The following is a 72,089-nucleotide window of genomic DNA, read 5'->3' as shown; positions in this document are numbered from 1 at the left end:
GTAGCTTCTCGCTTTATATTCAATTCGGCAGCCCGTGGCGCCACATCTGCAGGGTGCTCCGACTCACCCTGCTGTCACAGTGCACTGCCCATCGCGCTCTCCTCCACGGCGAATCTGAACGTGAGCAGCGCTGCTTCGTCTCCTTGTTAGGTGAACAGCGCGTCAGCGGTTAGTGATGTGGCCACAAATGGCGATGCGTAAAGCCCCATGATATTATCAAGTTTCAACACTCTCCTCCGCGCGGCGCTTTCCTCCTCGTCTCTCCTCGCGTGCCGGCTCCCAACGCTGCACACGGCACGCTTTTTCGTCCAGGCGCCCGTAGGCCATCCGCAGCATTGAATGCTGGAGAATATTTTGCGGCTGGCTGAGGCCTCACTGAGTCAACAAATCTTCGTTCTTCGTTGATGGTGGTTAAATTCATTGGTAACGCTGAATGTTGCTTTGTGGGTAGTTTTGATTTCTGTTCATGCCGTATAAATAGGGCGTTCTTATGCGAAACATTTTTTTTTTGTGAATTTGAAGCTTCATAAACTTTCTGTGCCACGAAACAAGATGTTGAAGGGCGTGTTTCAAACTTAGTATTTCCGTTGGCAATAGCTATATGTTTTAGGGTTAGTTCAGTTCGTCCGCGCATATAAAGCGTTTGTATTATGTTTGGCAGGCCTTATCGATCCTTCAGACAATCAATCAATCAATCATTCAATCAATTCTTTATTTTTCCAGAGCAAAAAGGTTCATCCTCGAGAGGTTCATGGACTAAAACCTTTTAGCAATATCTTGACAGGGGCCCATGAACCTTTAATTGGCAGACAGCGACAATACGCACAAAAATAATTAACAATACAAAAAGTTCAAAAATAAAGAACCTGCATAATCAAATAACCCACATATACCAGGAGTAGCTTTGCAAATGCAAATCAGGCGCAAACACGATTACAAAGGCGGCAAGCGAGAAGAAGAAAAGAACTTTGATAATTCATATGTGGTATAAAGTTTACAGAAGCACGCGCATACATGCTATAAACTAACAAAATACATTTTAAGCTCTTTAGGGCTTATAATAGCTCGAAAGTTGTGTTTATTAAGAGCTGGCGCCAAATTGTGTTCAAGTGTTTGCAGCTTATATATTTCGAAACAAGGAATGTACAAGGAATCGTTGTTTCGGGTGCAGATTGGATTTGATGCGGATGTTAAATGTGCAGTACGTATTAAGAAATCTCTAGAAGCTTGTGAGGAATGGTAAAACAAATGAAAAAGTTGGAAAACGTATACATGGGTTCAAAACTAACTATTCTGTATTTATGGAAGACGGTTCGTGTAGGGGAGAGGTAAGAAATAATAGCAATGTAAAGAAGAATCTTTTTCTAAAGAACGTATGTTTTTGTTTTATTTTTATTTTATTTTTTGTTATGGTCGCCCTAACTAAGCTGCAATAATTCATTACCGAAGCTAAGACAGCCTGATAAATTTGAATTTAAGACCTGAGTGCGGAGAAGCCATCAACAGCTTGATAGCACTCCCTCTAAAGAAGAGAGCTCATTATAAATATTTTGACATGCTGATCCCAATTGAGATATGTTCAGAAGATAACCCTAAGGATTTTATGGTAATATACAACTTGCATGTCTAGATTTTTGTACTTAAGTACGTTAAGTACTACAGCTGGCTTGTTCCTTGCACGGGAAAATATAACCTTATTCTTTTCTTCTCTAATCTGAAGATAATTTGTAGAGATCAGTGTTGCAGTTTGGTAAGTATCGTATTGCAGTTTGCAATTACATTGTTTACATCAAGACCTAAGATAAGTGTGCTGCTATGGTCTGCGTACATATTAAATCTTGCAGTATCATCAATGTGCATCAGGTCATTTATGTGTATATTAAAGAGCGGCGGACCTAGAATACTTCTCTGAGGCACACCGTTTGTTACAGGCAGAAAAGAAGCCTGATAACTTCCTATATAGATAGATTGTTGTCGATTTTTAAATCATGATTTAACGTGATTTAGGGCTGTATCGGGAACTCCATATCGAGAAAGGTTAAACGTGCTTAAAGAGCCCATAAAGGGTGGTAAAGGTGCAATATGTCAGGGATGTTAAAATCACCAAATAATCACCAAATCCGCGCCACTGTTTGCACTACTGACGTGTATGCTGCGCCTCTTAGCTGCTGTCTGGAATATATTGGCCAGACAGGTCAATGCTACAATGAAAGAGTGAGGCAGCACAAGATTGCGATAAAAAATGGTTATGGGAGCCACATGGCCACTCACTGCAAAAGCTGCAAGTGTCGTCCAGGTTTTGAAAACACCATATTCATCGCAAGGTCTAAAGACAAATTAGAGCGTGAAATCATAGAAGCTTATTACATCAAACAGAGGGGTCATATCTGCATAAGCAAGCCATCTGTCTCGCTCTCAGAAGAAGAGATTAGGTTTCTCAGTGGGTCAATATCAGAGTTATAATCATTGCTTGATCCTTTTGGCACGTGTTCCTATGCTCTGTCACTGCGTGCTTTTCGTTTTGCTTCTATCTTTGCCTGCTGGTGTGGTTATTAAGCGGTTTTTTTTCATGGATAAACTTAGTTGGAAGTTGGCGCCTGTCCTGTCTTGAGTGTGCTTGTCTTCGTCTTTTAGCGCCTGTACGCTTTTTGCGTAAACCATGTCATGTTAAAAGACTACGTTTCATAATTATCCCCCAGCAAGAATTATTTCAATGCGTTTTGTGGAAGCTGAGTTATATGCAGACAAAATTTGAACTTCCGCGTCTTCGCGCCTTTCCCTCTCCTCTCGCACGCCAAAACGGCGGCGCTCCTCCGCTGGCCCGACTCGAGTCGTCGCCTGGGGCGATCATGGGTCGGGCACACCAGCAGGAGGTGGCCGAACGTCCTCGCAGGAGGGGCAGGCAGGAGAGTGGGCCCTGCCACACGCGTACAACCTGGAGGGCGTCCACGTGCAACCAATTCGGGGGCGCAGGAGGAGGGCTCGGTCCCGCCTGGGCAGCTGGTCCGAGAGCCGGCGGAAGGGCTTGTAGGCCGCAGTCCTCCGGTCGGGGTGAAGGGCCCTTACCATCTGCATGATGAGGGGGCGGGCAAAGTCATGTTGAGTCACTGCAAAGGATACCGGGGACCCATCGGTGTGGGCAGACATCGAGTCGGGATACCGGGCACTCGGTCTTCCGTCTACCACGGAGCACGACCTCCTCTTCCCGGCTCGCAGCCAGCTCCTGGCGCAGCGGGTCCTCCTCTCCTTTCTCGAGGAGACTGGCCTGAGCATCCTCCTCTAGACCTTCGCCCCGTCCAGCACGAGGTGATGGATCTGAGTGGACCGATACTCATTCCCCCTGGGCCGGTGCTTGCACACATTCCCAGTGCACCGAGGCTCCCCTCCCTCCCGCCCGGTGCTTGCACACAATCCCAGTGCATTGCGGCACCCCTCCCTGCTGGACGCTGACTTTGCTGCGGCGGTGCGACTCCAGAACGGCTAAGGATCAAAGGAAACGACGGCGGCCGCCCTCCCCCCTCCCCTGGTCCCCAAGAGTGATGCCCAAAGGGCCAACATACGTCGGGACAAGTATACCCCTCCCCCCTTCATAGCACCAACCACCACCACCTCCGCCGGCCCCACTCAATCGGCCCCTTCCCTTCATCCGCCGGCTGCGGCGCGCGCGGAGTGGCCGCGGCCGCGGTAGCGCGTGACATCTGAAAGAATTTGGCGCTTTGAACCAATCATAACCCCCGGCTTTGACGTCATTTGCAAGACGTGACGTCGCCTGCAAGGTTTTCGTGCGAAAGCCTGGCACCGCACGTCGCCGCGAGGTGTGAAAGCGGGAGTTTTAAAAATGTGCTGTAAATTTCCCGCTGGCTTTTGAGGTCTCGTGCGCCGCATGGACGCTCGGTGGCCTGTACTCTACATAGTGCATGCATATTAAAGCCAAGCGCAAACACTCCTTTCTGTGGCCCTTTAAGGGAATGAAGAGCTTTACTGAAACCAGTGAAAAGTCCGAGAGTAAAAACACATTTTTCGATGTTTTGGAGCAAATGTTCCTTAAGTGACAACAAAGCAGCCTCCGTCGATTTGCCCTTTCGGAAGCCACACTGAGCACCAGACAAAATTTGTTTTTGTTAAAAAAATTCTACAGGCGGGAGAAAACTTTTTCTAGTCCTTCTGAAACAACAGGAATTACAGATATTAGCCTGTAGTTCAACGCGACATCTTTATCGCCACCTATAAACACAACTGCAACCCTTGCCTTCCTCATTTCCTCGGGAAAACTCCTGAATCAAGTACCAAATAAAATATGTGTGTAAGCACAGGCGCAATCCAATGGAGTACCTGGTTCACTGGTTTTACCCGGATATTGTTCACGTCCAACGCGTTGCTTTTATTCAAGTTCATGACCGTTGTGTATATCTCCGTTTCACTGGCGGGCTCAAGGAAAACACTCTCAATGGGACTGAAGAATGTGGAAAATTCAGGTAGTTCAATCACTGGCACATCGGTAGCTATAAGATTGCGCTTGAAATGGTCAGCGAGAGCCTCACCCGACCGCTCGCGGCTTTCGAAAACTCATAATTTGGGGGGTGCATTTTCGTAGCGCAAGCTACAATGGCCACGAACTTGCGATTTCGCTGCGGCGGTGCTCTGACGAGGCACATTGAGCCGTTGCCTAGCAACCCCCGCAGCTGGGCGGACGCCGCGCGCTCGCCGCACCATCTGGCATCACGTCACACTGCGCGCCTCGCCGCCCTTATCCTTTTATTTATTTATTTTTTTCAAATACTTTCCAAGCTCGAAGGCATTACAGAAATGAGTGGTAATAGTACATAACATAAACAATGCATATTATACAATATTATTTTACAAAGCGGCTGAAAATTCAGTGGTCTTGAATTTGTTAATGTCTGAAATGGCAGCGATGGAGGGAGGAAAGTCGTTCCAGTCTGCGTTAGTTTTGGGAATAAATGAATTATGACACACTTTTGTTCTGAAAAATGGAACAGCAACTTTAAACATGTGGTCGAAACGGGAGGATACGTATGATGGGCGAGCAAAAAGATGATCCTTTAATACAGGGTTGTGATGATGCATTCTTTGGTAAAGACAAACATTTACGGCGCGAAGAAAGGTCCGGCAGGGCAAGGGTGCTTTTCATGGAAGTGATGCTGGCGTGACGGGAATAGTTAGAGAAGATGAAACGTGCTGCGCGATATTGAATGGATTGAAGTGTGTTTATTAGTGTGATTTCACTGGGATGCCATACCACTCATGAATATTCTAGCTTTGGCGGCACTAATGTTTTGTAGAGTGTTAGTTTTGGTTTATGGTTTATGAGGGTTTAACGTCCCAAAGCGACTCAGGCTATGAGGGACGCCGTAGTGAAGGGCTCCGGAAATTTCGACCACCTGTGGTTCTTTAACGTGCGCTGACATCGCACAGTACACGGGCCTCTAAAATTTCGCCTCCATCGAAATTCGACCGCCGCGGCCGGGATCGAACCCGCGTCTTTTGGGCCAGCAGCCGAGCGGCCTAACCCCTCAGACACCGCGGCGTCGATAGATTACGTAGAATATGAACACCGAGGTATCTGTATGAGTTGACGGATTGAAGGGAAGTGTCCCGAAGAAATTAAGTTCGCGTGTTGTCAGTCGTGTTATTGCAACACGACACATGCATTGTTTTATATTTGTTAGCTTTATATCGCATGAACCATTTATCGCACCAGTTAGATATGCTGTTAAGATCTTGTTGAAGCTTAACAGAATCAGTGTGGTCAGTTATTTTGCGATAAACTACGCAGTCATCTGCGAAATGCCTTATGGATGCCCTTACGCGGGCTTAACCGCTAACCAACGTATTCGGTGGTGGCATCTATGGGAGCCACTGAAAACCCCGCACATTAACTTAATAAAAAAAAATGTGTCGAGGCTAAGAATCGAGCCTGAGCCTTTGGCGTTTGAGGCGGAGACGCTACCAGTCCGCCACGGCGGCTCGTTTTTTTCTTTATTGCATGGAAATAGTTACGAATACAAAAGCGTAAGCACGCTAACGCCACAAAACACCAGGCCACCTTACCACTGCATGACCCCTTCTTCTTAAGCATCAAAAGTCTGGAAGGCACACACAGGCATCCAGATATGGAAGGCGGCTCTTGCAGGGCAGCATACTATACTCCTCGCAACAAAGCGCATTGTTCACGAAACAAGGATTTCGACGAGCGTGGTGATTCGGCGTGGCGGTCCATCATGCGGCTCTTCCAGAGACTAAATAGTCCCAGAAACATAAATATATCATAATATCAAACACAGTTTTTATCCACAGGCAAAAAGCAGATATTGTAGCGTGTGAAGTCAATGTCCTTCCTAATTGTTCGTTGTAAAATATCCCAGAAGAATATAGCATCAATGCTCAGAATAAAACAATGGTCAATTGTCCACGGTGGCTCAAGGTTTAATCATGAATAAAGGCGCATCTAGTAAATGCACGGGTTTCGTATACCAACTCTTCCGATTCAGAAGACACCGCTCTTTCGCTACATATGTACTGGCCTAAAAGAGCTAGGCCACCAGAAACTTTTTGCATTTAGACCTAACAAGTTATTAGAATTTTCCAAATAGCGCCCGAACTTTTAGGTCTAATGTCAGAAACCATGTTTTGGTGATATGCTATCTTAGCTCGTCTAAGCTCACCATTCAAATTATTTCTTGCTTTTTTTTTAAACAAGAGCAGATATTCAGGGTACCGATTGTTTAAGAATCCATGATAAAGCTTATTCTTACGAATTATATCCTTCGCTTGAGTTCAGGCATGGTCCATGGCTTTCTGATTCGTTTTGATTGCTTTACGGCCATAAAAGGAAAATCCTTGGCGTATATTTCTGCAAAGACAGTGATAAACCTTGAGTACACACATTGGCATTTTTTTATTGAAAAAAAAGGCCAGCCTTGTGCACCGATGTCGCATTTAAAAGATTCAAGACTCGCATCTGATACACACTGAACCGTGTGCTCATTCAGTGTGTAGAATTGAGGGATCATAACATATCCAGCATTATTCAATGAAAATAGCAACACCTCCTCCTCGTTTGTTTTCACGATTAATAATGAATTTGTACCAGGGGAGGTCCGGCATTCCACAGCCGTCATGGTATAAAGTGTCAGTTAGCATTACGGTACTGAAGTCGAAATTGAATTGCCTAAGAAAAACAAGAATTTCCTCGTTTTTTTCTGTTTTTTTTTTTTTTGGGGGGGGGGGGGGGGTAGAACGAGCGTTTAGGTGTAAAAGAGAAAAACGGTTGAGATGGAAGTTTGAGACAGTCGGGAACAGTAAGGTCGTGGTGTTTCATTTTCAAGTTTTTTTTTCTATTTTTGCGTGCCCTCAGAGTTACTACAGCTTGCCTTCGCACTGTCAGGGTCCCCAAAGCTTATCTGCTCTAGGTCTCTCTCCTCAGATATGTGTATGATGTCAGAGTTTTCGCTTCTCCATGCAAAAATTTTACCGATGTTGCTCCAAACCGACTTCCATTTGCATTCATATTTCCCTTGCACAGCCATTCCAAGAAGTTTCTTGTGCGCCCCACAAATACGCTCATTCACAGAAATTGGTGTCTTGTAATCAAGTCCTAGGTTACTGTGGTCAATTCTTACTTTCTTCGCTTTTCACGTGATTTAATTGCACAGTAATATTCTTGTCAGAATTTCGCGCCGGTATTCATTGGCTGGCCTCAATGTCGGATTCACTCATGGGCTCCTCATGAAAAAAATAGTCGAGAGTCGAGAGGCCGTGCGTTCGATAATATGAACGTGGTTCTAGTGAATTGCATCTGAACCATTTGAAAAAGTGTCGTATGGGACAGCGCAGGCACCGGCAACCACTCATCAACCGCAGTAATAGGAGGTGCCGCACATGATGTGCTGAATTTTAAAGCGAAATCGTTTTAAGGACTGTTGAGTGGAATAACAGGCGCCGCAGGTTAGATGGCGTTGGTTGAGTGCGGTGGTACCATGGCGAGTGCGATGTGATGCACAGGAGAGAGGCATAAGAGCAGTACTGATTAACAGTGCAGAGGTAATGAGTTTCAATTTTCAGGTTCATTGAGTTAAGCACCCAGTAATAATGAATACAATTAAATAAGTACAGAAGGACGTCCCATAGTACACGACTGTCGAGGGGACCTCCTAGACCAAAGTAGAAAATCGCAAACAATGGAAGGCAGTGCATTAAGTAAATAGCATAAATATACAACCTACAAAAAAGCGACGCAAACAATATTATGTGTGAAAAACGCAACAAAAATTATATACAGTAACAACTTTGACACATAATGCGAAGAAAATGAAATTTTAAACAAGGATTGCTACTGTTTAGACATGTGAACTACACAACAAATGAATTAAATACTCTTTATAGCGATGATGAAATGAGTTAACATTAAACGACACTTGAATTTCACATGGTAAAGTATTCCAACAGGACATGCCGGCAAATATTGTAGTAAATGTTCCATATTTAGTCCTCACTTTCGGCACAAGAAGTTTAATACGTTGTTGAAACCTAGTAGGATTAGTATTTGTAGGCTGATCAGTAAATATATCAATACGAGCGTGATTATTAATTAGCTTGTACATAATGATGGATAATTTCACAGTAAATAATTGTTGAAGTGGAAGTATGCGCAAGCTATGATGAAGTGGTAAAGAGTCTGTTTGGAATGAATTGAATGACATGAGCCTGATGGCTTGATTCTGAAGGTGCTGAAGTCTTTCAATGTGAGTGAAATATGTATTTTCCCAGCAGGATAAACAGTAACTAAGGTGACTGTGGACATATGCATAATATAATAAACGCATGATGTGCGGCTGAAAATATGCGCGCCTTTTGATGATGATAGGAATGCCGAAGGAAACCTTGTGCATGAGTGATTGAACATGGGGTTGAAACTTGAAGTGCTTATCTAAAGTGACACTATGGAATCTGAAAGTTTCGTAAATGGGCAGGGCACGGTTATCGAGTGTTAGTGATGGTGGAATATTTTTGATTCTCAGAGGAGAGTGAAATAGCATGAAAGTTATTTTTTTTTTGGGGGGGGGGTTCATTTGCAGCATGTTGTTTTTGCACCACTGGCTAATATTTTCTTAGGTCTATGTTAAAATTATGCTTAAGTGTGGTGGTAGATTTGTCGGAAGTGTAAACGGTCGTATCGTCCGCATATAATACGCATTTTGTGTGATTTAGTGCAACAGGTAGATCATTAATGAACATTTAGAACAGTAATGGGCTTAGTATTGATCCCTGCGGGACACCCTTGGTTTACAGCCTGAGGGGTAGATGAAATGTCATTTATAACAATAACATGTGATCGGTTGCTTAAATAACTGCGTGTGAACTGAAGGGGTGGGTCAGAAATACCAAAAGATTCTAGCTAATGAACAAGTATGATGTGGCTAATTGAGTCAAAAGATTTTGTTAGATAGGTGAAGATGGCTCCAACAATTGAACCATTGTAAATGGCTTGTTTGACATTTTCAATGAAATTTATAGTGCAAGTTCGGTGTAATAAGGTAGTTCATTAATGATCCAAGTGCAAAAAAGCGTCTCAATTACTTTGTTGAAAAAAAGAGACAATGCAGATGGGACGGTAATTATTGATGTAGTTGCGATCGCCTGCCTTAACAATTGGGATAATTTTACCATTCTTAAGACAATCTGGGAAAACACCTGCCTTGAACATTCGTTAATTATAACGACCAGAACTGAGGATATGACTTCGGAAATGAGCTTAACTTTAGAAGGATGAATCAAACAAATAAATGAATCAATTTATTTTTCGCGTAAGAAAATACAGCGAAATCTAATCCTGCACCGGTTGTTTTGAGTGATTTAATGAATTGATGGACTTCTTCTGCTGACGTAAGACGTAAGTAAAAAGAGCGGCGAGAGCAACGTGGCAAGGGAGGTTAAGTGGTTACGTCGTGTAAACCCTGGGAAAAGTTAACGTGCTGGCAAAAGGCACTAGCAGTGTCACAAGAGCTATTATATGTTGCATTTTCACATCTTATCTTTGAGAGACACGTTTCACGACTATCATTGATAAGAAATTGCTTAAAAAGCTGCCAATTACGTCTATTATCATTTCCATTTTTCAAAATGCGATGTTGATAATAATTACGCTTTGCAAGTCTCAGTACCGCCGAAAGTATATTAGAACATTTTTTAAACCGAGATCTTAAAGCGTTCTTAAAAGGCTGGGCATTTCGCAAATTATTTTTTTTATTTATAGAACGGATCAACGAGTTAGCAATCCAATAATTTCTCGGTGCTCGTAACCACCGCACACAAGTAGTATGTGTGGTGCATTGTTCGATGCATGTGGCAATTTTAGTTCAGAACTGTTCGAACGCTTTAGTTGGGCATCTCTCTTCCAACTCAGAATTCCAATCGATCCGGCGAGTGAATTCGACAAAGTGTTTGTAGTTAATTGATGCTTTGTTATAATTATTCACGGGCTTTTTGATTTTTGAACCTCGACATACAAAAATGGCAATATGATCAGTAATTGAGTATTCAATCACTCCTGTTGTGTAATCAACATCGTATTGGTCAGTATATGATCTATGTCAGACCGAGTAGGAGAAGGAATAAGAGAACAAATGCCAAAGTTCAGCAAACATTGTACATATCTGGGTAAAACTTGGTGCTGGGTTAGTTGTTTAAGCATTTATTTGAAACAGGTCAGTGCTAAAAAAGACAAACACAAGGCGTCGTGTCGTGTCGTCTTTCTCTCTCCTTCTGTTTGCCTTTTTTAGCGCAGACCTGTTTCAAAGAAATGTACATATTCAGAACAGCATGAGCTGCAAGGATTGAGAATATTAATATTTATGTCGCCACACACTATTATGTTCTTGTGTTTATATGCCTAGGTATTAAAGATTATTTGCAACTGTGGACAAAACTCGATATGAATGATAACGGTGAACGATAAACGCAGGCAACTTTTGTATTGCGGTTATTCAGTGCCAGCACAGAGTGACCAAATTTACGCCAAATGAATTCGCATTGAATTTCTTTGAATGAAACATCGTGGCGATGGGCATATTTCAAACCACATCTGAAAAACATGGCAGAACCACGAACACAACAGCTGTGGCTATTGCAGTATTCTGAGTCGTAGGTTGTCAACTCACATAAATGTAAATCATTTTGCGACCACTATCTCTCAGACAGACAGATGAAGGAAAATGAGGGGTCTAATAAAGTAAGTAATGATACAAGGTCATCATGATGTTTGTGTATGATGCGGATATTAAGGTGCAGTAATGATAGCGAAACCTGTTTGTCTTGAAATATACTTGTAGATTCTGCTTGATGCTGAGAATAAATGCTCATGTGAATGTGATATATGACAGGACAGCTGTAAGCGCCTACATGAAGATGGCAAGATCTGCAACACACGAGATACTATAGACCGTGCTCTTATCAGCTCTCCTGGCTTTGATTGTGCAGTTATCGGTCCACAGGTACTTCCACTGCTTTTCCTTCTTGAGCTCGCGTGCACGTCCAAAAAGTCGCCTTCGTTCAGGTGTCATTCACATACAGTGGACCCTCCGAACTTTGTGCGAACCCGATATCGACTGTGGACAACCTAGCCTTCCTTGCTTTAGCACAGATCTCAATTTTGTGGTCTCTTGATAGGAACCGCGCGATAACCTTGGTGTCTGTTTTGGTAGAACACGATGTGCAGTGTCGAGGTAAGAGTGGTTGAAGGGAGAGCCAATTTTTTCACCAATGGCTTGAACAATTGATACGCAGCTTTCACCTTGAGTCGCAGGGACACCTTTTACCAGAGATGCCCTGTGTCACTTGTTCGTTTTTTTTCCTTTCAGTGCTTCGTTTTCTTCGGTGAGGGTTTCGTTTTTAGTGTTTTTTTTACAGTTTCGTGCAGATCAGTGAACGCGGTTAGCGTTTCCTTCATCGCGGCCGTTTCATCCCTAAGCGACTGAATTTCCGTTGCAAGCTCGGCACAAGACAGCATGGTTCAACCGTTCCTACAGTCAGTTTAGGCAGCAGTGGCAGCAGCAGAAGATTAGGTCAAAACTTTAACAATGCGAACAAAATAATGATACGCTTAACTGAATGAAGCAGTTGAGGGGAATTAGTGTCTGTAGGTGCCGCTTTCCGCAACCAGTGCTGCCCAAATGATGAGAAGCGATGCGTGATGCGTCCTCTTATAGTAGGCTTGGCTTGAATGAGTAGTGACTGCTAATCAGTGGCCGCTAATTTCCTAAGTGTAACTGGCGAATAAAAACGCCCTGAATGTCAGTGCACTCAATGTAAATGAAATTGCTAGTACTTGAGTTGGAGAAGTGAGAGTTGTGACCTCTACTTAGAGAATAAAACGGCTAAAAATGCTCCGCAGTAAAGGAGCAAACGGTAGTACCTAATTACCCATCTCTAATTATTGAGAAGGAATTAGTGAATTAAATATCCAAAATGTTTCGAACGTAATCAAATGAGCATTATCTGAAATGGAGGTAATAAAGGAAAAAGGAGTAACATCTAATAACCAACCCCTAATTAGAAGTTATTAGTAAATTAAATGGCTAAAATGCTCCAAATACAATTAAATGGATAGTACCTGAACTGGAGGAAGTAAAAGACTAGTTATACCTAATTAGCGACCTGGAGGAGGAGGAGGAGGAGGAGGAGGAGGAGACTTTAATGGAACCGGGGAGGTTACCGACCTAGTGACGAGTAATTAGTAAATGAAAGGGCTAAAATGCTCCGAAGGTAATCACTGGAGGTAGTAAAGGACTAAATTGTACCACGTAATTACCTACCCTTAATTAGTGAGATTTAATTAGTGAATAAAATTACGAAAAATGCTCAAAATATAGTCTAGTTAACAGTACTTCACCTCGACATAGTAAACGACCAAATAATTGTAACTAATTAGTGACCACTAAATACAGAATACTGATTAATGACATAAAAAAATTTCTAATGTAATCAGATTAACAGTAATTGAACTGGATGTAGTAAATGACTAAACAGGGACAATTAATTTCCGACCCCTAGTTAGTGAGAAATAATTAGTGAATAAAATTACCAAAAAGCTCCAAATGTAGTCAAGTTAACAGTACTTATGCTCGACGGAATAAATGACCAAGTAATAGTACAAAATTAGTGAGTGCTAAATATTTCATAGTAATTACTGCTAATTATTCAAATTAACAGTACTTCAACCGGAGGTAATAAAGGACTAAATAATGTATTCCAATTACCGACACCTTATTAATAAAAAGTAACAGAGAATGAGTGGACTTGAACTGCAGGCCACTGTGCACTGATAACTGAATTTTGGGAGTTGATACTTGGAAAAAAAAAACAGCGCACCTTTAGACACGGACGGAGGCAGATACAACGACACAGTTGTCCGGCCCAAATTTAGGTGCGACCATCGAACTGGGCGTCGTTCATTATACTTCGATATCAATTTTCGTACAATTTTGCCTAATTTAATTTTCAGGCTACCGGTTCCAAATTCTGGGGATTCTAATATCTAATTCTAATTTCAGTGCACCCATCCTACAGGCCGTGTTTTATTATATGTGTCGGAATTTTGGTGCACTTGGCCAAGGTCAAGTTTTGGGTGAATCGTGCCGGAGTTTCGGGATGGCCCGGGTCTCCAAAGTCCAAGTTGAAGTCATAGTCGTGTCATGACTGAACCTGGTTGTGTCTATCACGTATAGGAAAAGTGTCATCACAATGCTAGGTTCAATGTTATTGTGTTCCTATGCAACTGTTGCTATGCAGCTGCTTTCCAAGTAAGCAAAACAAGATTTTGCTCGCGTTAGCAGCCTTAGAATTAGTGCCTTCGCACCAAAAAATTGACAGAAATCTTTCACAACCTGAGCGGAAGGACCCCGGCTATTGCATAGTAGTAGATATCAACTCAAAGTGTCCGCGATCACTTTGCAGCTCTGTCAGAGGAGTCTGTAACTCCGCCGAAAGCAAACTGCAATTACCGCCCACTAATGCATGGCCGCGGTATTCAGAACAGATGTAACAATAGGAGAAGTACAACGTGGATTAGCTTTCGCGGATAATCCCTTCATGTAAGGGATGCAGATATCAGTGAACAAGCTTGAAAACCCTCATCCCTAAGGCGCCGTTTGGGTCTCAGTGAAAAAAAAACACGGCTTCAAACATGTTCAGGATAGTTTCTCGAAGTTCTTTATAGCGCTACAAAAAACAAGGACACAGGAAGAAGTACACAGGATGGGCAGCGCCCGTCCTTCTTCTGTGTTTTGTAGCGCTATAAAGAACTTCGAGAAACTATGCTTCACCAACTAGCCTCACAACGAGTTTTGTTAACATGTTCAGGAAAGGTATCTTCAAGCTCATGTATTCAAATGCATGCTGTTCACAGTACAAATCAGTATCTACCATGCTGCTACGTTGTTTGTTGTCGGAACGAAGTCTTTTCTGCGAGTTTTTTGTCAAGCCACTTCTCCCTCCGCTAGCCATCGCGCTTTCCTAGCGGAATCATAAAAAGGGCGAAGCCACTCTCACGCCTCTTCATCATCGTCGTCATCATCGTGATCAGCCTGACTTACACTCACTGCAGGGCAAAGGCCTCTCCCGTGTCTCTCCAAATAACCCTGCCTTTTTCCAGCTGCATCCACTCTTTGCCTGCACACTTCTTAACCTCATCTGCTCATCTAACCTTCTGCCGCCCTCTGCTACGCTTACTTTCTCTTGGAATCCACTCCGTTACCCTTAAGGACCAGAGGTTATCTTGCCTTCGAAATACGTGCCCTGCACAAGCCGATTTCTTCCTCTTGATTTCGACTAGTTGGCATTAACCCGCGTATGTTCCCTCACCCACCCTTCCCGCTTCCATTCTCTTAACGTTAAACCTATCAATTTTCTTTCCATGCCTCACTGCGTTGTCCTTAACTTAAGCTGAACCCTTTTCGTTAGCCTTCATGTTTCTGCCCTGTAGGTGAGTGCCGGTAAGATACAGCTGTTGTACACTTTTCTCTTGAGGGATATTGGGAAACTGCCATTCAGGATCTGAAAGAAACTCCCATATGCGCTCCACCGCATTCTTATCGTTATAGTTATTTTCTTCTCATGATCCGGATCAGCTGTCACTACCTGCCATAAGTAGAACTGTACCACTTCGAGCCCCTCGCTGCCAATTGTGAACTCCTGTTACCTTCTAGACTGTTGAACATTACTTTAGTTTTCTGCATGTTAATTTTTAGGCCCAGCGTTCTGCTCTGCCTGTCTTACATATTGATCAGGATTTGCGGTTGGCCTCCTCAGTGACTCAGCAACCCAATATCATCAGCGAAACGCAGATTATTTAGGTATTCTCCATTTACTGTTATTCCCAACTCTTCCCTATTCATGCCTCGGAATACCTCCTGTGAACAGATGGTGAATACCACTAGCGAGATAGTGTCTCCATGCCTGACGCCCTTCCTTATTAGAAATTTATTGCTGACTTTATGGAGGACTATGGAAGCTGTGCAGTTCCTATATATATCTTCCATTATTTTGTCATGAGGCTCTTCTACGCCCTGATTACGCAATACCAGTATGACTCCTGAGCTTTCCAGAGAGTCGAATGCTTACTTGTAATCGTCGAAAGCTACATATAGAGCTTAGGAAAGCCTGCCTGATCATTTGGTTGATTAAAGTCTAAGGTTGCCCTACCTCTATTACCGATTACCTTAGTATAGTAAGCTGATGGGTCTGTAATTTTTAAGCCCCTGGAGCCTCCTTTGTTATGAATTAAGATAATGTTTGCATTCTTCCAAGCTTCTGGTACGGTCGAGGTCATAAGGCATTGCGTATACAGAGTGGCTAGTTTTTTTCTAGCACGATCTCTCCACCGTCCTTCAACACATCTCCTGTTACCTGAACCTCACCAGCTGCTTTTCCCCTTTCCAGTGCTCCTACCTCTTTCTTTACCTCCTATTTCGTTACTGGCTGGATGATGCATTGCTGTTTGGTACAGTATTTCTCATTAACGTTCTGATTACATTGGCTACTGAACAGATTTGTGTAGGACTCTTCGGCTACATTAACTATCTTAGCCATATTGCTAATGACATTGCGTCCCTTGTCTCTTAACGCATATATCTGGTGTCCCTTCTGTCTAATTTCCTCTTTACCGCAGTTAGGCTATCTCCGTTCTTTAGAGCATGCTCGATTTTCTCCATATTAAACTTGCTTGCGTCGGCTACCTTGCGCTAATTTATTAACTCCGATAGATCTGCCAGTTCGACTCTGTCGGTAGTGTTACACGCCTCTATGCTTTGGCGTTTCTTAAACAGATCTTTCGTCCCCTGAGATAGCCTTCCGGTATCCTGTCGAACTGTCCTACCGCCTACTTCTACTGGGCACTTATTATTATAGCTTTCAGATTATCGTTCATTGTATGATCATCAAGATCGTTTTCCTCAGTTAAAGCCGAATATCTGTTCCGCAAAGATATGCTGAATTCCTGTCCCTTCCCTCTTACCGCTAACTCGTTAAAGTACTTCCTCTTCCCTAGCTTCTTCCGTTCCCTTTTCAAGTCGAAGCTAACTCGAGACATCAATATTCTGTGGTCGCTACAGCGCACCTTCCCGAGAACGGCCACATACTGAATGATGCCAGGTTGAGCGCATAGTATGAAGTCGATTTCATTTTTCGTCTCACCATTGGGGCTTTTCCAGGTCCACTTCCTGTTGTATCGTTTCGGAAGAAGGTATTCATGATCCGTGATTTTTTTCTATCTGCGAATTCGACTAATAGCTCTTCCCTGCTATTTCTAGAATCTATCCAATAGTTGCCTTTCGCGTGGTCGCCAGCCTTCTTCTTGCCAACTTTCGCATTGAAGCCGCCCATCAGTACAGTGTAGTGTGATTTTACCTTATTCATTGCCGATTCCACGTCTTTATAGAAGCTTTTAACGGTCTGGACATCATGACTGGATGACCAGACCTCACGCCTCTTACTGCACTTAAATGCCCAGCAACGCGTCAGAATGCGAGCGCACAGCCCACAAACCAATGCGTGCTACGTCCGTCGCGACAAGGTCAGGCGAAAAATGGTTCCAACCAAAAATAAAACCACAAGCAAAAACACAAGCTCTGCGTGATTTAATGGGAAACAGCACGAAGATGAATCAGCGCGAAGCAAAACCCGGCGTGCAGCCAATACCTGCGGCTCGGCAGTGCGGGGACGAGGAGGAGGCGAAGTTCTAAGAGTGGCGGTACTTTCAAATTTCAAGGGACTTCAGCGATGTGGGGTTCAGCGCGGCGGGCGACGACGGCGTGCAGCTGCGGTGCATCGCATGATATCACATCCGGCCACACCTCCGGAGCTCCTCCAGTTGAAGGTCATGCGGCGGCAGTCGATGACATTGGCGAAACATGGCGTAGTGGAGCTTTCGCTTCAAAAATTGGCTATACTAGACAAAAGCCCAAGTAAACAATTGCGTGAGCCTGCTTCTTGCTGACTGTTCCAATGCTCTCGCTCCGGTGTGGCCTTTCTAGCACGACCCTCGTCCGAGCCGACAGTTCGGAATTTGAAGCGTTGTCGCCGGCGCAGCTCTTGTTGCAGCGAGGTCTTTGCCGCCCGGTTTCGTCTGACTGGCTACGCCGCCTTCTGGCTTCTCGCTCGGCTGCTAGTGCAAGTGACACTAGTCGACGGGGAGCCTGCCGAGCACGAGCGGGAAGAGCGTCCTTTCAATTTATTTTTACTGTCTTTAAACCCGCAAACGCTTCTCTACTGAGTGTTTTCTTTTTCGATTTCACACTTTGGTCTCTCACTTGGGAAACGGGAGGAAAGGGCAGGTGCTGTGCCATCGCGCGCGCTGGTTTTTCAGTTGGTTGTTGATTTCTCCGGCCACCCGCAGAAGGAATGATTCTCGCACCGAGCACTTCGCTTCCGTGATGCAGCCGCTCGGGCGGAGAGAAAAACACAGAACCGATTAGGCCAGTTCGCGTGGCCGCTGACCTCCGAGGTCATTGCGCGGTCAACGGTGTCAAAGGGCATCTTGCTGGCGACATCAACGCAAAAGAAAGAGATGGAAAAAGAAAGAAGTGTCCTGGCTGTTGTCCGGATTTTCAAGGGTCTCTTGTCATTGGATGCCACAGAGATGAGCTTACAGGGGAAATTATAGACGCGTTCTATATAATGTCGCAAAAAGAAGATAAGTGCGTAAGTGCTGCTTCAGAGTTTTTATCTGACAAAGAAATGCATTTCATGTCTGCCAATGCGTAAATGTTGTTCGACGAAAACGTTGCATGAGTGCTTCCTATATTTTCAGTTGTTTTATATCTGCACTTCGCTGTTAAGAAAGTGCTTATATTGCCTGGTTGCATGCAGTAAAAGTTCAGTTGTAAGTTAGCGTCTGTCCTGTTTGTCTCCCTGTGTCAGTGTCTGTTTAGCGCTATGCGGAAACTGAACTGACAGCGGGAAGTATCACCGAGTCCTTTCAGTCTCTCGGTGAGCCCTTCCCTTCTTTCTCCCTACTTCTTCCCTTCTTTCCCCGTCGCCGCCCTCTGTTGGTTACCTTCCCTTTCTCTACTGGCTGCTTCGATCAGTGATCCTGGATTGGCTTGATGCACGCGATGTATTGAGGTGGGCTCCATGTGACGCCGTTAAGTGTGAAACAGCCAACTTATGGCATGCCGCCCGCTTTCGCTAGCCTCAACAAACCGTTTGACAAAGGCACGCTATCCTCAGTTGCGTCCATTGCAGTCGTTCCTTTCCCTCATCTCACTTTCTGCCGGTGATTCCTAACAATGGGCGGTGTAAATGTGGCACTTATATCACCTTTTTCTCCCAATCACGTAAAAATTAATTCAAAACTAAATTTTCGGACATAACTTTACAATACATTTTATTGTACTCCTTGCTTCAGATTTCACATTGTAGAACATGAGACCTAAAGTCACACTCCGGACTGCTAGTCCTCACACTTTCACTCAGACTGCTGTAAAAAGAGTACTTTTATTAGGCATAGCTTGCGCTGCATTTTGATGCTTCGAGCTGAGCGCTGCACTCCTTTCAACTGTTGCGGCACACACGGCACACACTTGCAATCTCGAAATTGCGACAGGATTTGTTCCGTTACTACATATTTAATCAGAAAGTCGCTTAAAGCAAGATTGCTTTGAGGGTGTTTGGAGAAAAAGCTGCCGTCATAATATATTGCGCATGAGTTTCTCACTACCAAAAAACAGACGCTAGAAGAAATAATTTCCATCTAACTTTTTATGTACGCATGTATAACAACTCTTCGTCGAAAATTCTGAATAGCGCATATGTTTGCAAAATATCTTAGAAGTTATCTTTTTATTGAAATTTCATACCTGTCCTTGAAATCTCTCAGCATCAGGACAAAGAGAAAGGCACACAGAGTGAGCAGCTGGTAGCTGAAAAAAGGTATTTCTTTTGATGGCCGCCGCGGTGGCTGAGTGGTTATGGCGCTCGGCTGCTGGCCCGAAAGACGCGGCTTCGATCCCGGCCGCGGCGGTCGAATTTCGGTGGAGGCGAAATTCTAGAGGCCCGTGTACTGTGCGATGTCAGTACACTGTAAAGAACCCCAGGTGGTCGAAATTTCCAGAGCCCTTCACTACGGCGCCTCTCATAGCCTGGGTGGCTTTGGGACGTTAAACCCCCATAAACCATAAACCATAAACCGTATTTCTTCTGATGATAAAACAATATTCATTACCACAGCAGGCAGCTGCAGTGAACAAACTGATGTCACAAGAGGAAAGCCTCGGTTGCAGAAGGATAGAGACTTGGGCAAGTTGGTATGCTCTCATGGTGTCACGGCGAATCTACCTACCAGCGCGGAAGAAAGGGACGACAAAGGAGATAAAACAAGTGCTGACTCGTTTATTGAAGTCAACAGGCTATATATAGAAAAGGCAAGCAACACTACAAACCACACAATTACCAATAAGCATACCACAAGTGTGCAATTGTGTGGTTTGTGGTGCTGCTTCGCTTTTTGAGATTCCGCGTTCTCTGCAAAAAAGTTTAGTTGCGAGTCAGTGCTATTGTCTCCTTTCTCGCCCCTGTCTTTCGCGCTGGAAGGTTCACCATGCCCTATTTGCATTTTATTTAACAGTACGTTGTGTTGCGCTAGTTGGAAGTAGTTCATATTGTGGACCAGCGCAAAACGGACAGCGGACCTAGGAAAGAGTAAACGACACGGGCCCTGTCTAGCAACTGAATTTTATTGAAAAACCGCGTGAAATATATAAGCTTAAAAGCTCACTAAACCAAAAGAATAATTTATTGAAGCTTGGAAAAAATCCACTTTGGCGCAAATAAATTCACACGGACAAAACAAAAGAGACAAGGAGATAACGGACAGGCGCCTGTGTGTTGTCTCCTTGTGTCTTTTGTTTTGTCTGTGTGAATTTATTTGTGCCAAGGTGGATTTCCTGCAAGCTTCAAAAAATGCTAAAGCAACTAGCCCAGCAACATGCCTTACTGAGCAAAACAACACACTGAGGATTGCACAGCGGATGGAAGACTCTTATCGAGGAAGGCTATCTCATTTCTCTGTAATGCCACAGATGGTATCGTCACACACGTGTAAGTGTTCTTGGCAATGCAATGAGCTTCAAAGATTTCCTTGCCTACCCAGTTGCTGCTGTAGTACCGGATCTCAGTATTATGCAAGTCAGGCAAGCAAGAGTCTTCATTTTCATCTTTGCAAACGCGGCAATGCTGCACTAGGTTACAGGAAGGGGATTTTTTTGTAGTCGAGCGAATTGTCGTGATCTTTCAGCCTGATATTAATGCACCTTCCCCTCTGGTCCTACTAAACCTTACCGCAAGACAAAGGAACCCTATATACTACTCCTATTTTTTTTGCAGTTCATGAACTTTTCTGTGTGTGATACAGTGCACTGCCGAAAGTCTTTTCTGGACGAGGCTGGCTCCAGGTTACTGTGCTCTGCTGCGCATATCTTCCCAACTTTATGCTCGGCGGAGAACGCCACCTGCACATTCTGCCACGCAGCGATCTTCTTCAGACGATGGGAGACACCGTGTAGGTACGGGATGCACGCGACCGTCCTTCTTCCCTCTTCCTGCTGCCCCGGAGGGAGAGGTGCCGCCTTTAACCTCAGCTTGCACAACATTCGTTCTGCTAACCGTGCAAGGTTCCTTTCTTTATAGCCCGCTTCACGAAGTCTGGCTACCTGCCCAAGGAAGCCCTCCTCGAGCCGGTGGTGACATGACATTTTAAGGGCTCTCGACAGGCAAGACACCGCTATCCCGTCCTTCACCAGTCTGGAACGTTGCGAACTGTAGGAGAGAATGGGCTTTCCGGCCTTTGGTGAATACATCCAACAAACATGATGGTTGGCCAGTCTCAACTCAAGGTCTAAAAATCGTAAGAACCCATCCTTTGGCAACTCAAAAGAAAAGTTGAACCCTTGTCCCATTTCCCTGAATATTTTTAGTGCGTCGGGTGCCGTCCTAATGCTGCTCGGCTCTCTGATGAATACAAGGTAGTCGTCGACGTACCTGAAAACAGCTGCGGTGAAATCTTCAATGTCCGCTTTCAGAGACCTATCCACATTCGAAAGAAAGATGCCACTGAGGGTAGGTGCAATTTGAGAACCGATGCACACTCCGGACTTTTGTACGAAGACCTTGTTATCCCAGGACACCACAGTGGAAGAGAGATACGACGAAAGAAGCTCGAGGAGGCACCCCACTGAAATTCCGCAAGCATTCCATGAATGCGACTTCATCGTTGTGCTCGAATATGCACTGTTGGACTCGCTTCATAAGGTTCGCGTGCGGCAGGGAATAGAGCAGGTCCTCGACGTCTACGCTAAGCGGTGAACACTGTCCGGGATTCTGGGTTCGTCAAATACTCCACCACTGATGCTGAGCTTGGAACAAGAAAGGGGTCTTCGAACTTCAAAGTGTTCGGGAACTTTTACAGGTAGTCAGACACATCGTATTGCCATGTGTTTCGTTCAGCCTGAGACCTTCGTTCAGACACCTTTTATAATTCACGCGATTTTCCAATCAAATTAAGTTGCTAGACAGCGCCCGTTTCGTCTTCTCTTTCCGAGGTCCCTTGTCCGTTTTGGGTTGATCCACAATATGCGTTATTATCTTGACCAGCAGTTGAATTGTTAAGCAAGGAGTATAGCACGAAGAAGCACAACCAAATAAGAAATCAGACGACAGTGCTGGTTTACTCGGATCATTAGAGCTGTTTTCCACTTTAAGGTTGTTGAAAAAAATCGCAAGTACACCCCTGCTATGGTTTTTTTTACCAGTCGCTTTTAAAGAACTACGAAATAAAGTCCATGTACGCAAATATTAAAAAGTTTGTTCGGTATGCACGCACATCGGCAACTGAAACAGCGCGGCGGAGAGAACGATCCCATAAGCGCTCTTGTCTCCGTCTTTCTTTTGTGATTTCTTCCCGCAATATTAGCGACTTAGCGCGATAACGATTAGCCTAGGTAATAATGCAGGTGAAAGACTTTCTCCGGTGAAATCTCACTGTTCACTTGAGCAAACTAATGATTGTCGGCCTGCGTCGTCGATTGGATTCTTCCCTCCCTGTGCATGCTTCCTTTTTTGATGAGTCTGCAAGGTTATACAGTGAGCACATGTAGTATACCAGCCATGAGGATAAGCCATCTTGCAGCAGCTTCAGACTGCCTTGGAACATATTTTCACGGGGTTTCCACGAGGCAGAGCCAGTAGCTGCTTCTCCTAGGCTCGATCTATCTACTCAGGATTGCGCGCAGCTCGAGCAATTGTGCACGCGCCATCTCTTAACTCTGGGCAGCGCCTTTTCTGACAGCTGACAGCAGAAAGGCAGACGGTATGCTCGGCCGAAGGAGCCAACGTTGCAAGTATTTTGACACCTGCCTGCCACTACGGGAACGAGGAACAATCGATGCCTGCACTGCAGCTGTGGTTTTTCCCAGGAGTTACGGACAAGGCAGAGAAAGCGCGCTGGCTCCTTGGCAACAGCACGTTGTCCAGGCGGAAACGCGGTCACGAGTCTGTTGCGCATGACGGACAGGGTGTGCCTGGGTGGGACTCCGCTTGAAGCAGAAACAGTGAAGACCTAAATGCGGATAGAGCCCTGCGAATTCTATTTGTAATTCAAGGCTTGCGCTCTGTGCACGTGCCCTATGTGTCACAACGAAATTGTGCTTTGCTTCTGCCTGCTTCTGGCTAAGCCGTCACTGAATAGCGCCTGAACACGTTGGCCGCCAGCTGATTGTGGACGAGCGTCGTATGGAATTTATTTGCTGCCCGTTTTAGCTACAGCGCTCTCAACAACATACGTCCTGCGGCTGACGAATGATGCCAGTAGCAAAAGTGAAACTATGGTCATGCTGCGCTCGGTGCCAAAAAGCATCGCTGCAATGAGCCCTGAAATCACTCAAGCTCTCGTCTTACAACGAATGTTGATCACCCCTTCGTGTCGAGGCAATCAACACGTGACAGCAGACGTGACGCATTCAGTGGATCTAACTTACCCCTTTATCAGACGCAAACAGGACGTAGCCTCAGTTAGCGCAAGCCTACAGCTTGAATTCAAGCAACCTTGGAATGCGGCTAAGACACCTTGGATCTGGTGTCGGCCATATAACTTTGTTTTTGATCATTGGCGCCCCTTTATTGTAGTAAGCATGAAATTCTTCAAGGTAATGTTATTGGCAATACTATTTGAGCCCTTACGGCATTGTCTGCGAAACTAATGCCCACACTGAGCCCGAACCCTGCGCCGAAACTGGCGTCAGTTTCTAGCCTGAAAACAAACATACGAAGTGAACTAGGGAGTTTTAAGCATCAGGGCACTTGCCAACGTTCTGAAAAGAGGGCTTTTCCTCTGCCCAAATGTTAGCAAGCACTTTGAAGCATCCCTTCCCATGTTCACTTCGTGTGTCTCAAGAAACTGCCGCAACACAGCAAAGTGGACGAGTTAGTATTGCATCATAAGGCTGTTTCGTACCTTAAGAAACTGTCTTCCTGCCCTCTCTCTACCATGGACCAGCAAAGAAGTCATAAAAGTATACCAAACTGCCTTGAGCAGGATCAAACTTACACCGGCCCGAACTCATGAGCTTCTTCGACTGAGGTCCTAGACAACTTGGCTATCCCTGCAAGGGTAAACCGACTTCCTCAGAAGCAGCTTTTCAGGCATAAACTGCACTTTCTTGAGACCTGGCGGCCAGAATTAATGACGGTACACACAACGTTATAGACATGACATAGCCGAACAGGCATTCAAAGGGGAAGCGTGGGCGCCCACTCTCATTTTGCAATTTTCTATGCCAAAACTATGAACACTACGACCTTTTAGACGAAGACAGCTCCAGAAATACATTGCCCACACCCCTCCACTCAGGGAACAATGTGCCAATAATTCTAGACGCGTAAAGAGGCAATGCACAACGGTGCGTGCAAATAATATTGCGAAGGAAACATGTAATGCTGAACAGATGGGAAGTGAACAACAGGACACGGTGCAGAGATGAAAACAGAAATGACAGGCCTAAAGAAAACTGGCTGTTGGGTCGGGGAATGAGCAAGAGTTTATTAATTTCTGTTGCGTACGGGCCCTTTTAAACATTACCGTAGTGAGGCTGCTTACAAACAGAAAGTTCGAAACAAGAGCTGAAAAAAGCAACAAATGAGTTATGACACGGAACGGTGACTGCAATCCGGGGAGCAGGATGACATCAAAAATGGCGCCTAAACAAAGCTCTTTATTTCGGCTGGCTTGCGCCAACAATGGACTGAGTCGCTCGGCGGCGGCATAGAAACAAGCTTGCTCGGCTGTCGTTGAGCACAATTCCCGCCGGTCTCGGCCGTGCTCAATTTAAAGCTAGCAGCGAACTTTCGAGATACGGCTTGCAAAGCTACTACAACTTTCTGGAACAACCTAGAAGTGGATCCCCCAGGGTGCGAAGAATCGTGATACATCTGGTCGCGTCTTGCATCGCAAACAAAGCTATAAAGGGGCGTGTCGGCAGCTTTGAAGATTGAGCAAACAAACGCTACAAAGATTCGCGGCATTACTCCCCTTTGGAAGGAGCATCGATCCGATGCCTTAAAACAAATAAAGCGGCTAGAAACCAATTAAACGGATTGTGCGAAAATAAACACCGAGTGTTGAAACACAGCGTCGTTTAGCGCACATAATAAGGCTTTAGACGACGTGGACAACTTCTGGTCGTACGCGGCGCCGCTGGGATACAGTCATTTCATCAAGGACGGCTTCATAGTCCAATTCGCCTAGCCGACGAAGAACCTTGTACGGGCCGAAATACCGGCGCAAAAGCATTTCACTCAATCCGCGCCGGAGAATAGGCGTCCAAACCACGACTCGGTCTCCTGGCTTGTATTCCGCGTTGCGTCCTCCTAACTATTCCGCGTTGCGTCCTCGTCCTCGTCAGGCGTCGGTCCGCTGCTGGTCTTTCATCCGCAATCGGGCAAGTATTCGGGCTTCTTCTGCACGTTGAAGGCAGGCGGCGGCGTCGACGTTACCTTCTTCGGTAACGTTCAGCAGCATGGCGTCTAGCGTGCTCGTGGCCTCCCTGCCATGGGGGAGCCTAAAAGGCGTAGTCTGGGTGGTCTCCTGCACTGCGGGGTTGTAGGCGAAGACGATGTAAGGCAGGATGACGTCCTAGGTTTTGTGTTCGGCATCGACATACATGGCGAACATATCAGCGATAGTTTTGTTCAGGCGCTCGGTAAGTCCGTCTGCGGATGCTATGCAGTTGTCCTCCGGTGGCTGGTTTGGCTGTAACGCAGGATGGCTTGCGTTAGTTCCGCCGTGAATGCTGTTCTTCTGTCCGTGATGAGCACATCGGGGGCGCCTGTCGCACAAGAATGCACTCCATGAAGAATTTGGCGACTTCTGCTGTTCTTTCGTTCGGAAGGGCTTTTTTCCCGGCGCAGCAGGTCAGGTAGTCGGTCGCTATGATGATCGACTTATTTCCAGGCATTGACTTTGGGAAAGAGCCAAGCAAGTCCATGCCGATCTGTTGAAAGGGTCTTGAGGCAGGTTCAGTGCGGTTTAGAAATCTTCCTGGTCGGGTGGGAGGGGTCTTTCGTCGCTGACAATCTCGGCAGGTTTTCACATAATGTGTGATATCGGCATACAGTCGTGGCCAGTAATGCTGGTCTTGAATTAGGCAGAGGGTGCGAAAAAATCCGAGATGTCCAGCTGTCGGCTCGTCGTGTGAAGGCTGAACTTCTTCGCGCAGACCTGCCGGTACAACAAGAAGGTAGGCTGTTTTCTTCGCTGCGAAGTTCTTCACGAGGACATCGTTCTCTACACAGAACGAAGACAACCCTCGTTTGAACGAGACGGGAGGTGAAGAAACCTTGCCTTCTAAGTACTCAGTGAGGCCTTTTAGGTCGGGGTCCGAGTGCGGCTGCTGGACAAATGAGCTGGAGTTGATAGGTCTCAGGAAGAAGTCCTCATCGTGGTCCTGTGGTGGTATATCTACAGGGGCTCGTGACAGGCAGCCATTGTCGGAGTGCTTGCGTCCGGACTTGTAAACGACGGTGACGTCAAACTCTTGGAGGCGCAGGCTTCATTGAGCGAGGCTTCCAGAGGGATCCTTCAAATTGGCAAGCCAGCACAGAAGGGTTGAAATGTGGGCTAGTTGGTTCATAGTAGCTTGAAAAAACCAGTCACAAAAGACAATGGACAAGAGAAGTAGTGTACACGCCACAACGACTGGACTGTCAACTGAGATTTATTAGACAAAAACATAGTCCCAGCAAGGCCAGCAGAGCATGCGCAACAGCCGTATCACAACTCACAGCGCATAGGGCACACAAGATACACCTCTACCGAGGCAGGGAAAGGAACTACGTTTGTACAACGCAGCACGAGAACCGCTTGCTCAGGTCGTGTACAAGTTCCCCCTCACATGCGAAAGAGTATACATAGGCCAAACAGGTCGAAGTATTAATGACCGGCTGCGTGAGCACCACTTCTCACTGGGATCCGATGACGGTGCCAACTTGCCTCGCCATTGCAATGAATGTGGGTTTTGTCCACTGTTCAGCAACGTAATGATTCTTGGTAGAGGCAGGGGTAAGGAAGAGCGAGAAATCTTGGAGGCTTGCCATATCAGTTTGTCAAGCCAAGATTGCATTAGCACAACTTCGGTGCTCTTACTCGAAAAGGAATTTGCTTTTTTAGGCCGGTCACGGTAGAGGTGTATCTTGTGTGCCCTATGCGCTGTGAGTTGTGATACGGCTGTTGCGCATGCTCTGCTGGCCTTGCTGGGACTATGTTTTTGTCTAATAAATCTCAGTTGACAGTGCAGTCGTTGTGGCGTGTACACTCCTTCTCTTGTCCATTGTCTTTTGTGACTGGTTTTTTTCAAGCCAGCACAGCGCGTGGTCATCGCTGACCACCTTCAACGGTCGTAAGTACAGGTAGGGGCGGAATTTCGACGTAGCCCAGATGATCGCAAGGCACTCCTTCTCAGTTGTCTGATAGTTAGTCTAGGCCTTGGAAAGGGAACGGCTAGCGTCGGTGCGGTGGCTTTCTCCAGCCTGTCGCTTTTTTGACCGAAGACGGCGCCTGGGCCCACGCAGCTTGCGTCGGTACGAACTTCAGTATCGGTGTTTTCATCAAAAAGTGCGAGGATCGGTGAGGGCTGTAAACGACGCTGAATTTCTTTGACGGCTTCTGCTTGCGGCGCTTCGCATTTAAATGGCACGTCGGCCTTCGTCAATTGGGTCAGAGGCTTCGCGGTGCGCGATAAGTTTTTCACAAATCGTCCGTAAAACGTGCACAGTCCGCGCACAGCTTTATTATAAGCCAGCGTAGCAAACAGTGCGAAAGCAGCTGCTTTCTGCGGGTCTGAGCCTACTCCCTCCTTGCTAACGATGTGGCCTAGAAACAGCAGCTCTTCATAGTCAAAGTGGCACTTTTCTGCTTTCAAGGTTAGGCCGGACGACTTGATTGCGTCTAGCACTGTTCAAAGCATTTTCAGGTGCTCTCGAAGAATACGACGTCATCTAAATGTACCAGACAAATCTGTCACTTCAGGCCTGCCAGCACTGTATTCATTACTTACAGAAACGCCGCTGGTGCGGAACTGAGACCAAATGGCGTCACCTTAAACTCAAAGAGCCCACACAATGCTGTCTTCTGGCGATCTCTTTCATCCACCTCAGTTTGCCAGTAGCCGACCTTGACGTCCATCGGTGAGAAATACTTGGCATTGCAAAGCCGGTCCCGTGTGTCGTTGATGCGGGGGGGGGGGTACTAGTCCTTCTTTGTTCTATTGTTCAAACTGCGATAATCAATGCAGAACGACCGGTGCCGCCCAGGGGCTCTTTCAAGGCAGGATGACATCGTCGCGAAGCATTTCTTCCACTTGGTCCCGGATGGCTTGTCGTTCTGGCAACGAAACACAGTAGGGGCTTTGGCGGAGCAGTCCGTCGTGCTGGTCGGTTTTAATGCGCTGCTTGGCAATTGGCGTTGATCCGACCTTCGGCGATGAAGAAAAACACTCGCTGTTGCTTTGAAGCAGATGGCAGGTCTGGTCTTGTGTGTTCAGGAGTAGGGCTGAGTTGATATCGAAAGCGGGCGAGTTGTCTCGGTCAGGCGAATCTTCTGCAGATGGGATGGAGAGGGCGAAGAAGTTTTGTACGTCGGATATTTCGGTGAAGAAAGCAATCGTCGTTCCACTGCTAATATACTGATATCCTTTGCTGAAGTTAGTCAGCAGTACTTCGGCCTGACCATTGCGGAAATGTTCGATGCCTCTTGCGATGCCGATTACTCGCATAGAAGTAGCGCAGTGTTGCCCTCGATGAGCGCTTCCTCGTTATTGGCATCCGTGGCACCTACAGTGACCATTACGCTAGATCGAGGCGGGACACTCTCTTGCTCATCTAGGACACTTAAAGCAATTTGCTGCTCCACATCACAGTGCACTCTACTGTTGGGCGACTTCGCTGCGAAGGTGAGCAAAGAGCAGGCTTGCGACCAGGCGATAGGCCACTATAGGATCGGTTCTAGGAATAGCAGGGGAGACCTATTTATAGAGATCGCAGATAGCAATAATATACGAATCATGACTACCTTCTTCTGCAAACGAGAAAACAGGAAGTAAACGTCGAAGAGCCCCAATCGTACGACTAGAAACGTCATCGACTTCATGTTATGCGCTCAGCGTGGCATCGCTCAGGATGTCTTCGTCCTCTTACAGGTGCGCTGTAGCAACCACAGAATGGTAAACTCTCGAATTAGCTTAGACTTGACGAAGGAACGGAAGAAGCTAGTGAAGAAGAAGTCCATTCAGGAGTAGCTATAAGAGAGAAAATAGAGGAATTCAGGATATCGCTGCAGAACAGATATTCAGCCTTAACTGAGGAAGACGATCTTAATGTTGATACAATGAACGATAATCTGACAGCTATCGTTACGGAGTGCGCAGTGGAAGTAGGTGGTAGGACGCTTCGACATGATACCGGCAAGCTGTCTCATAAGACGAAAGATCTGATTAAGAAACGCCAAAGCATGAGGGCGTCTAACCCTAGAGACGGGATAGAATTAGCAGAGCTATCGAATATAATAAATAAGCACCAAAGGGGGGAGGTGTAGCCGACTTACGGAAGTTCATTACAGAGAGAATCGAACATTCCCTAAAGAATGGAGGTAGACTGAAAGCTGTGAAGAGGAAACTAGGCATAGGAAAAAAACCAGATGTAAACGTTAAGCGACAAAGAGGGCAATGTCATTAGCATAATGGATAAGATAGTCAAAGTAGCCGAAGTGCTCTACACAAATTTATACAGTAGCGAATGTAATCAGAGCGCTAATGAGAAAGACAGTAGTGCACAGCAATGCGTCATCCCGCCAGTATCACATCACATCACATCACTTTATTTTCCTTAAAGACCCCTTTCGGGGTGTTACATAAATGGTGGGGTTTACAAGATGCAGGCGATCACAGAAGTCGAAAATGTGGATGGACAGGTTATGGCAGCGACATGGTGGGGAAGGCCGTTCCAGTCAGTTGCTGTTCGTGAAAAAAATGAGTTCATGAAGGTAGTAGTACGGGCTCGTGGACGCAAAACTTGAAGAGGGTGACCGATGCGATGGGATCTGCGTGGTGGGGGTGCGCAGCTGTATGGTTCTTGTCTTAGGGGCGAATAAAAAAACTTGTGATACAAAACAAGACTGGCAATGCGACGGCGAGCAGAAAGATCACACAAACCTGATTGTAATTTTAGAGATGATATGCTAACGTCGTATGAGTATGAAGAGTGAATAAATCTGGTAGCTCGGTTTTGTACAGCTTCGATGGCATTTGTTAAATATGCTTGATGAGGGTTCCAGATGGGCGATGCGTATTCCAGTTTAGTTCTGATAAGTGAGATGTATGCTTGTAGTTTGACGTGTTAAGGGGCTTCCCTCAGGTGACGTTTTAAGAAACCTAATGTTTTATTAGCTGATGATATCAGATTAGTTACGTGCAGTCGCCAAGATAAATCATCAGAAATGGTGATACCTAAGTATTTGTAAGACTGGACGAGGTCAACAGGGCAGTTAGAAACGGAATATTCAAAAACAAAAGGGTTGCGACGGCGGTGAAAAGACATGTACTTACATTTGTTAGGTTTGAGTGTCATCATCCACTGCGAACACCAGTTTAGTACGAGGTTTAGGTTTGCTTGAAGGGATTCTTGGTAAGAAGGGTTAGTTACCGAACAATAAATAACGCAATCGTCAGCGAAAAAGCGGATATGGCAAGATACGCGCTGGGGTAAGTCGTTAATGTAAATGAGAAATAACAAGGGACCAAGGACGGAACCCTGCGGGACGCCAGAGGTGACTGGGAGCGGGTTGGAGGATTGGTTATTAATATAGACAGACAGAGCGATTCGTGAGGAATTCGTTAATCCACGCGATGATGTTTGGATGTAGGTTTAAATGGGAAAGTTTAAGAAGCAAGCATTGATGAGGTACTTTATCGAATGCCTTAGCGAAGTCTAAGAAGATGGCGTCAGTTTGCAGATTAATATCAAGGTTGGCGTGAATGTCATGAAGAAAAATGGCTAGTTGAGTCTCGCACGAAAAACCCTTACGAAAACCATGCTGTGACGGATGAAAGAAGTTATTGGAATCTGAGAATTGCATGATTTGGGAGTAAATGACATGTTCCATGATTTTGCAGGGAATACTTGTTAATGAAATGGGCCGATAATTAAGAGGTGAATCAGTATTACCTGTTTTGTGCACGGGAATGACCTTCCCCACTTTCCAGTCGTCTGGAATGGTTCCTTCGGAGAGTGATTGCGAAAACAATAAACAGAAAATACTGGAACAGGCTGGGTTAGCGTTTTTCAAAATTTTTGAATTGATGTCATCTATGCCGGCGGCAGATGAATGTTTTATTTTATCTATTATGCACGAAATTCCACTACTGCTGAAAGTTATGGCGTCCATGGCTGTAGTAATAATAAGTGGTAATGTAAAACATGGTGCTTGGGATTCGTCGATGAAAACAGATGAAAATGCAGAGTTAAAGATGTCAGCACAGTCGGAATCAGCCACGATTTCACCAGCATTGTTAGTGAGTGTGATAGCGCGCGATTCCTTCGGGTTTATCACCTTCCAGAATTTCTTGGGGTTATCAACTGTTATTTTTGGTAGTACTACTTCGAAAAATGAACGCTTAGCACTTCCAATCTCGGCCAAGTATGCGTTCTCAGCTTCAGAATATTTTTCCCATGCGTGGGGGTTTGCGTGGCGTTTTGCTGTGCGAAATGCGCGTTTTTTCTTGTTTTCGAGCCTTTTCAGTGTCTTTGTGAACCAGGGTTTCTGATTACCCTTTCGTAAACTGCATGACGGAATATATTTATTTGTTAGTTCGATAACTTTATGTTTGAAAAGGGTCCAGTTCTCATTTACACTTCTGGAAAGATAGGACGTTTCAAAGACCGACAGAAAGTTCGTTATTTCAGAGTTGATTGCTTCATAGTTTCCCTTATCGTAGAGCCTAATAGTTTTCTGGGAAGTTTGTCTTAATTCAGGTGAGAAGTTAAAGGTGGCATGGATTACTTTATGGTCGCTGATTTCTCGGAGGCCTGTAATGAAATTAAGACTGTCTGGATGAGTGGTCAGTATGAGATCCAGAGTGTTCGCCGCTTCCCCTGCGACGCGTGTCGGTTCCGATACAACTTGGGTCAAGTTAAAATTAAGGCAAACGTCAATGAAGTCATTCGGCTCTTCTTGACTAACTATGGGCTGGGGTTGGTTACTCCAGTCGATATTGGGGTAATTGAAGTCCCCAAATAGTAGGATGTGTGCTTTAGGGTGCTTTGATACTAGTTTGTTCAGAACATTGTGAAGCTTGCGGGGAAAGTCGGCACTTTTGCGAGGCGGCCTATAACACACACCAATTAATAACGTCAGAGGTGAGGCGCGGCACATAATCCACAGCATTTCTAAGTCTGACGCGATATCAATGGCAGAACAAGACAATTGTTCGCTGACTGCAATTAGGACTCCTCCCCCACGAGAATACTTGCGATCAGCGCGAAAAAAGATTAAAGTTGGGCAGGTCAAACAGAACTTCTGAGTCAGTGATATCGCTGTTCAGCCACGTTTCGGTCAATATAAGTAGATTGCTGCCTGACGAAGTTACAAGGTTCGATACGATATCGCGTTTCGGCAGGAAGCTGATAGTGAAACGTGGGCGCATGGCGTAGGTGGGGGATGAGCTGAGTTCGATGATCGGCAAGGATGAGCTGATTGCTAGGGTATTTCTCTTACAGATTCTGAAAGTTCATCGAAAACGTAACGTTTGGGGCCAATGTGCAAAGTTTTAAATCTCAGGGAAAAAGGCATGGACTTCGCCCTGGCAAAAGCGACAAGATGTTTCCGGCAGTTTTGAACGCGGCGCGAAAAGTCTTCACCTACGCTGTAGTCTGTACCTTTGAATTTAGAACCTTTAGAAAGAATTGATTCCTTAGTTTTAAAGGATGTAAACTTAACGATAATTGGGCGTTTCCTGTCCTTAGAGTATCGTCCGAGGCGATGGGCGCGTTCAATGTCGTTAGGGCTCAACTGGGTGTCCATGTGGTCAGAGCAGTGGCGAATGATCAAGTCTTCTGTAAGCGAATACGTTTCGGTGGGGTTGGTATCGGGTAAACCATAGAAAAGTAGGTTATTGCGCCGAGAGCGATTCTCTGCGTCATCTAGACGAGCTTCCAGCACACCAACTAAACGAGCCGTTGCAGCCGAAGTGGCCTGAATACCCTCCAGATCATTGCGGAGTGTAGACAGACTTTCGTAGTGATTTTCTAAGGCGCTGAGACGCGTAGTTAGATTAGTCATTTTCAGGTCTATTGAGAGCAGTTGGCCCTTAAGCTCTTGCACTTCCTTAACCAATTCTGTCTGGCCAGTAGACATCTTTTTTTAGTTCGCCAAGGATTACGTCTAGCTTGTCGGGGCCGGGGTTGCTCTCAATGTCACCGCACATCAGTAATAGGGACCGAACAACATGAAAGCACTCGATACAGGTAGCAAGGCAACGATGGGGGCTCGGAAGCTGTACCAAAAAGTAGTTGCTGGTTTTTTTTTGTGAATAGAGTTCGTGGTTACCAACCTGCATGGCGAAGACAAGTGGGTTATGCAAACGTGTTGTGGCACAGCCACCGAGCCCACAGGATGCGGTGGATGGTCGCTGCTCCTTTATAGATGGCACGGTGAGTGTTGTTGCTGACGATGGGGCCTCCCAGTCTGCGCTGAGTGTCACGTTGACTTCAATCGGCGGGTTGGCAGTTGCTGCGCACAATGTCCTTCCGTCAGCCGCGCCGCGCAACGGCGCACGCTCAATCGCGGTCGCCCAGGTAGCGCAAAAGACAGCATTGAGCATGAGCCAAATGATCGAGGGCGAGTGCACCTGCATGGCGAAGACAAGTGGGTTATGCAAACGTGTTGTGGCACAGCCACCAAGATGAAGATGAAGTAAAGATGAAGTAAAGAAAGCCTTAGTAGAAATGCAAAAGGGAAAGCAGCGGGCGAGGATAATGTAATTGCAGATCTCTTGAAGGACAGAGGGGAGTAAAACTAGCCACCCTGTATACGCAGTGCCTTACGATCTCAGCCATACCAGATGCTTAAAAGAACGCAAACATTACCTTAATTCATAAGAAGGGAGACGCAAAGGACTTAAAAAATTACAGACCAATCAGGTTACTGTCTGTTGCCTGCAAGGTATTTACTAAGGTAATCGCTTATAAAGTAACTGCGACAGACTTCAATCAACCAAATGACCAGGCAGGCTTTCGTGAAGAATATTCCACAATATATCATATTCACACTATCAATGAAGTGATAGAAAAATGTGCAGAATATAACTAACCTCTATATATAGCCTTCATTGATTACGAGAAAGCAATCGACTCAGTGGAATCCTCGAGTGTGGTACAGGCATTGCGGAATCCGGGTGTAGAAGAGCCTTACGTGAAATTACTGGGAGATGTCTATAGCAACTGCACAGCTACTATAGACCTCCATAAATTCAGCAATAAAACTCCAATAATGAAGGGCGTCGGGCAAGGAGGTACGATCACGCCGTTGCTATTCACCGCTTGTTTACAGGAGGTATTCCGAGGCCAGAATAGCGAACAGTTGGGGATAAGATTTAATAGAGAATATCTAAATAATCTGCGATTCGCTGATAACAATGCCTTTCTGAGTCACTCAGGAGATGCATTGCGAAGCATAATCATTGATTTAGATAGGCAGAGCAGAACGGTGGGTCTAGAAATTAACACGCAGGAAACTAAAGTAATGTTCAACTGCCTAGCAAGGAAACAGCAGTTCACAATTGCAAGCGAGGTGCCGGAAGTGGTAAAGGAATATGTCTACTTAGGGCAGGTAGTTACAGCTAATCCGCATCATGAAAGGGCAATATGGTTAAAAATTGGGTGAGTTGGAATGAATTCATAGTGCTGCGGCACTACAAGGACAAGGACGTGGACGGAGTGACAACACAAGTTATCACTAACTGACAAAATTTATTAGAAGCACATAATAGATAAAGAAAAGCCTCTGTGCTGTCTTCGGTGTGAAAACGGATCCTTATGGTACAGAAGCAATCTCTAATGAAAACTAGGTCACATAAAGAGAGCGCACAGGGAAGGGAAAAGCTCGCCTCGATCCCTTACATCCATGGAGAATCTCACAGCCTTAAGGTGGCGGCTCGGCGTTATGAGTTGGACATGATATTTTCGGCAAAGATTAAGAAAGGGCGGATATGTGCAGCCATTGAGAGGTGTGACGCACCGCGGAAGAGAAAAAAAGCTTGTGGTGTGAAGCACTCCGATCCGTCTGTGGACTGTGCTTGTGAAGTGGTCTATAGCATTCAACTGACATTTGGTCGACAATACGCGGAGAGACGGGACGCTGTCTAAATGTACGCCTCCGGGAACATGCCTGGTCACCTCACGGAGGCTCGGGGAGGCACTTCACCAAGCATGTCAAAAGCCATAAGTGTGCCTCATTGTTTAACGAAACACGCGTTCCCTGGAAACATAAAGATAGGACGTCCCGGGAAATTATAGAGACCTTCCGTATAAGGGAGTCGGCTAAAGATTGTTTGAGTTCACCATCAATGCTGCTACTTGGCGCTGAGGTTGATTACCTTCAATGTGCATTAAACTCATGATAATAGGTAGATTCGTGGTGCTGTATCACGTATAATTTCCTGGCGCTTTTGTAACCTTGTTCTTGATTGCGCATGTAACCGTTGGTTTTGTTTTCTTTATTATGTTCTGTGCTTCTAAGAAATTTTGTCAGCTGTTAGTAAGTACTTGTGTTGTCATCACACCGTCTGCGTCTTTGTCCTTGGGGTGCCAGAGTACTACGAGAGGGCAATAACTAGAATGGTAAAGATGGGGTGGAGCGAATATGGCAGGTTCTCTCAGATCATGAATAGCAGTTCAGCAATAGCCCTCAAAAGAAAAGTGTACAACAGCTGTATCTTACCGGTACTCACCTACGAGGCAGAAACGTGGAGGCTAACGAAAAGGGTCCAGCTTAAGTTAAGGACAACGTAACGATTCATGGAAAGAAAAAAAACATAGGTGTAACGTTAAGAGACAGGAAGCAGGCAGAGTGGGTGAGGGAACAAACACGTGTTAATGATATTCTGGTCGAAATCAGAGTGTACATGGGAGCTGCCCAGCAGTGATGGTGCTTGATGTTTCATATCTACGATTTGTTCAGGTCCTGATATGCCTCGCATGCTGCCCTTTCTACATGGAACCAAACTACCAGTCACTCATTGTGGCGGTGCCAATCAGAAACAGCACCCCGACGTACCACCAGGCGGCTGTAAATGGATTCAGTGCTTTCTACAATGACACGTTCGTCTGGTACAAGAGGACAGCCACATCGTGGGAAACATCACCAACTTCGGAGCGTATAAATACCGTGGTCAACTGGCGGCACCTCAGTGGACATGGGAACGGCCCAACGGTGACGATGATTGACGTTTCCTATCTTCGATTTGTTCAGGTATGTAAACAGCACTCGTTATACGCTAAGCGCTCAGGCAGCCGTTCGTTATTGCTGTTCCCATGTCCACACGTCCTTTGGGACATTTTCGATAAGTGATTTGATGTACTGCGAATCCTTTTGTCGTGTAGTGACGACGTCGACAAACACCCTGGTCCCAACAAGCCTAATGGCGATAATTCTGTTACACGCACAAAAGGCTAATGGCAGAAAGCGATGCTTCAGCATTTACGCGAGTTAAAAGAGCAGACAGGAATTTTAGCCCAGGCGCAAGCTCAAGCAATGAAGCCCGTTAACGAAACAAGAACAGCACAGCAATCCCTTGAAGCAGAAATCAAAGCTATGAATGAGAGGATATCATCCGTTAAAACCGGGTGTGACGATCTCGACGATATAAAGCCGGATTTCTACGCTGCCGATCACAGAATTCAAAACATTGCTCAGGAGATCTTCAAGCGCCGACCAATCGTTAAAAAGGATGACGTTTCGGCCCCGGCTTACGGGGGCCTTGTTCACAATGAAAATGTTTTCATTGTGAACAAGGCCCCCGTAAGCCGGGGCCGAAACGTCATCCTTTTTAACGATTGGTCGGCGCTTGAAGATTTTCCGCCATGAACATACCCGACCAGACGGGTTTCCGTAGAACCCTGGATTTCATTGCTCAGGAGAACTGCGATATGCGTTCAAGGCATGATGCACTTGAAGAACGCAGTCGTTGCGACATCATGTTCTCTTGGGGCATCACTGATAGCGACGAAACGGGGCATGAAAGTAAGGAGAAGCTCACTGACCTAATAAAAGAAGATATTGACGCCAATATTACTCATGACGCAGTTGAGCGTGCGAATCGTCTCGGTAGTCGTTATGAAGGTCGATGCAGGCCTGTAATTGTCAAATTCCGTACCTTTAAGTTCAAACAAATGGTGTTAACACCACATTCAAAACTGAAAAGCAGCGATTCGTCTGTTTCAGTGGATTTGTTTTTCTACTCGCCTCGCCCGAAAGAAAATGGTTGGGTTTGCCCACGCCTTACCGGGGAAGCCTAAGTTCCAGCTTCGGTATGATAGTCTACAACCTTTGTCCGTGAAGTTCCGAGACTGAGTCCATTTAAAAAATTCTTTTAACATTTAAATAATTTGTGCAGCACCCCATCTAAATAGTCTCCCATGCTGTCTATACACAGCTTCCAACGCTTCTTGACATCTTGGAAACAATTTCATTGGTTTTTTCATTGGTTTTTTTTTTGGGGGGGGGGGGGGAAGGAAATGGCGCAGCATCTGTCTCGTATATCGTTGGACACCTGAACCGCGCCGTAAGGGAAGGGATAAAGGTGGGAGTGAAAGAAGAAAGGATGAAGAAAACAATTGGAAAACGCTTTTTTTGGCAGGGCTGTACGCTCCTTTGTTGTGGCGTCTTGAATGGTCTCCACGCTCCCCATCCAGCGTCCTCTTAGGGCTCTCTTCACACGAGGAAAAAGAAAAGATCGCATGGGCAGAGGTCAGGAGAGTATGGAGGATGGGGAGTAATGTAACGTTGTGCTTGGCGAGAAATTTTGTCACGCTGAGAGCAGTGTGCGGTCTTGCGTTATCATAAAGAAGGCTCTATTGTCCATATTTGGAAAAACAGCGCACCTTTAGACACGGACAGAGGCAGATATAACGACACAGCGCTGACTTCAAGCAGTTCTTTATTGCAGAGTGACACAGTATATATACGAAAAGTGGGTGGGAATACATGGGAAGCCGCTGCTATGTCTGCACGCGACAGAAAGATAACTGAGGTGAAAAGACACGAGGTGATCAAGTGCAACTGGGAGTGTATAAAAGGTAAGGGCTGGTAGAGGATGGCACCGAAAGGCAGTAACAGAATGACAAATGACAATGCGATAACAATATGAAAAATATAGTAAAAGCCAAAAGGGCATTACAAGCAGAATGAAGATAAAATGCATTAAAAGGTCCAAACCAGGCCGTTAAAAACAAATACAATTAAAATCGACTAAAAGAGCCAAAAAAGGTATAAAAAAGGAGGAAAATTCGATGCCAAAAGGGCCAATAAGATCAAAAGGTTGAATTCAGAACCCGTCCAATAAAAATGTCGAGGAGAGGATTCAGAACCCACCCAAAAAAACATCGAGGCTAGGAAAAGGCTGCCTAATTACTCCAAAGAAACCTGGTTCAAATAATCTAATTCCCGTTTGGTTAGAGCTATCGATGATGTGCTCACACAGTGTTCTCCTAGCTTTAAAATGTGGGCGGCTTCTATGATTTCATGCGTGAGTTGATGTGCATTCTTCGCGAGAACAGTGCATACATGAAAAAAGGGCTCACAAGAACGGGAGGAGCATTTTAAGCACTGGACTCAAAGATTTCTCTTTGCAGTGTTGTAGACATTATTTGAATGCTCCATAAGACGCTCATTGAGGCAGCGCCCGGTTTTGCCCGCGTAAACCTTGCCACAGCTCAAACCAATTTTGTACACCACACCAACTTCGCAAGGAAGGAAAGGTGCCTGGTGTTTAACTGGCCAGGTTGGCCCTCGCAAGGCTGGGGCATTCACTCTACGACAGAGCTTTGATAGCTTGTCGGGCGTCGAGAAGACAACACGGACACCTGCTTTTTGCCCAATCTTTTTGAGCCTGTGCGAAAGGTGGTGCAGGTAAGGCACCACAGCAACATTATGTTGGTGGTCTGGGCCAGCACTCCCTACTATTCGTTTGAGTTTTTTGAAGACGGAGCCAGCTGCTGAGATCAGCAAGTGCTCAGGGTAGCCAGCTTTTGCCAGGCGAAGGGTTTGCTCTTTGAAGCTTTGGCACTTAGAGTGTGGGCAAGATTTTATAAGGGAATTTGTGAAGCATAGGCTGACGATACTTCACTTAACGAGCTTCGAGTGAGCCGAACTGCATGGTAACAGGGACTTGCCCCCTCTTGGTTCGAACCACCAACAAAGGTGGTTTTCTGCGGTCGATAGCCTTAAATCTAGAAAGCGTGAAGATCCACTTTCAGGTAACTCATGGGAGAGAACAAGGGGCACGAGGCACTGTTCAAAGGAAGAAAGCACATTTGAAACGGCATTAGGAAAAGTATATTCGTTACTGGCCAAAAGGAATAGGTAGTCGTCAACAAATCTTAATACCTTAACAGCAGCTGACGAAGAAAGCTGCACTTCTAGCAATTTTAAAGCTAGGAGAACACTGTGCGAGCACACCATCGATAGCTCTAACCAAACGGGAATTAGATTATTTGAACCAGGTTTCCTTGGAGTAATTTGGCAGTGTTTTCCTAACCGCGATTTCTTTTTGGGTGGGTTCTGAATCCTATCCTCGACGTTTTTATTGGACGGGTTCTGAATTCAACCTTTTGATCTTATTGGCCCTTTTCGCATCGAATCTTCCTCCTGTTTTATGCCCTTTTTTGGCTCTTTTAGTCAATTTTAATTGTCTGTGTTTTTAACGACCTGGTTCGAACCTTTTAATGCATTTTATCTTCACTCTGCTTGTAACGCCCTTTTCGTTTTTACTATATTTTTTCTTATTTTTTCATGTTGTTATCGCATTGTCATTTGTCATTTTGTTACTGCCTTTCGGTGCCATCCTCTACCAGCCCTTAACTTTTATACACTCCCAGTTGCACTTTATCACCTCGTGTCTTTTCACCTCAGTTATGTTTCTGTCGCGTGCAAACATAGCAGCTGCTTCCCATGTATTCCCGCCCACTTTTCGTATATATACTGTGTCACTCTGCAATAAAGAACTAGTTGAAGTCAGTGCTGTGTCGTTATATCTGCCTCTGTCCGTGTCTAAAGGTGCGCTGTTTTTCCAAATATGAGCTACCAACTAGCCCGTTTGACCACCCTTGCAAGTTCCATTGTCCAGATGCCCATAAGTCAGGGTGACGGCGCCGCAGTGCAACACGCATGTGTTGGGGCATGTGGATATAAAACTGATTCACTGTATGCCCTTGTGGGACGGACTAGTGGTGTATGACACCTCTTGCATCGGAAAAACCTGTCGTCATCGTCTTTGTTTTGGTATCCTGTCGCCGCAACTTTCTCGATGCCGGAGAGCTTGTGGACCGCCATTCGGCGCGCTGCCTCTTCGTTTGAGGATCGTATTGAAAACGCCATGTTTCGTCTTCAGCAATGATGTTCTCAACGAATGCAACATCTTTCTCTGCCTCAAAGAGAAAATCGGCGGTCACTGATGCCCGCGTGTCCTTCTGGTCCTGTGTGAGGGAGTACGGCACAAGTCTGGCATTCAGCTTTCGTTTCCCCAAGTTCTCACGCAAAATTTGGTAGCATGATGTCTTACTAATGTCGAGAGCATCTGATAGCATGCGAACTGTAATGGTGCGGTCTGTTTTATGATTTGCCTGATCCGAGCCACGTTGTTTTCATTCCGTCAGCTTGAAGGGCGCCCCGGCCTTGTGTCGCCATCCACCGACGTTCTCTCCGAAACGAACCTCTTGTGCCACTCGAAAACTCGCGCCCGCGATGATGTCTCCTTGCCGTAAGCGTCGCGAAGGAGCTCATACGTCTGTGGGGCTGTCTTGCCGGGCTTCACACAGAATTTTAGTTTTTCAGGCCGTTCGAGGCGGACGCCCATCTCTGCACATTCACTCGCAGTAGAATGCGCAAACCAATGGGGATAACGTATGGATGGATGGATGGATGGATGGATGGATGGATGGATGGATGGATGGATGGATGGATGGATGGATGGATGGATGGATGGATGGATGGATGGATGGATGGCTGCATGGAGGGATGGATGGATGGATGGATGGATGGATGGATGGATGGATGGATGGATGGATGGATGGATGGATGGATGGAGGGACGGACGGACGGACGGACGAGCGGACGGACGGACGGATGGACGGACGGACGGACGGATGGATGGATGGATGGATGGAGGACGGAGGGATGGATGGATGGATGGATGGATGGATGGATGGATGGATGGATGGATGCGTGGGTGGGTGGGTGGGTGGGGTGGTGGATGGACGGACGGACGCAAGGACGGACGGACGGACGGACGGATGGATGGATGGATGGATGGATGGATGGATGGATGGATGGATGGATGGCAGATGGATGGATGGATGGATGGATGGATGGATGGATGGATGGATGGATGGATGGATGGATGGATGGATGGATGGATGGATGGATGGATGGATGGATGGAGGGAGGGAGGGAGGGACGGACGGACGGACGGACGGATGGATGGACGGATGGACGGATGGATGGAGGACGGATGGATGGATGGATGGATGGATGGATGGATGGATGGATGGATGGATGGATGGATGGATGGATGGATGGATGGATGGATGGATGGATGGATGGACGGACGGACGGACGGACGGACGGATGGATGCGTGGGTGGGTGGGTGGGTGGGTGGGGTGGTGGATGGACGGACGGACGGACGGACGGACGGAAGGACGGATGGATGGATGGAAGGATGGATGGATGGATGGATGGATGGATGGATGGATGGATGGATGGATGGATGGATGGATGGATGGATTGGTGGGTGGGTGGGTGGGTACGGCTGAACCCTTTAAATCGGGCGGTGGCTCAAGTCACCTAGCCATGACATGAAGTTTTACTCTTCTCTTGATTTTAGCCACCAATCAGATAACCTTCGCTTGGTTATTTCTACCCGCTTAAAATCTACTTCCCCTTCACTGTCCTTAAACCACAATGCCTTAGATAAATCTGCCCCGCTCCTTTCCACTGTAGGGGGAAGCCCTTTGCAGAAAAGTATTATGTGTTCAGCAGTTTCCTCTTCCTCTCCGCACGCAACGCACAACGTGTCTATCTCGTAGTACCTGACTCTATATGTCTTAGTCCGAAAAACTCCCGTCCTGGCCTCAAAAAACAGAGCTTCCCCTACAATTATCATAGATATTTTCTTTGGCAATTTCCTGCTTAAAAATTCTATATGTTCCCAGTGCTGATTTCGTCAGCATCACTGTTTTCCACAGAGCTCTCTCTGTTTCTCTAACCTTTTTCTTAACCGATAATTGCTGAATTGCCCCTCTACTGCTGTCCAGATATTTGCTTGTCAATTTTCTAGTTCACTTTCTCCATTTCATGTCAACATTCCTTATGTACAGGTATCTGAAAAGATTCCTAGCCCACTGCTTTTCCCCCATTTTTCTCAGTCGCTCCTCAAATGCTATCTTACTGCTAGCTTTCCTGCTCTCGAACAACGCCCATCTTATATCACACTGTGCCCCCTGATTTGGTGTATTGCCATGTGCTCCCAAAGCTAGCCTCCATACGCCGCTTTGATTTCTAACTTTGCTTAAACATCTGGTCTCATGCACAGGACCGCATTACCGAAAGTCAGGCTAGGAACCATCACCCCTTTCCAGATCCCTCTTACCACTTCCATCCTATTGTATTTCCACAGTGCCCTATTTTTCATGAAAGCGGCATTCCTTTTAGTTTTATTCATTACATATTTTTCATGCTCTGTCAGATACTCAGCACCGTTATTTATCCACATCCCAAGATATTTGTTCTCATCCACTGCTTCTAGCGTGAACTCCTGTATTCTATGCTCGCTGACCTCATCATTAAATATCATGACTGCAGATTATTCCTTACTAAACTTGAAACCTAGTTCCGCCAAATCTATCTCCCTGTGTACCACAAATATCTATCAATTTCTGTAAATCTTCCTTGTTGTCAGCTATTAGCACTATATCATCGGCGTATATTAGTCCCGGTAATGACTGTTTAATCAATTCTCCTTGCTTGAAAAAAGAAAGGTTGAAGCCTAGTGCGCTGCTCTCTAGCTTGGTCTGCAACCCTTGCATATACAACATGAACAACAAAGGAGACAGAGGACATCCTTGCCTAAGCCCCCGCTGTATCTCTACAGGCTCTGATACATTTTTTCTCATTTTATAAACACTCTGGTATCTTTATATATATATATATATATATATATATATATATATATATATATATATATATATATATATATATATATATATATATATATATATTTTTTAAAATATTAATTACTCCATCTTCAACATCCAATGTGCTCAATATGTCCCACAGATACTATTGAATAACATTGTCGTAGGCTCCCTTAATATCCAGAAATACCAGCCATAGGGGCCTGTGTTCCTTTTCAGCAATCTCTATACACTGCGTCAAAGAAAAAAAGGTTCTTCTCCAACCTAATTTGTTTCCGGAACCCAGTTTGTAGCTTCCCTAGCACCCCGTCGTTCTCCACCCAAGCATGCACTCTGTCCTTTATAATCTGCATCATTACCTTGTACACCACAGCTGTCACTGTTTTGTTTTTGGACGGTAGTTACTTACGTCAGCTTTGTCCCGCTTTCCCTTATATATCGTGTTCATTCTACTTAATCGCCATTCATCGGGGACTTTCCCATCCAATATCACTTTATTCACTACTTGTATTAATGTTTGCTTGGAATTTGGTACTAGCTTCTTAACATAATCGGAATACCATCTGGTCCTGTTAGCGTGCCACTAGGAACCTTCTTCTCGGCCCTTTCCCACTCGCTTTGTTCAAGTGAAGCTATTGCAGTAACCGGTCTATCCTCCTACAATATATTATGCGCAGCATTTCTTTGTTTAAATTTTTGTTGTCACCCTTGTTCCTATATGTTTTATCACTTCATCCCCTTCTGGTCTAATACCTTGATCTGTAACAAGAAACCTTTGTTCTAGCCCAGTCTTATTACTCATTGCATTTAGATGCTTCCAGAATTTTTTGAGCTGCTTTTCTATCCTTTTTATTTACTTTTGACATCCATTGGGCACCATTTCTTCTAATTTTCTCATTAATCAAATAGGATGCTTCCCTTCTACACTTTACGAAGGTATCCCATTTTCTGTCTACTTCAACTTCTGGTACCCCCTCTTCTTGGATTATCTGTGTTCCCTGGACGTTTCCTGACGTTTATCTATCGCCCGCTTGACCTCCTCATCCCACCAACTCTTGGGTTTGCGTCTTTTCCATTTTAGCTTTTCTCGCACCTTACCTAGCTCTAGCTCCAGTAATCGAGTTAATTTGGTATAAGTCCATTCTGTTTCACTATACTCAAAAATTATTTTCTCAGTTTGTTTGGCTGCTGCTCCCAATGCCTTTTCTGAGTAAAAATTCCGCTCTGATTGTTCATCTCGCTTCAGTCCCACTTTGGTTTCTCTTCTGAAATTTAACTTGATAAGCTTGTGGTCACACCTAGACTTCTGGAACCATGTTCATCTATGCTCATTACCCTTAATCTATTATACACCCTTTGTGACATTAGTGCATAATCTATCGTCGAGTGCAGACTCCCTGCCTCGCATGTTATGAGCCCTTCACACTTCTCGGTACTGTTGCATAAAACTGAATCATGCCTGTCACACATGTCCTGCAGAATGCTTCCTGTCGATTCTGTGTACCCGTCCAGGTCTTCTATATGTGCGTTCATGTCGCCTAATATAATTATCTCGCCCTGTGCTCCTAGCTCATCAATGTCGCTTCAAATACATTCTAATATTTTTTCTGTTTTCCCCTTTGGCATTAGCTCCTGTCCACAGGTATACAAAGCCGAGGAGTGTTTGCTCCCCTGCCACTTTTCCTATTAGCCATAAATGTTCCTTGAATCCCTGTTTAACCCTTTGGAAAATCTTACTTTTATGAATGAATGCCCCAATTCCACCCCCCTTTCTGCTGCCCTTTGCTTTATTGCAATTTTCCCATGCATAGTCTGGTTTACAGGGTGGTTGCTCAATGTCTCTAAGATGTGTTTACACTAAACCATATACTATTAATTCCGCCTGCCTTAACTGTTCTTTTATTTCCTCCAATTACAGCGTATTCCTGCCACCTTGCATGTTAATGAAACATATATCTGAATTAACTTGGCCCTGGCGCTTGTGTCTATTTCATCTCCTGTGGTTCCATCGTCCCTTTGATCTTGGCTCTTCCTTCTCTGCACTGGTTCCCTCAGAGCTCTGGGTCCCCCCAATAAATTGTTGCCTGGCGACCTATCCTACTACCCACCCTCTCGGCAGTGGCACCACTGTAGTGAATGCCATCCTGTGCAAAAGGGTGGGGCCTGGCCTCGTACTCTTCCCTGTTAACTTCCATTACCCGGTATCTTAGTCGTCGACTCATTAACCTAATTACACGGTTAGCCTCAACGATCCTCCTTTCCGTTTCGCTAGACTGCCTCTGGACTTCTGGGATAGCGCATATGGTCACATGCACACTCTCAGAGGCCTCTCTAAGCCTACGGATCCCCACTTCTATCTGCTTCTCGAGATTCTGGCCCCTCCCCTTCAGCACATCGCTGAGACCGGCATGGATAACAACAAGGTTTTCGCCATCCATGCTGCCCCCCACCACCTCCTGGGCTTTGGTAATTGCATCTACCATGCACTTCCCTGACTGGGCCTCCACCTGTACCCGCCTGTCCGCCTTCACTGTCGTCAAAACACCTCCGCCAGCCCTCGCTACGTTCGAGTCACCGACTACCAGAACCCTCCTCCGCTCTAACCGTTCGCTTCCTGACTGCGACTGTTGCCCTCCGGATCGCACTAGCTGTCTGTCCCACCGCCTTACACTACTGTCGCGAGTTTTAACCTCTCTCTCTTCCCCACTCAAAGCCTGCTGCGCTACAGCACTGTAGGATCGACAAACCTCGTCCCCCACCTGACACTGCTCCGAACCGGGGTGCCCTGCCGGCCGCGGCCTGAGCGCTTCTACCTGCTCTTCTAGCTGAGCCCGCTTTTCCCGCTCCTCCTTCAGCTCGCCCACGATTCGTTCCAACTGGTCGGCATTAGCCTCCTCCCTCTTAAGCGACCGGAGTTTCTAACTTAATCAATTTCCCTCGTTCCGCCTTCAGGTCCCCTTTGAGTTCCTTAATCGTAGCTGCCCATTACCCTTTCAACGCCTGAACGGCCTCCTCAAAACCCTTACATATCTTGCGCGCGAAGCTAGCCGCATCCGCCTCGGCTAAGCTCCTGAACTTGGTCTCGTCTAAATAGCACCAACGGTCGCACTCCTGGCACTGCACTAACTCCCCGTCCCCGTCCAACTTGACTTTTCTAGCTTGCCGAGCCATCGTCTGGCCGACTACGCAACGTAAAAGCCCGCCAAAAATCCTACGTAAAAACCTTCGGCCCTACGCAACGCACAAGCCCGCCAAAATTCTAATACGGAAACCTTCGGCACTACGCAACGTAAAAGCCCGCCAAAATTCCTACAGAAAAAACCTTCGGCAGTACGCAACGTAAGAACGCACTAAAATTCCTACACAAAAACCTTCGGCAGTACGCATCGCAAAAGCCCGCCAAAATTCCTGCACAAAAAGCGTTCGGCACTACACAATGTAAAAGCCGGCCAAAATTCATACACAAAAACCTTCGGCACTACGCAACGTAAAAGCCTGCCAGAATTCCTACACAAAAACCTTCGGCACACACACTTCCGCTAGCCTTCCTACCCTTTACTCGGTTTAAAACTACCGCCCGACAGCATGTACAAGCGCAAACACCAAAAAGCACTTAGCTTCGGACGTATTCGCAGGAGCTCCGAGAAAAAAGCGTGCTCCTCCGACGGCGTCATGTATGGATGGATGGATACGGCTGAACCCTTTAAATCGGGCGGTGACTCAAGCCACCTAGCCATATGACTTATGCAATTCTACTCTTGTCTCGATTTTAGCCACCAATCAGATAACCTTCGCTTGGTTACTTCTACCCGCTTAAAATCTACTTTCCCTTCACTGTCCTTAAACCCCAATGCTTTGGATAAATCAGCCCCGCTGCTTTCCACTGTAGGGTGAAGCCCTTTACAGAAAAGTATCAAGTGTTCAGCCGTTTCTTCCTCCTCTCCGCACGCAACGCAAAACTGTCTATCTCGTGGTACCTGACTCTATATGTCTTAGTCCGCAAAACTCCCGTCCTCTCCTACATGGATGGATGGATGGATGGATGGATGGATGGATGGATGGATGGATGGATGGATGGATTGATGGATTGATGGATTGATGGATTGATGGATTGATGGATGGATGGATGGATGGATGGATGGATGGATTGATGGATGGATTGATTGATTGATTGATTGATTGATTGATTGATTGATTGATTGATTGATTGATTGATGGATGGATGGATGGATGGATGGATGGATGGATGGATGGATGGATGGATGGATGGATGGATGGATGGATGGATGGATGGATATGGCTGAACCCTTTACATTCATTCATTTTTATTTGTTCTTCACAACATGACGTACACATTGTGAAAGGGGCCAAGAAGAAAAGCCGTTCCTTTACGGCTTGAAAAAAAAAATCTTGGTCCCCCTGGCATTGACGGCAACGAAGCAACACAATCCAGAAACAAATGTACAGAAAAAAATATACAGAAATATACAGAGACAAACAAAATTATAACTTGGCATTTTTATGAAAGGTATGGCGACAAGCTCATGGAACGGTCGGGAAATAAAGACATGCAGTCATAATGAAACAGTGGCTAAATATCTGTACAAGGTGTTTTGTTTATGAAATGTGTGGTGTGTATTAGGGACATGCAAATTAATAAAACAACGCCTTCAGGTTCCGGAAATTTAGTCCTAAAATATCTGTTCCCGCTTTAATATGTTCATTTAGTAATCGAGGCAGGTTATTCCTAAGACTCTGAAACCCATAGTTCGTACGGCATTTTGGCACTTTCCAACGGTCTGTTGTCCTCGTATTGTAGGCCGCGTTGCCTATTAATTCTAAGTTCGATATGTCCAAAAACAGCCTTTGATTTTCCTTGATGCTGAGTTTATATTCGCGTAGGAGTTTATAATGATACATTTTAGTTATTAGAATGACCTTACGATTTCTGAAGATAAATTTACTTGAGTAAAACTTAGGCAAATTATTAATGATCCGTAAAACTTTTTTTGCATCCTTAAAAGACTACTAAGGTTTTTGTCGGTCGTTGTGCCCCAGACTAAATGAGGATAGTTCATGTAAGAAGAAAATAAGGCATAATAAATGGCTAGTTTTGCAGACATTGGAAAGACATAACGATTTCGACTGAGTATACCTGTTATGGAACATAATTTCTGCAAAATATGGTTTACGTGGTCATCCCATTGCAACGTCTTGGAAAAGAAAACGCCCAATACCTTTATTATTTCGACGACCTCAATCCTTGTACCTCTAAACAGAAGATCGTAATCGGTAGATAGCTGCTTACCCTTAGGGTGAAAAATTACTGCTTTTGTTTTTTTGTATTAATATTCAGTTGATTACTGTCTGTCCAAGCTTCCAACTTTTTTAAGGCTATGTTTCCTTTAACGAACGCGTCAGCACAAGAGGATGAAGGCACAAATATACTAGTGTCGTCTGCATATATAACAAACTTCAGGTCAGATGATATACATACTATATCATTAATGTATAAATTAAAGAGTAAGGGACCAAGAATACTTCCCTGAGGTACGCCTGCGACTATTGCTTTCTGATTAGATATTAAATGGCTTACTTGAACAAATTGTTTTCTGTGAGAGAGATAACTAATTAACATATTAAGTGCATGTCCTCTGATACCGTAGTGATGTAATTTATCCAAAAGAATAGAGTGATTAATGTTGTCAAAAGCCTGCGTAAAGTCAACAAAAATCCCCAGAACGTAGTTTTTATCCTCGAAGTTTTGCAAAAAGTATTCTTTTTGATCAAGAAGTGCCAGTTCTGTGGACCGATGTTTTTGGAAGCCATACTGCGATTTTGTGATTATATCATATTTGTGGCAGAAACGTGAAAGTTGTTTGAATAGGATTTTTTCCAGACCTTTAGAAAACACAGGCAATATTGATATGGGGCGGTAGTTCGAAACATCTCGGTTATCACCCTTTTTTTTTTGTATAGCGGAATCACTCGAGCCACTTGCATTTTTGTTGGATAAACTGCAGTTGAAAGGCAAATATTATATATGTAGGTTAGTATGGGACTTATAACGTCAAGGACATATTTCACTGGACTAATTTGCACATCGTCCGCGTCGCAGCTACGCGAATTTTTCAAATTTGCAAACACAGAGCAAACTTCTTGAATGTCGGTTGGTTCTAAGAAAAAAGTATTGGTGTTAGCTGTACTTTGCATTGTGTTGTTTCCTGAAGGGCGTGCAGTCACATTCCTGTTAACAAAGAACTCGTTAATAGCATTAACCATTGCGTCCCCTCTCAGCGTTTTTCCGTCATGTATAATCTCTACTACGGAATCTTTTTCCTGCCCACGTCCCATAAGAGCATTCATTTTACTCCATAATTCACTCATTCGACCTGAGCACATAGAAAAGTAACGAAAGTAGTAGGCGTCCCTGCACTTTTTCAGTTCTTTATTTAAAACATTACGGAAACGTTTAAAAGCTAGAAGGTCCGCCTCATTACGGGAATTCATAAATTTTTTGAAAAGTCGATCTTTTTTATGGATTTTTTTATGAAGTTCACGGGTCATCCAAGGTTTTTTATAATTTTTGTTTTTTACACGTTCCTTACGAATGAAATGCTTTTTATAGATACATAAGAAACGACCCATAAACGCTTCATATGCAGCATTTGCATCAGCAATGTTCCGGATGTAGTCCCAGCTTGTAGTTTCTAACTCTGTACGGAAAGAGTCTAGTGTTTTCTGTGAAATCAACTGAGAAAACATCGCAGGGCTCTCTGTTGTATTAAACGGATTAGTGTCAACCTTACAACATATTGCCATATGGTCACTAATGGAACAGGGAAGAATAGCTGTAGTGATGGACCCTATATCATAATTAGCTAGGAACAAATCTATAGTAGTTTCTGAAGTAGGTGTCAACCGAGTAGCCATATTTATAAGGTTAGAGCAGGCATTGCTACTAAGCAGATTTTCAAATTCAACTTTTCTGGAGGTATTACATGACATGTCAATATTAAAGTCACCGCCAATAATGACATTATAATGATTTTCATTTACAAATGTTAACATATTGTCTAGGAACTCAAAAAAATCACACACATTGCCATCTGGAGGACGGTAGCATGCTGCAATAACGATATCTTTTGCCTGCACACACACAATTTCATAACTATCTGTAACAGCAGAGAAGTCTGCCAATGAACGGGCTTGTAAGGAGTTTTCTACAAGAAGAGATACGCCCCCACCACGGCGCTTGGTTCTATGAACATAAAATGTTTTCATGGTAGGAAGGTAAAACGCATCCGTTTCATCAGCTTGCCAGGTCTCGGTAAACATAAGTACATTGAAGCAATTCTGTATTCTATTATATAAGCACTCATGTTCAGCAGTTTTGTTTTGTAGAGACTGAACGTTTAAATGGAAACAACGCAGGAGAGTGTCTCTATTTCCATATTCTTTGGTTAGCTCATCCAAAGATATGTATCCCAAATGCGCCATTGAACTTGGAATTTAGACAGAACAAAGGCAACACAGCACAGACACAAGACTCAGGTGACCAGGTTTGAGAGATCACTTTCACATTTGATGACTACGGCGGAGTCCCCAGGCCTTCTGCGCACCAGGACCTTTCCGTTTGAGTGCCAGGCAAAGTCATAGTCATGCGATTTAGCCCATGCCTTGACAGCTACCAGGAGCGCTTTTGAACGCTTTGTCATGTTTTCTGTGATATACCTCTTTCCTTCGGAATCCCTCAGAGCTTTTCTTTTTTCCAACCATGCATCTCTTAGGTCCTGGCGCGCAAACCTCACGATCACGGCTTTTGTGTACCCGGGCTTCGCGGGCAGCCTATGAACAGCCAGAACGTCCTCCTTTACGAGTTGATGCATGTTCAACTCGTCCGCAAGTTCATTGACTTTAGCAAGGAGGTCTTCATCTTGAGATTCCGCTAGACCATGTATTTCAATGTTTAACCGCCTACTCCGCCACTCAAGCTCGTCAACATCCATTTGCAGTCGCGCCAGGCCCCCAATGTCTTCCTCTCTCTCAATTCGGTCAATTCGTGCCTTAATATCTTTTATTTCCTTTCCCTGTTGCTTTAACTTTTCTTGCACTGCATCGAACTGGTTCGATAACATCTGGATCGATTGTTCAATGCCATCTACTTTGTCTGTTAGTGGGAGAAGGGATGACAATTTCCGGTTGATCTCTAATACGAGGGACTTTTGTTCAGCGTCCTCCTTTCCAAAAGCCACGGGACCGTCGTCCCGAGCGCCACTTGGCCTGCACATTGCACATTTCCAGGACTTTTTGCTTTTTTTAGAGTTGAACACTTCTTCAGTCATACCAGAACACTCAACAGCATGAAAATGAAATTTGCAGTCACAGCAAACTATTCAAGGCTCGTCATCACGAAGCGCCACGCGACAAGTACAGCACCGAAGCATGGCTCGCAGTTAAAGCACTGAACACTGTAGCAAGTTGGCAGCAACGGCAGCAAAAGCGCGTGATAACCGCGTGGTAAAGATAAGTGACGGTCACCAACCTGCATGTGCAGAAGAGCGGCGTTACGGACGTGTTGCTCGAGCTGCCGTCGCTGCCAAAATGCGTGACGAAACACGCCCCCCTGTAGCAGTCCGGAACTCAGATGTCTCTGCTGGTGGCGAAATGGTTGCCAGGAGCGGTCGCAGACGCGCCGCCGAATGGTCCGGAATGGTCCGGAACGTTGAGAACGGTGGCTGGCAAACAAAATCACTGTCCAGTCTTCGGCAGAAAAGGCTTGCAAAAGCACGAAGGTGGGTAGGCAGCCGCAAGAATTTCCGGCTGGCGCTGATCAACCTGCATGTGCAGAAGAGCGGCGTTACGGACGTGTTGCTCGAGCTGCCGTCGCTGCCAAAATGCGTGACGAAACACGCCCCCCTGTAGCAGTCCGGAACACAGATGTCTCGGCTGGTGGCGAAATGGTTGCCAGGAGCGGTCGCAGACGCGCCGCCGAATGGTCCGGAATGGTCCGGAACGTTGAGAACGGTGGCTCAAGCCACCTAGCCATGCCTTGTGAAATTTTACTCCTGTCTTGCTTTTAGCCACCAATCAGATAACCTTCGCTTGGTTACTTCTAACCTCTTAAAATCCACTTTCCCTTCACTATCCCTAAACCCCAATGCCTTGGGTAAGTCAGCCCCGCTGCCTTCCACTGTAGGGTGAAGCCCTTTACAGATAAGTATCAAGTGTTCAGCCCTTTACAGCCCTTTACAGAAAAGTATCAACTCCAGTCCTGGCCTCAAACAACAAAGAACTTCCCCTACAATTATCATAGATATTTTCTTTGGCAATTTCCTGTTTAAAGGTCCGGTATGTTTCTAGTGCCGATTTCGTCAGCATCCCTGTTTTCCACAAAGCTCTCTCTGTTCCTTTAACCTTTTTCTTAACCGATAATTGCTGATTTGCCCCCTTACTGCTGTCCAGATTATTGCTTGTCAATTTTCTAGTTCGCTTTCTCCATTTCGTGTCTACATTCTTTATATACAGGTATCTGAAGACTTTCCTAGCCCACCGCTTTTCCTCCATCTTTCTCAATCGTTCCCAAAATGCTATCTTACTGCTAGCCTCTCTGCTCTCGAAAGACGCCCATCCCATATCACCCTGTACCCCCTGATTTGGTGTATTGCCATGTGCTCCCAAAGCTAACCTCCCTACTCCCCGTTGCCTAATTTCCAGCCTTGCTTGAACATCTGGCCTCATACACAGGACCGCATTCCCGAAGGTCAGGCTAGGGACCATCACCCCTTTCCAGATCCCTCTTACCACCTCATACCTATTGTAATTCCACAGTTCCCTATTTTTCATGACAGCTGCATTCCTACTAGCTTTATTCATTACATATTTTTCATGCTCTGTCAGATACTCAACACTGTTATTTATCCACACCCCAAGATACTTGTACTCATTCACTACTTTTAGCACGAACTCCTGTATTCTATGCTCGCCGTCCTCTTCATTAAATATCATGACTGCCGATTTTTCCTTACTATACTTGAAGCCTAATCAATCTCCCTCTGTACTGCATATGTCTAACAACTTCTGCAGGTCTTCCTTGTTGTCAGCCATTATCACTATATCGACCGCGTATATTAGTCCCGGTAATGTCTGTTTAATCAATTCCCCTTGCTTGAAAAAAGATAGGTTGAAGCCTAGTCCGCTCCCCTCTAGCTTGGCCTCCAAACCTTGCAGGTACAACATGAACAACAAAGGGGACAGAGGACATCCTTGTCTAAGCCCCCGCTGTATGTCTACAGGCCCTGATACATTTTTTCCCATTTTATGAGCACTCTGTTGCCTCTATATATATCTTTTAAAAGATTAATTACTCCATTTTTCGCATCCAATGTGCCCAATATGTTCCACAAATGCTCCTGAGTAACGTTGTCATAGGCTCCCCTAATATCCGGAAATGCTAGCAATAAGGGCCTATGTTCCTTTTCCGCAATTTCTATACACTGTGTCAATGAAAATAGATTGTCCTCCAACCTCGTTTGTTTCCAGAACCCATTCTGTAGTTCCCCTAACACCCCCTCGTTCTCCACCCAAGCCTGCAGTCTATCCTTTATAATTTGCATCACCACCCTGTAAACCACACATGTCACTGTTATGGGGCGATAGTTACTTACGTCTGCTTTGTCCCCCTTTCCCTTATATATCATGTTCATTCTACTTAATCGCCATTCATCGGGGACTTTCTCATCCACTATCATTTCGTTCACTACCTGTATTAATGTTTGCTTGGATTTTGGTCCTAACTTCTTTATCAACATAATCGGGATACCATCTGGTCCTGTTGATGTGCCACTAGGAACCTTCTTCTCTGCCCTTTCCCACTCTCCTTGCTCAAGTGAAGCTATTGCTGTAACCGGTCTATCCTCCTTCGATAAATTATGTACCACGTGCTTTGCTGAAAATTTTTCCGTCATCCTTGTTCCTATGTGTTTTATTGCTTCATCCCGTTCTAGTCGAATACCCTCATCTGTAACAACAAACCTTTGTTCTAGCTTTGTTTTATTACTCATTGCATTCAGATGTTTCCAGAATTTTTGGGCTGCTTTTCTATCCTTTTTATTTACTTTTGACATCCATTAGGCACCCTTTCTTCTAATTTTCTCATTAATCAAATAGGATGCGTCCCTTCTACACTTTATGAAGGTATCCCATTTTCTGTCTACTTCGGGTTTTGGTTCCCCCCTCTTGGAATATCTGTGTTCCCTGGATGCTTCCTTGCGCTTTTCTATTGCCCTCTTGACCTCCTCATCCCACCAACTCTTGGGTTTGCATCTTTTCCCTTTTAGCTTTACTCGCACCTTAGCTAGCTCTAGCTCCAGTAATCGAGTTAATTTGGTATAAGTCCATTCTGTTTCACTATCCTCAAAAATTACTTTCTCGATTTGTTTGGCTGCTACTTCCAATTGCTTTTCTGAGTAAAATTTCCCCCTGATTGTTCATCTTGCTTCAGTCCTACATTGCTACATGTAGCCTTTATGTAGTGTCATCTAGCGGCTCCCACAGCAATTAACATGAACAGTTCATGTTAGCCCGAAAAGATGGCGCTAAACATACGCACCAACTTCTGTTTTTGGAGAATCTTTTCTAGAGAAGAAAATAAATCAGTCCTGAAACTTTACGGATAAAGGTTTTAGAAGGCTATGTAAGAAGGGCTGCCGACTTATTGGCTGGGGAAGGGGCGCGACTTTATATTTATCGGCGGCGAACGTTTGTATGCGCTGACAATGGCGGCCGGGTCTTCCCGTGCGCGCCGCATTCTCAGTTGGGGCGAAGCCATCCTCGAGCAACTGCTGGGGAAGGTGCCGAGAGCGCGCGGTTTCTGCGCTCACTTCGCTACCTGGAACCAGAAGTCCAGCGGCATGGCACGACGGATCCTCTGTGCGCCTGCCGCGGAAGCTGACGAGAGCGTGGCGCTGCAACCGCTCGTTGCGCTAGCCGGATCCCGAAGAGACTCTCGCCGGCTCCGCGGAAATCCGCGTTGCCTACGAGGTGGCGCTCCCGTCGCTGCTCATCAGGGAGACTTCCGTCCTCGCCCACTTGGTGCTGTCCTGATGCACGTTGGTGAAGATGGAGTGCGTCGAAATGGAGGGGGGAAACAGGTTCTCCACAAGTACCACACGGCGAAATGACGCTTTTGTTGTGTTACATTAAATACTCATTATTTTGGTTTTATTCTCAAGAAGTGCGACATTCACTTTTGTAATATGTTCTTTAATCGCATGTTGTTGCAAATATGTGACATAACCCCTTTTGGGTCCATAAAAACTGTGCACAACCACTGAACCGATTTTCCACGTGCACACAGTGATTCTTTTGGCTGCCTCCGTCTCCTGAAATAATTATATGATGAAACAATAAACAATGCAGTAAAGGGCTAGAATCGGCTCCGCCTGGGTGTGAACAATCGAGATAAATCTGGTAGCGCCATGCATCGCAAACAAAGCGATAGAGCGGCATGTCGACAGCTTGGATGAATGAACAAAAAAACATTACAAAAATTCGCGGCAATACGGACAGCTTTTTTTCGCAAATAAGGCTTAGCAAGGCAAATGTATTTCTTCTTCTGTTTGTTCTGTTTCTTCTGTTGTTGTGTATGGGTTGGTGTGTTTTGTACACTTCTATTTTTCATGCTTTCTATCCTATCCATATATATGTAAGCCAATCTTGGCTGAGCACTGAGCCTGCATTATCCTATAAATAAATAAAATAATATTAGATAAAGAAATACGCACAGATGTTCTGAATAGACTACAGGCCAAAAGCTAAGAAAATGACATTAGAATGTCTTTGGGCTTTATAAAAGCCACATTAAACAAAAAAATGGCGGTGGTTTAGCTCTGGTTAAACCTGGAGAGACGCGATAGCTTCAGCTGGCCGAGTGGAACTTGCTCAGTTGAATTGCAAAGTCAGTCTCCCGCAGCTCCGTTTCGCTGGGCGTTCCTTCTTCATCTTCATCCCACTTGACACGGCGCATGCGCACACCTGTTGCAGCTCGGGTTCGTCGGCAGCAGCAACAGCTTCTCCACACTATGTGTCTGGTCACGTGACCAAACACGTGACCGTGGTGGCGGCACGTGACGGCGGCGGCGCAGCCTCGGCGTAGCGGCGCCGCCACCGCCGCCACGGTCATGTGCCGACGCCACCCTGAAGGCCCGAAATGCGATCGTAATGTAGCCATCGCTACAAAAAAAAGCACTTGCGTAGATGAAGCGCACAAAAACACAGCACACAGGAAAAGACACGAGACAGGCGCTACTTGCAAGTAGCTCCTGCCTCGTGTCTTTCTTTTCCTTTGTGCTGTGTTTTTGTGCGCTTCATCTACGCAAGCTATGAACCAACTTGCACAAGAATGTGTTCTACAAAAAACACATACAAAGTCACATGCCGACGCCACGCTGAAGGCTCGAAATGCTGCCTTGATGTATGTAGGTATATCGCTACAAAAAAAAAACATACATGGACCCCAGGTTAGCGGAACAATAAGCGCGAAAAAGAGAAAAAACCGGCGGGACGAGTGCCTCCTCCCTCTTGCCCCATCCTTTTCGCGCAGTTGTTGTTCTGGTAATGTAGGACAAACCAGCCCCTTATGGCACTCTTATGAACAAGAATTAGGTCGACACAAGCACATTGGTGGCCAATTATGAACAAGAAAAAGCAGAAAAGAGCCTAATACCCAATACAGTATTCATGGAAAATTGTGAACAACCTACACACAAAGCAGATTAGAGAAAAACAATGTATTTAAACTGTCACACTGTGCTTGGACAACGTTAATGGGAGCGTAAAATTAAAGTGCATACAAACTGCAATACTTAGAGGTTATAAATATTTGTTTACAAAGTACAAATTGAAATCATGTAACGCAAGGTTACAGACACTAAGTCGGCTGGATTCGTACCTGTTACGATAATCAGACACAAGGAACTTTAGTGTCTGTTTACCGTAACTTGTCCTACCGCGTGGAAGTGACTATTTCTCGGTGGATCGCGCTCGAACATACTTTTTTTTTTCTTCTTTAACATTGTGATATTGAGTAAAAATTAAGTTGAATTAAAGGAATACGCTTGCACAAAAACGGGGAAGAAAAGCAACGTAAGGGAAGGTGAGAGCGCACACTTCCACTGGTTTATTTTTGAGGAGTTTGCCTTTATACCCGACAGAAATCACAGTCATTGGTTATGTGCGGAATACATACGTTCACATTTAGTCAGCAAAACCGGCGCCTAGTAATATATGAAAGGGCCACATTTAAATGTATCTATGAAGAGCAAATGAAAGGTTCTTTGCAGCGCTTAAAAACGGTCGGAGGTGAAGAAATTCAAAAACTGCACTAACAAACACATAAAAACAAAAACACAGATATACAACTGCGCGCGCAGAGTCCCATACAAACCTACATAAATGCACACATGAAGATCTGACAAAGTGTCCTCACAGCAATGCCGAGTCATATGAAGCCAATCCATGACAGCGCAAAAGAAACAATAAAGCTACACTACAAATAACAAACAGCTAGCAATAATGCTAAACAATGTCAGAAAATGTAAATAAAGCCCTAATCAAAACCCACGTCAATCATAAAACCAGCCAATGCTAAGCAATGTAGGCAAAAAAAAGCGCGAGATGGCATGTGTCCTATAAAGAAAAGTTGTTTCTTCCAGACTGCGCAGTACGAGTGTGCAATACGAGTGTTACTACTCCCGTAACACTCGTATTAGCCGTAAAAACCTCAGAGATTACGCTAAAAGTCAACAAACAAAAATTTACCCTCCGACACGACAGGATGGTAATCGGAACCACCACGTACACATTCGATCGCGCATCGCAATCAGTGTTACCTCAAACACCATAGCTATCATCAAAACACACCCAAAAAGGCACTCCCAACTCGCTCTCAGTCCTTTACACTAACATTAGAAGCCTCCTGCCTAAACGCGATGCTCTATCTAGCCTATTCAATACCACAGAAAGCAACGTAGTCGTACTAACAGAAACATGATTGAATGAGAACGTAACGGATAGCGAAGTACAGACCGCATTCCACAACTGTGATGTGTTCCGCTGCGACCGCATATAGGTAAACGAGGCGGTGGCGTCCTAATAGCAACGCACCGCAGCCTGAAATTTCATGTTATGCCACTTGACTCTCTCATTGAAATATTATTCATCTGTTCTAAAGCCTCATTTCCGCCGACAGTAATCTGCGCTAGCTATCGTGCTCCAGACAGTGATGCTTCGTTCATTCCCTCCTTCCACAACGCCCTTCATATGATAACTTCTGAGCTTCCACACGCTTGTCTCTTTGCCCTAGGTGACTTCAACTTTCCCGAAATTAATTGGCAGAACCCATCTGACACGACTAACTCTAGTGCGCGCGATTTCTTGAATACTTGTCACACTTTTGGTCTGACCCAACTGGTCACCAGCCCAACAAAGCGGAATGCTCAATCCTTTAACATATTAGATCTAATACTAACGTCACATACAGAAAACTTGATATCACTCTTGAATCTGCTCGGTATCAGTGACCACTCAGTAATACACGCCGCGCTTCTCAACCACTAACTGCACCCAAAAAATAACTAAAACAATCACTTAATGTCAAAGGAGACTATGAAAGCATCAACAGTGCACTTGATGCGTTCCATACCTGGTTTTTAACTGATTTTCGTGGTCGCACTCCTGAAACTAAATGGCTACGGTTCAAAAACAAAATGTTCGCTCTAACTGAAAAATTTATACCTACCATCACCGTAACTGAACGCCATGAATCACCTTTGTTCAATTCCGTGCCAAAACGCATGAATAACAAAAAGAAAATACATTTCCGAACCCCCCCCCCAACCCCCCCCCCCCCGCCCCAAAAAAAAAACAATAACCCAAACACGTGGAAAATTATCACGAAGCAGAAAGATCCTGTAAATACAAGTATACAAAACTAAACACTCATTTTTTTCTTCTACTCTACCCGACATGATTCGTACAAACCCATGCCAATTCTGGAAGTGTATCAATCCCAACCCCATCAGAAATGTAACACTGTGTGACGATGATAATAATCCATTAGAAGAACTCGAGAAACTTCGCTTCGAAGCTCTACAGGCCAGCGTCGCTGCCACACCGGACGTGGTCCGAGATGAAGTCCGGCGAGCTGTTCAGTCGCCACCAGCTCCGTAGCCAGCGCCCTGTGTGAAGACATACAGTCAAGCACTACAAAGCCGTCCTGGGCCAGTGAGGCAAGCCTTTTCTCCCGTCACTCCTGGGCCTTCACCGCGGTACCCAACTGCAGCCGTATCCGTCGTACCGCAGGAGCCCCTGTCCACCATGAGCAAAGCGCGCGTTTGGCGTACGCCAAACAATAGGCCGCTCTGCTACCACTGTGGGGAGCCCGGCCACATCCCCCGCCCTGCCCCTACCGCAGAATGGGCTTAAGGGGGTTTTCACTTGACGCATCTGGACCATGCTATGGAGAACGGCCGCGGGACATCGAGCAGTATCTGTCCGATAACGTGCAGCCAACGACCTCGCGGCGACGCCAGTCCCGGTCGCCGTCCCCAGGGCGGTTTTCTTCGCCAAGCCGCCCGTCTTTTTGTAGCCAGTTCAGAGGCGCGTACCCACATCGGGAAAACTGAAGACGGCGTCCCCCGGGGGTAGGGCGCCGTCTTCAGTTTTTTGTTACAACTGCACAGATGCTTCATAGCTTAGTAGGCGCGGAGAAAAAATAATTTCACGTCATTTTCATTCCAAACCTTCTTCAAGTTATTGGAAATTCTATGCATGTATGGGATTATCCAGCCTGTTGCACGTCAGTGGTGCAGGCAGGGGCTTATTATTTTTCACTCTTTTTAGGTTGCCCCAACCTAAAATATGGCTTGGTCGAAGCACTCTTCAAGTTTTCTTACTACCATTCTTTCTTGTTGTAGCCCACTGGCTGTAACGGTGCTGGACATTAGCTGGGTGGCCTGGTTATTGAATGTTTTTTTCTGGTTTTCAAACTGCTTTTCATGTTGCGCAAATAGATTCTTTTGAATGCGGCTGGAAGCAGACCAGAAACCTGCCCAAGTTATATTTGTTATTCCTTTCTTTTAAATGCTGCATGCGATGTATGGCCTTGGCAGGAGCGGCATATTATATCGTGTAAAAAGAAATTACAAGCGTATAGAGATATGTTAATAGGAGGAACACATTAACGCAAAAGAGCAAGAAACGAAGAAGCGACGAAACAGAGACATCTTCATAGAAACTAATACCTCATGAATAAACGAGGTGACGTTCCAATGCAGTGGCAATAATACCGGACTTGAAAATATGAGAAGGTCCTTTCTACTCAGATAGAGTTATCGGGAAAAAGCTCTCTTTAAAAGCGTTTGTGCGGGGGAAAATTCGCGGCAGTGTGAATTTATGCGTGTCTCATTCTCCTTGTACAGGAAGTTTTGGCGCATTTAGGCAAGTTCAAAATTTCAAAGTGTGTATGGTGTGTTGTTCATTAGCATTGATGTTGAATCGCTTCTTCTGTATTAGCTAAAACTAAACCGCATGGCTTTCCTTTACACGCGCTCGAGTTCAGGATATCTGCTTTCTTATGCGGATCCCATACCGCCATCGCGTATGCAAGTTTAGCTCTTACTCATTTCTTATTTGTTAGATGTTTAGTACTTACAGGAGCAGTACTAACTTTTCTCTTCAGGAGCCGCAGCTTCCGAAGTGCAGCAGCCGAAATTTTATGTTTCGACTCGGTTAGTTTAATCGTGCGCGTAACGCCAAGTTATTTATAATAATACACCTCTGAAATATAGTCGTATTGAAGCTGGTATTTCAAAGTACGCGAGACTTTCTTCCTTGTTACTCTTAAAAGTGTTCTGCATTGGTTAGGCGGTCTGATAAGATTGTACCAGCAATGACGTGTGCCTAACCGGCATTCAGCGTCATCTATAAAAGTACTCTGCCGCCTCGAATAAAGGACTTTTTGCGTTGCTGCCACTGAGGCGTCTGTCTGCTGCTTAGAACAGAACATCTGGCAACGAGGATGGGGGGATCCGGCGCGCAGTGAACCGCCGCCGGCCTGCAGCAGTCACGAGCGGAACCGCCCACGGTGCAAGGCGACACGGAGCCCATGCAGCCACAATTTCATCGACGGCCGGGAGCAGCGCAAGAACGTCGCCAGGAAGCAAGGCGTCACGGATCCCTTGCATGGACTTCAGCGGCTGGCTGGAGCAAGCGAACAAGAACCGGCAGTACGGACAAGGCACATCGAGGAAATCGGCTAGGCAGAATTTGCTCATTATGGCAGAACCCGGACATGGTCTGAAGCTCGGCAGGATGACGCAATTGGTCGTTGGCTGACCCCAGCTCGAGTGTAAGTCCGACTTACACTCCACTAGCCCGTGACCCAACAAGTAGACTACAGACCAAGCTGCAACAACTGCTGGCCAGACTGTTCAGTTTGGTTCCACCGCACCAGAAGAGCCTTTACTACCGGCTGCTCTGCACAAACGGTTCAGCTCCTGCAATTTACGGCCCGCCTAAAGTCCACAAGCCTGGGGTGCCGCTTCGGCCTATTGTCGACTTCACCAGATTGCCACTTTATAGACTATCAGGCTAACTTCACCAGGTGTTGAGACATCAACGCCTGTCGGAAATTCGTCCACGTTTGCATCTAAGTTACATGGCATCTCGCTGAGTGAAGACAACACTATGGTTTCGTTTGACGTGACATCGCTTTTCACTAGCGTACCAGTGGATTTAGCAGTAGCTACATGTGAAAAAACCCTGGAAGCTGACACTGGTCTCCCTGGCCGCACACCCTTCGACGTTGCGGAACTTTGCGAAGCTGCTGAGGTTTTGCCTTGGCAACACTTATTTTTCCTACGGCGGCAGTTTCTGTCAGCAAACACAAGGCACGGCAATGGGGGCGTGAATATCAGTTACAACGGCCAATTTAGTAATGGAAGCCCTTAAAGAAAAAGTACTAGCCACCTTAAATCCCGCACCCAAAGTCTTCTACCGCTACGTAGACGACTGCTTCTGCATTTTAAGGAAACGAGACGTCTCACGCTTCCTGGACAGCCTAAACGCCCAGAATGCCCATATACAGTTCACCTTTGAACTTGAGAAAGACGGCTCTTTATCATTCCTGGATGTACTGGTTCGCCGGGATGAGGGCGCCCTCACCTTCTCGGTCTATAGGAAGCCTACGCATACAGATCGCTACCTCAATTTTATGTCTTGTCATCCGGCTGGCCACAAGACGTCGGTGGTATCGTCCTTAATAACACGTGCCGTACGCATATGCTCAGATGAAAATTCATTGTAAACCGAGCTGAGGACGAATCACCGACAACCGACTAATAAGGGTTACCCTAGTCGCTTTGACTACAATATTCGGAAGCGGATCTTACAGCCGGAAACACAAAGCAACAAGACATTCCCGGCGCGTGCTGCCATTCCTTACCTGCAGGGAATCAGCGAAGCACTATCCCGCGTGTTTTCAGAATATGACATGCGCATTGCCCACATCCCGACCAGCAAGCTCCGTAACCAGCTCGTGAACGTGAAAGATAAACTGCCGATTGAAGCATTTCCAGGTGTGATCTACCAAATACCATGTGCTGATTGCCCTCAGGTTTAAGTTGGCGAAACCGGAAAGTTCCTCAGAAGACTTAGCGACCACAAACGTGACATAAGAAATAATAATCGCACGACAAACGCCATTGCCGAGCAAGTGCAAGAGCATACTCATACGATCGACTGGGACCACGCCACTGTCATCGCGAAGGGAAGGAACGTGTCATCTCGGCGGCTGATGGAATCTCTAATCATCCAATCGACACCAGCTACCATTAGCCGGGTGCAAGGAACCATGCCACCCATCTACGCACGCTCTTTGCGCCACGTGTTACGTATATATGTCGCGACAATTTCTTGTCCCACTCAGTATTCAAGGAACCCGTACGAGGTTCCGAAACGTCTTCGAATTTCATGACATGGTCAGTGACCGCATTTCTTTTTCTTTAGTGCAGGGATACTGTACCGAAGGAATCCCATGAATAATGCGGTGTACAGCTGGAGCATCGACTGCACTGATGCTCCACACAACTTCCTTCCGAGAAAGGAGAGAACGTGAATGATTGATGTCAGTCGCCGTTTCATGTACTAGACATGTGGGCTCCATGTTAGATTACGATCGTTGATTACTCCGAGGAAGCGATGGCTTCTTTCGTAGGGTATTGCTAACCCATTTATGCGTACGGGGTAATGGGACATGCTCTTGCGTGCTGTGGGGTTGAATTGGGGAGATAAGTACGTTCTCCCCACTCAATCGAATCGCGGCTGACACGGTTCAAAGCCGCCCGGACCCCTCCCCGTGATCGCGTGCGCTACAGAGCGCACGCCAACCACGGCGGGCCTTGCTCTGAAGGAACAAAGGAACGATACATTGGCTGACACAAACAGACATTTATTGCTACAGCAACAATAACGCCAGCTAGAAACAAGGTACGCTAATGAATCAAGGTCGTCCGAGTCACCAGCAAGGTTCCGAGCGAATGTTCGCCCACGCTAGGGCAAGGGATATATAGAAGAACTGAGGATTGGGCGAATTGGTTGTGATCCATCGCATTACGAACCAGCGCTAAAAACACAGAGGACGAGACGAGACGAGACACACGAAGGCGCTATATACGAACGGATATATACTCCGAAGGCCGGACGGGACGATATACGGAAGCGGCTCTCCCCGTTGCTTCCTCGCCGCGCCGGCGAAAAGCGGAGCCGCGAGCGACACGTCTGCTCGCGCCGACGATTCCAGCCGAAGGCCCCATCTCCCGCGCGCGGGCTTCAGCAGTCTCCTGCGCAGCGACGCTGGCGCCCTCTCTTGCCAGTTAATGTAACTGACAAGAGAATGCGTCCATCCTCGAGGTGAGACTGCTGGTGCACGGTGCCTCGCGGGAAAGCAAACACAGGGGGCTGCAGGGCAGGTCCCCACATCCCCCCAACCTTAAATAGACCCACGCGCCTGAAAGTACATAGTATGGAGGAGTCTCCTGGTCTTCATGTACTTAAGGCACGTCTTGCAGCAGAGGTCACGCCGTCAGCGTCCACGTTGACATCCGAAGGGGGCGTGAAGGTCTACGCTGGAACGACTCGCATGGCCCGCGGACTACCGTGTCCGCAGACCCGCGAATCGAAGGCCAGTGGGAAAACTGCAGGCCAGGATTCTGCAATAGTCGCCAGGGCAGCAGCAGCCAGAGGTCACTGCTGACTGGTCTCGGCACAGTTGCCCCGGATGGATGCGGCGAACAGGATACAGGCCGCTCCGTCGCAGCAGGTGGCAGCGAGACGATGTTCACCGGACCGCTAGCCTGGGTGGCTCCACCGGATCTGCAAAATTGCCGAAACGCTCTCGGCGTGCCTTTAACGTAGGTCACGGGAGGGGAAACGGCATCCGCAAGGGCCTCGTGGCACAATGCCTAACTCGCTAGCAAAACGTGTCGGCTGCTGTGCAAACGTAAAGTTCGAGTGAACAAAGCCCTTTCTTGAAATGAACGAGACTGCTCAGTTCGTGCGAGGCTACAAAAAAAAAAACGGGCGGGCAGCAAAGTGCGCCCCCTTTCAACGCCACGGTCTGGTGGTCGTGCCTCTTCTAACGTGGGGCAGGCAGCTCCGAAAAGCATTAGGCCTAACTACCACACCGACAACGACCGTGAACTCAACAAAGACCTGATACGGGTTACGTGCGCGCAGCCGCGAGAAGACATCAGCTTTGTGGGGTAGTGCTACCCCGCTCACTGCACAAATCAGCTTCTGAGCGGTCGGCGCCCACCGTATCGGACGGTGTCGGAGCGCCCGGTGTCGAGCTGCAACACCAGCGAGCTCGTAGCGGCACACGTGGCTCCAGGCCACCCGGCTCCAGGAGCCGCGACTCCCAGAGTCGAAAAAGTGACAGTAGAGAAAATATATACAGAAACTCGGACCACCCACGCGGCTTCCGTACTCACTCGCTTCGGGCTCGGCAACTCCGCGGGGGCTAGGCCTCGCGCTCCCTAGATACAGACCAAGTGATTCTCATGAAGAAAACCCAGGAAAATATTATTTAAAAATGCGCTGAGCCTGTCGAAAAGTTCAAACATGCTGCAGCGCAATCACCTCGCACTCAAGAAAGCATGCCGCAGGTCCTAGCGATCAAAATTCACTCTAGGCCTCCACGTTCCTGCCCCGTAGGTGAGTACGGGTAACATATAGATTTTTATGGTTTTTTCTTTTACGGATATTGATAAGCTGCCATTCATGATCTGACAGAACCTGCCATATGCGCTCCACCCTATTCTTATGCTTCTAATTACATCCCTCTCATGATCTGAATCAGCTGTCGCTACCAGCCCTAAGTAGACGCATTCCTTTACCAATTCTAGCATTCCGCTGCCAAATTTGAACTGCTGTTCTCTTAGCAGCGATGGCGTAAAAGTAGAGCGTCTGCCTCGCGTGCTAAAGGACCAGGGCTCGAATCCCGGTGCCGCGCAATTCTACACCGGGTTTGAAAAAAAAAAAACTCCGCGTCTCGATGGAATGGCATAACGAGGCCGTAGGTGCGGCCTTATCTCTATGGCTAGAACCGACAACGCAATAAGTGACTAGAGCAGGACATGGCTACCCTGGTGTAGTATTAGCCATAACCTTCTATGAAAAAACCATTTCACTAAATACACATGACATATTCTAAATGGTTTTCATAAAACATTGTAAAAAAGACCGACAAATCTTGGAGCAATCTCCCTCTGCATTGAGTACCTGCTGCCAATACAAACTCAGTATGACATTCCTTATACGTCGGAACAGAAGACTTGGAAGAATTGTGCCACATATTACCATTGACTCAATGCGAGCTGTTGTGAATGGCACCTTATAAAAGGACCAGCAAGTGAACAAGGGAGGGAAAACCTCAGGGTGCTTGCTAACGTTTCGACAAGTGGACTCGTGTTCTTCTGGGCAAAGATTTCACAACCTGCAGGGTTTAAATAGGGTCATCCCTCCCAGGTGGAAGGCAGGGTGATAGAGAGGAGGGTGTGAAGTGGGAATGATGTTAGGATGGGGACGCTGAACCGTGTTCGGGCATGATGGCTGCTAAAGTTGATTAACCAGTTGACCTGCAAAACTGAAAAGAAAATGGCCAGCTCAGTAGAAATGAACCCAGGAGTGCAGAGCTGGAGAGATAGCCAGCGTGGGCTTGAAAGCCTGTGGGCTCAACAGTTCGCTTGTTATGACTGGCTGTGTAGACCTGAAACACTCAGATAAGTGATTAGTCAGCACGGCGGGACAAAATGCCGTGAAAAAATGTATATATTGTAAAGGAAAAAGATATGGGGGCCGTTCAGAGAAATATGAAAGGAAGAGGGAAGGGAAAAGTGTGGAAGACAACTGTTCCTGAGAAGTGATGGCAAGGAAAGGAAGGCACAAGCTAAATATAAAACTGAACAAAGAAGAGCCAAAACATTCTCATTCAGGGGCCAAAGAACAGCTCCAGACGGAAGGGTAGGGTGAAAGAGACGATTAAGCGGGGGTGTTAAATGCTGGCAATTGCTCTGACCATGTGAATGACCTGTTTAAAGAATTACGTCAGTGCAGGAATTTAACTGAGAGATTCGAAATTTCCTCTTAATATGCTAATCCCTTCTGGTGGTAAGATTTATTTTTTGGATAAGGACTGCATCTCCATATTTTATGTTCCTTGCAGATTTGAAGCCTTCTTGAAGAATGAACTGTTTAAGTTCATCGAAGTTGTGACCGCGCTGAAGAAAATGTTCCGCCACTGCCTTCTGTAGATTCCTTGCTCTCACAGCTCGATGACAATTTAGCCTGGATATCATTGGTTTCTTGTCTTGTTCACTTTGCGCTTATCACAAACCATCTGACCAACCTCTACCTACCATGGACTCGTGTCAACGAAAGGTGACGGAACAAAGTAAACCTGGCCCCCTTCTTTCATTTCCACATGTAGCTTTGATAGATGATAGCCAGTAGAGGGACATATACAATCACTTTCCTCCCGGATAACAAGCACCATACATAAGGCTTTAGATCGACGCCAAAACCCTTATCATAATGGAACCGACAGCCGCAGCACCACAAAACATAACGCACTTCATCATTCCCTGCGGGACTAAAGATCTGATACACAACACTGCGGAACAGACCGTTCAAGACATGAGAACGTTAGTACACGAGGTTCATACCCACAGACGAAACTCTAAAGTGGGCCTGACAACCATGCTCCCTAGGATAGTCAACAAACACCACGTGTACATTTACCTATCAAGTCAACTTTCAGGTCACGCACAGGACTAGTTAAAAGTTTACAACTTCTTGGTGCACATGGAACACGATCGAAAAGACGTCGAAATCATCCACTACGCTGAGATTCAACATGACCCTGATGCACACCTGGCCAGAGATTGACTCCACCCTATTTTCAGAGGCATCTAGGTAAAGAAGAACATCAGGTATCGCATATTAAACACATTTAAGCGGACGTAACAGCTCACACCTACTCCCTCTGCCGCTCTGGCCGACGCTTAGCAACAGACCACTCACAATAGCGGCAACACCCAGGAGTGACTTTTTTTTTTGGTTACAGGCGCGAAAGCAGACACAAAACAAGACCGAAAAACGGGACGGAGCGCCACTCACAACTGATTTATTTGAAGGTAAGACGGACATCTCCATCGTACACGCAAGGAATACTATCATGTTAAAAGTTGATATAGCGAACGAGTGATAGTATTCCTTGCGTGTGAGATGGTATATGTATATGTCCGTGTTGCCTTCAAATAAATCAGTTGTGAGTGGCGCTCCGTCCCATCTTTTTACCTTGTGTTGTGTCTGTTTTCGCGCCTGTAACCAAAGATGTACAGTCACCAACTTGCCCAGCAAGACGTTCTTTTAAACCCAGGAACGCGCACCACCCTTCGGTCCAGAGACCCGTGTCACTTGCGCACAGACGGAGGCCGTAGGTTCTACAGCAGCGGGACAACACGTAGAAACAGCACAGGATACAGTCACTAAGTCACAGCGCCCTGTTTGCACACAGACATCTAAGCCCTTAAGGACGCACACTAGCGCCAAGGCAGACGCCGACGCGGACCTTGCCACCGCCACCAGCCCTAAGGAGAAGTATACTAAACACGTAAACCCCGTCGGGTAGTTCGCTCGGAACAGGCCAAATGATTCAAAACTGGCAGCACTGACCTTTCCGAACCCAAAAGATGAGCTTTCATGGTTTTCAGAAAACTATCCACGGTACCAACCAACTCAGGTTCGACTTGTAGACTTACAATTCCTACTCGTAGCATGGAACAATACCCAAAAGACTTACACGAATGTCACGTGCTTCCTTGGTGAGCTTCGGCCTGAACTGCGCACTCGGTGGAGAAAGGTTTCAGGTGACGCATCGCTTTCCTTCATAACTATTTTAAACGAACGTTGTTAAGAACAGCTAAATTCTCTTAAAGACCAACTGGTTAATATAGTATTTATTTCCGACGAAAGACAGGAACTAGCAGAGTGTATATCGACGAAGCAATAGATTCTGAGGCGCTGCCTCACGTTTTTCTCAAATAGCAATAATTTCAACGAGTATCAACTTAACCGAGATCTAACAGATTTCCGCGTAGAATGCGTATGACGGAGTATTTCACCGAAAAAAACGAAATACCCGGTATCTAACTTACCTACCTTGTCTAACACGTGGTCAACACGTGTACACCAAACTGAAGCGGCCAGGCTTAATTCCATCGCTCTCAAAGCCCACTCCACGTGGACACTGGACGCAGAACAGAGTCCTGAACTAGACTGATATATTAAAGCTGCCTCCAAAGAAATTCATTAAGCCAAAGTCATTAAGCCAGCAGATAAAGGTGCTAGCATAGTCATCCTGATAGGAGAAAAATACAAAAAAAAAGAAGCCAGCGGGCAACACAGCAACCCTTGCCATTATAATAAATTTGATTCCGATACCACTTTAGGGTTCTGCAACGACATTCTGAGCAAACTGGCCGACTTATTATTCAGGGAACTAACAATGCTGTCTACTTCTTAATCCGTCAAAAAAAAAAAACGGGACGATTCTACTTGCTTCTTAAAATACATAAAGTTTCCGCAGAAGTCTTCGGCAGCAGTTTACAGCAGATATCTCGGGCAGGCCTATCGTTTCGAACGATAACACGCCTACAGAGAAGAAAACAATTTTTCTGAACCACCACCTTGCCGGCATTCCAACCCTCCTTCCTTCCTTTGTGTACGACACACCGCACTTTCCAGTAATAATAGAGTCACTTTATGACGCAGCCATTATACCAGCGGATAGCATATTGGTTGCACTCGACGTCGCCGCTTTGTACACAAATATTCCCATAAATGAAGTTATCGACCCGCTCTCCAACGCTGTAAGTCAAAATCCACACCCGCATGAAACTGAACTGTACCTCTCGCTACTTCAATTGGTATTCACGCTGAACTACTTTGAGTTCGATTCTTCTTATTACCTGGAAGTATTTGGAACAAGTATGGGCACTTCTTTCGTACCGACTTATGCAAATATTTTTACGAGGCTGCTGGAGTCTAACTTCTAGATTCATTTCCAGAAAAACCGCTCATATACCTGCGACATAGACGATATTTTTATGATATGAGAATACGGATCTGAGATACTAAAAGCATTCGTCTCGCATCTTAATTTGTTTCACTCTAGCATTTAATTTACCGTCCACTACTCTACAGTGCAAGTCAATTTTCTAGACACCACCATCCGCTCAGAAAATACACAGCTGAAAACCACACTTTACAGAATGCCTGGAGACCGACAGCAAAAATTGGATTTCACTAGCCATCGATCTAGACACAGCAAGCAAGACGTATTTGTAGGACGGGCAATGCAGCTGAACAGTACCGACGACGACGGCTATTTGGAAGTCCCACACTCACTAACAAAACACCCTAATTGATAGGTACCATCCTCAGAACTCCCTTAATATTGCTTTCCAACGAGCAACCATTCTAAAACGAGGCGAGGTACTTATAGAACGAACAAAAGCTAGCAGTGAACATCCTCCTTCACTTATTACAACACAAACGAACGCCTTTTCGAACATAAACAGTATTCAGACGAATTACAACCCTTTTTAACTGGTAACAATCGTCTCAAGAAAATAGGTCTCGACGGACCAAGGGTAACATACAGACGCAACGCAAACCTGAAATGCATCCAGTACACCCTAGGCCTGATAATAAACCCCCGCCGACAATACGCCCATGCTCTCCAACAAGATGCAAGACGTGTAAGCATTTACAAAGCAACACTGCTATAGAAGCGCGCCAAGCGAATACAGCTTCGAATTATACACTAGCTTTAACTGTGTGTCGTGTAATGTTATCTACACGCTTCAATGCTTTTCTTATCAGAAACAATAAATCGGAGATACCGGGGAATCAATGAGCGCCAGACTACATGGTCATCGAGCTGACACAGCAAGGATCCTACAGAAGGCAGTGCCGGAACATTTAAATCAACTCGGTCGCAACTTCGATGCACTTAAACTGTTAATTCTTAAATCAGGCTTCATATCTGCAAGGGACAGGAAATACAGATCCTAATCCACTAATTTAAAATATTACCACCAAAGGAATTAACATATCAAGAGGAAATTTCGAATCTCTGAGGTACATTCCGATCCTGGCGTTATTATATCAATAGGTCTTACATATGGCCAGATCATTTGCCAGCACTTCGTACCGGCGCTTAATCGTTTATTTCGCCCTATCCTTCCGCTCCCACCCACCCTTTGCTCCTCCCTCAATGATAATTTTTTCTCTCTTCGAAGTTCAATCTACCTCTAGCTTGTGCTTTGCTTCGCTTGCCGTCACTTTTCAAGAACACTTATCTTCCCTATTCCGTTCCAGCCTCCCCCTTTTTTTTTCATGCTTTCTCTGAACTTCGCCTCATGCTTTCTGTTTTTCTTGCGGACTATCGTCATCCTGGTCCCTGGAGCATCGCCTACTTCTGCTCGCCTTCGTCGTCGGCCGAGGGCACTTGGAATCCACCGCCGGCTCAACTCCAGCTCGCCCTGCCCACAACCGACCAGCCGCTTTCCACCGCCCCGTCCCCAGCCCCAACCACAAGACACGACGACCAGGACCAGACGTACTATGACCCGACGACAACCCGAAACAAGACGGCACTTCCGCCCAAGCTGTCCGGCGATTCTTTAACCCTTGACCATCGGCTGTGGGCGACCGACAGCTGGACCTGAAGCTCCGGGCGTGGCCTCCGCGATCAGCTCCGGCGGCTCGCCGTTGCTGCGGTCGTCCCATTCGCACGGAGATAACGTAATCGGATGTGACTGCTCCTCTCCCCGCACCGTGGCGTGCGCAACCCAAGGCTCGCTTTCCCTGATGCGGACGGGCGCAGAGGACGAAAACGCAGTTTTCGCAGTCTGTGTGCGACGCGCACTAGAAAATTATCGGA

The 72,089-nt window shown here is 45.9% G+C and overlaps 1 pseudogene; it reads right to left on the bottom strand.

The window, feature by feature from the left end:
• Positions 1 to 32,791: 32,791 nt before the first annotated feature.
• On the bottom strand, positions 32,792 to 33,968 carry LOC144127743 (uncharacterized; annotated as a pseudogene).
• Positions 33,969 to 72,089: the final 38,121 nt, after the last annotated feature.

Source organism: Amblyomma americanum, chromosome 4, assembly GCF_052857255.1.
Source record: "Amblyomma americanum isolate KBUSLIRL-KWMA chromosome 4, ASM5285725v1, whole genome shotgun sequence".
NCBI lineage: Eukaryota > Metazoa > Arthropoda > Arachnida > Ixodida > Ixodidae > Amblyomma > Amblyomma americanum.
The sequence above is the reverse complement of the archived record's forward strand: the minus strand, read 5'-3'. Positions and strand labels throughout refer to the sequence as shown.